We start from the raw sequence: 63,660 nt of genomic DNA, 5'->3' as shown, positions 1-63,660 counted from the left end.
GAGGGAGGGAAGAAGGGAGGGAGGGGGCAGGCCTCCCGGCCCCCCTGGAAGCTTCAAAGGGAGCAATTTTCTTGTAGACGGTTGGGCTAGCTGCACCCCCCCCCTCCCAACCCCCTCCCCCCCCCCCCCCCCCCCCCCCCCCCCGCGCATGGGGAAGGGACACACTCCCATTCCCACAAGGACCCTTGGTGTCTCTGGGCCGGCACAGCCTTAGAGAGTCAAACTTTCCACTGCCCAGATAGGGACACTGAGGCCCAGAGAGGGGCGGGAACTATCTTGCTGGCACTTGCAGGCGAAGGCGAGATGGCAGAAAGGGAAGGGAGATAAGGGGGAGGCGGCCTCTGGTTGCTAGTCCAACAAGTGGCCCCTGGAATTTTGTTCTGAGCCCGCCCAGAACCTCCGGCAGCCTGGGCCTGAACAAGGAGGTGGTTCTCTGCAGTCAGGGAGGCGGCTGTTGTGGATTTCTGGAAGGGCTTGAGGCAGGCTCCCAGGTACTCTGGACACCCCAGCCCCCCACCCCGCTGCAGCCCTTTTTGCCCTAAAACACAGGACGTGTCCTCTCTGTGTGATCTCAAGACAGGACTCCGCGAGGGACGGACAGGAAGGCATCACAGACTCTGAGGGTCTTCCCTCGCCTGCCAGCCCTGAGGCTCAGACAAGCTGAGAGTGGAAGAGTGAGTCATCTTTCTTTGCTCAATCCGTGCGGTCCCCTACAACGCAATGAATGCTCTGTGGGTGGGCACTTCCTCTGGGCTAAGCCCTGTGCTGGCCACTGACAGGGGCGAAGTGGGCCAGCCTGCCAAGCGTCCCAGGAAGAGGCCATCGTCAGCCACCACCCCACGTGATCACTGGGAGCTCAGCGGCTTCCTGAGGGCCAGGACGCGCCCAGCTCCACCTGCGGGTAGAGCCGAGGGCCTTAGCACACCTCCTCCCCATCCAGGGGTCCCCAATCCTCCCCTGGTCTGTTGTGCCCCAGCGTCCAGCGGAGTGAGGCCACGAGCCTGGCCGCATTGAGGAAGACTCCTGCAGGCGCTGCTCCCAGAACAAAGGTGAGGGTTTAGATGGAGCTAGAAACCAAGGTAGGGAGCAACACTGAGTTCTGCAAAGGAAACAGAGAGGGGGGAAAGTAAAGCAGGCCACAAGATGGAACACAATGCCCCAGGGATCAAAAGAGAAAACTGCATAGAGGACCAGCCGGGCAGAGGCTGAGGGACGCCAGGAAGAGGTGGGTCCAAGGAGATAGGTCTGAGGGTCCTGCCTACCTGGCCAGCTGTCCCGGGCCACGTTCAGGTGGGATCTAGAAGGTTCCGCCTGGGGGTGCGGCTTCCCCCTCCCATGTGCACCAGCTTCAGTTCAGGGGCCCCGGCCGGGGACGTGAGACACATGGTGGCCTGACCAGGCTGTGGTGCCTGCCTTCAAGAAGCTTCCAGGCTGGACCATGGAGAAGGGAGATGTGGGAAAAACAGGGTCTTGGCTGGGAGCACGCGTCGTTTGTCTCCATGTTTGTTTTTTCCTGTTTATGGGAGACACACTCCCAACATCGCTGGCAGTAGAAAGACTATATCACAGAAGATAGCCTCCCTTAGCTGCGATATCCCCAACCATGGCTGCATGGGAGGAAAAACGTGTCCACAACATGTCTAAAACACCGTGCTCTGTGAAAGAAGCCAGTCACCAAGGACCACATACTGTGATTCCACACGAAACATCCAGAGTAGGCAAATCTATAGGGGCAGAGAGTACATTAGAGGGTTCTTGGGGCCAAAGAGAAACATTGGCAGTGGAAGGAACAGCACATACCAAGGTGCAGAGGGTGTGGGGAGCAGGGGAGGGGAGAGTATCACCGCAAGTAGGTGGGGCAGCCTCAGTGTCCCCCGCGCAATGCGCACCCTTGGGCGTCAGCCAGGCACGTTCCTGGAGGGAGCTTGGGGGTGACCATGAGGCAACGCCCTGTGCACAGGGCACATTATGCACCCTGGAGCTCTTTCCTGCAGCTGGGGGATGCATCTGGGGCAATATTTCTGTAAATACGGTTCCTGCGCCTGGAAGGCTCTTGTGTCTGTGGTTTGCAGTCTGCAATAAGGCATAACTGCACGCCCGGCCCAAGGCCCACTGAGTCACTCGGCCGGCTTGGCCCTCTAATTTGGGGGCCACTCCCAGACCAGCCAGGCAGCACCTCAGTCCTGGGCCTCCCTCTTCCCCTCCCTGTCCCCAGGCCTCGGCTTTCCCTGAAGCACAAAGAACTACCTCGACCCCAGCTGAAGCTGTGCCGGGGACAGCAAGTCCTTGCTGGCTAGCAGGAGCAGTGGCCTCCTGCCCTCTGGCCTCCCAGTGCTGGGAGGAGGCGGCAGGAGGCAGGGGAAGGCAGCATGGAGGGCAAGGCAGGAAGGAAGTGCATGCATTTCCTGAGGCCCCCAGGCTCTGAAGGAGGCCAAGGCACAGCTGTCTTAGCTCTACAAGAACACTCGGTGGACAGGGCCGGCCAAGACATGGGGGTCATGGGGGCCGTGGGAGGCAGACCCTGGCCCCCGCCAGCGTGGACCCATGGGTGACGAGGGTCCTCTCCCAGCATGCCCCGGACTCTGGGATACCAGCACACAGGGCCCCAGAGCCCTAGCCCGAACACTTTCCCCAAATGGCTGCAGAGTGCCGGGTGATCCTGGTGCCCCAGATCAGACTGCAGCGAGCCCTCGCCTAGCTGCCCCAGCCGGCTCTCTGGTACCCGGCCTGCAGCCCCAGGGTGCAGGGAAAGTGCTCGAAGGTAGCAGGGCAGGGGTATCGGGTCGGGAGAGAGGAGGACTGGCAGGGGCAGGGGTGCTAAGGTGGGAGTGTGTGCAGGCTGAAGGGAGCAGAGGGGAAGGCAGGGCCCGTAAGCAGCTGTGGGGGGCTCCTGGGGTGGGGCAATCCAAGCCCCCTGCCATCCTGTAGGGCTGTGTGTGAAGGACCTGGAGTCAGCGGCAGCCCGTCCCCTAACAGCTGGCCTGCAGCTGTTTGTGCCCTGCCTTCAAAGTTAGAGGGCAGAGGCCCAGGAAAGAAGCGGGGCACACATCAGGCAGGCTTCGAGCCGCCGCTCCCTTTGGGGCACGAAACCTTGCCTTTGGTAGGGTTGCTTGGAGGGCAGAGTCTGGGGCCCTGGGAGGTGGCCCAGCAGGCGGGGCTCCCAAGGGCTTGAAAGGGCCCCTACCAAGGTGATGGCAGCTGAGGGAGCTCCTCCTGAGCTCCAGCCCACCCGGCTGCTGGCCCTGTGAGCCTCTGGGGCCTGGAAAGAACAGCATGGCCCTGAGCTCCAGGGGACCTCTCCCTGCCCCCTTCTGGGGCCTTCCTGGCCTCTCTGCCTTGCACTGTTTGCTTGGGTCCCTGCTCATCCCTGTCTGCCTCTACGCATCGCTCCCCTATCTGTTCTTCCCTCCTCACTTCCCTCCTGCTCCTCACTCCTTCCTTAGATCTCCCGTCTGTCTCTCTTTCCCTCCCCTGGGCACAGAGTCAGTCAGCCTCACTGTTCTCCGCCCCCCTGAGCACATGAGCTGCTGGACCAGAAGCAAGGATGTGCTCGAAGAAGCATGATGGTGACCAACTATGATGAGTGCTACAAAGGAAACCGCACAGGCCTAGGTACTAGTGCTGGATGGGGCTGCAGAGAGGGCTTCTTGGGAGGAGGTGGCTCTCTAGCAGCACCCTGGGCTACCTTCCCTGGGGTGCCCACACAGGACCCTTGCAAAGCCGGCCCAAAGCAAGTGGTCTCACCAAGGGAGTGCCCTGACGCCTTTGCCTTCCGGACAAACGCCCAGGCAGGGACATATCATGCATATCAAGGTCACTGCTCGAGCAAGTGACCCTGCCCGGAACTCAGCCGAGATCTCAGAGACGGCCCTCAGAACTCCTGGGCGCTGCAGCCCCTGAAGGCAAGCCAGCATCTCCAAGTTCACAGCCCTGCACGTGACTGTCACTTGCAGCCCGCTGGCTTCATCCACTCCCAAGCTCCACACTCTGAGTAGCTGGGCAGGGACAGGGTGAGAACCAGGCCCACAGTCACCAGGAGGCAGCCCCTCCCACCTCGAGGGTCCCTGGAGGCTGGAGTCGTAACAACCTGAAGCCCTGAGGTTCCATGCCTAAGTGCTCAGGGGGACCCTCTGGGTGCAGGGGGCTAGGAACCATTCCGGATGAGGCTCATGTTGAACAGGCCCAAGAGGAAACTGAGCTGCCGCGGAGTGAGCCGAGCCTCCACTATCTGGAAGTTTCCCAGCTCTGATAGCTGAGGTGCGGCCAGTGAAAGCTGGCACTCTCTATGCCAGAGCTTTTTTTGACCTGCCCCTGAGGACATAATCACACAGTGGCTCTCTGCCCCAGGCCGTCAGGGCTATAATTTCAGGGCCCAGAGGGGTCTCCATGGGGGCTGGGCCTGTGTCTAGCTATCTTTAGAGAGGCATGGTCTGGGGTGTGGCTAGATGAGGGAAGGTGGACAGGGGGCTGTGCTTCAGGGAGGCATCTGTGGGCTGCCCAAGAAGCCGGTGAGATACGGGGAGGCTGCCATGGTCTTCCCCAGGTGGGGGGAGGCTGGCACCCAGGACCCGCCCCTGGGTCTTCCTGCTGCCTGTGGGGCCAGGAGGCTCCATCTGGGGCAGTGGGTGAGGGCAGGCACAGGGGAAGGGGCCGGGTGGCCAGTGTCTCTTGGATGGGCCCTGCGTGGCTGCCCTGGTGGCAGTTGCTACACGGGCAAGGATGGGAGGGGAGCCCAGGCATGGGCACACCATGCCGGGCGTATCCTTTGCTCCTTCCGGGGCCTGTTTCTCCCAGACGTGAACTAAGCTTGCCACCACGGTACGAGGCAGGAGGAAGGCTTGGAAGCAAACGTGCCCAAAGCTAAGCAGGGAGCCTGGCAAGGGGCGGGAGGCAGGCCCTCGGTTAGGGGCGCCGGGGACAGAAAGGAGCAGGCAGGTCGGAGAATTTGGAAGCCGATGGGCAGGACTCTGGGCCTGTAGCTGGGAGGGGTGGGCAGTGGCACAACATTCCACTGAGGTCCCGGGGAAGGAGACAGGGGGTTGGCCCCAAGGGGTACACATCTGCTCCCTGTCCGTATTTTCCACTGCTTGCACTTGTTGGCCCAGGTGTCCCCTTCTGGGTCTGCACTGTCCCCACCGTCCTTCCCCTCAGTGTCACCCCCACCACCTCAATACCCCTGTCTCAATCTGAGGGCGGACGAGTGCCGCCCTTCTTGCCACCTGACTGCAGTCACCCCTCAGACGCCCAGCACTCCGGGCCGTGCCCACCACCGTATGCCCCAGTGGAGCCAGCTCTGCCCTGAACAGGAGCACAGTAATCGCTGCCACGCTGGCATGCGTGAGTAGAGGATATGGGGTCAGAGATGCCGGTGAGGAAGGCGTGGGCGCAGGGCAACGGGCGGGCCTGGTCGCACCGGCAGGTCTCGGCTACACTTGGCTGGGGCTCTGTCCGGGGACGTCCCACTGTGGGCATGCCGTGCTGCCTAGGCCATCTCCCCTGTCGGACTGAAGGTCCTGGCCTTCAGCTGCCAGCACCCCGTGCCTTCAGGAGAGAATGTTACTCTCCGCTGGGCAGCCCCACGCAAGGATGATGGGTTATATAGACTCCCAGTCCCCTTGCCCCGACTCAGGACTGGCTCAGCTCCAGAGCCCCCGTGGGGATTGCCTGGACGGTCATCAGTCACGGGCCACCTTCTCCCTGGGCCACTCCTGTTCTTGTCCTCCCCTCCCCCAGGTGGTGGCCCCAAGACATCCCAGTAAACTCCCTGTGAGCTAACCCTTGCTTCCTAGTCCTAGTGTGTTTCTGGGGAGCCCAATGGGAGACATCCACTAGGGGTCTGGCTGCGTCTGTGCTGTCTTGGGCCCAGCTCTGCTCAGGAAGATCAAGGACAGGCTTCCAGGCCTGGGTTCGGCCCACCTGACAACAGCCCCAAGGGCCAAGTAGCTGCCGGTCTGAAGTGGAATTTACCCCAGTAACTACCTGGGCTGCTTGCCTCCTGTGTCCCTTGCCCTTCTCTGTCCCTCAAGGCCAGGTTGCCCTGACAAGCAGGTGGGCCTTGGGGTGTGGCCCTTCTCCCAGGCCCTCTGGCCTCATCTGCTCAGTAGAGGTAAGAGCAGCAGGAAGGGGAGGCCCACGGGGGATGGGGGGGTCACCTAACTTGAACTTCCTGTGCCTCCCTAGGGCCTGACCTCTATGACTATGGGGGAGGAGGGGACCGGGGGTTGACTGGAGCAGGAGTGCAGGGCCCAAGCCAGGCGGCTGGCTGGGGAGGAGGGTTCATGAGAGCTGGGAATGAGGCAGGCCCTCCCTCCCATCGGGCCAGCGCCTCTAGGGCTGCTGACCTCTGACCCAGCCCAAACAGGAAGTGCCATATCTGCGGGCCTGGGCCCGGAGGAGAAGGAATGTAAAGATGAGTCCAAAGCAAACACTCCCCAAGCTTCCCAGGCCTCTCCCCGCCCCCTGCCTGAGTCTGGCCCTTTCTCTGCTGAGAATTCCAGGGTGGGGGTAGGGATGAGGGTTGGGGGTGGGGGAAGGGCTGCGGGAATGGGACCCACATAAGACTTGCAGTTCATAGTCCTAGACCCCAGCCAGAGGTGGTGGCGGGGCAAGGCGTCTGCACTGGGGGACTTGGTGCCCTTTTTCCTTCACTCCACCCACATCCAGCAGCAGCACTGAAATCTGGGGCCCGTCCTGCTCCTGCCACATCCTTGATGCCTGTCACTTGGCTCTCTCTCTGGCCCTCACACCACCATGAGCTTCTCACTCCCTTGGGGCAGGGGCTGGGTCAGCTGTGCTCTTGGCTGGTTGTGCCCCGCCCCCCCCAACCCCTCACCCGCCCCAGCACCAGGTATGGTGGCACTGTGAGCTGTCAAGGCTGACCTGGTGACCCTACCCTGCTCCCAGTGGTCCCCTCACACAAGCAGAGGGACTGCCCCAGTGGCTTCAGGGGGCTCTGCAAAGCCCGTGTCCCCACCCAGCATGGCGGTCCTGTCTTGTCCTCGGCGCTCGGCAGGGTTGAGCCCTCACAGCTTGCTGGTGTGTGCATTTGCCTCGTCCGCCAGACGGTCAGCATCTCCGGCCAGGTCTGGCCTCCCACACACCAAGCACTCCCTACCCTTCCCTGGTACCAGGTCTCATAAAGGTACATTTGGGTCCCACGTCTTTTGATGCCTGCCCCTGCCTCTAAGGGCTTTGGGTGGGACCATGGTGACCCTCAGGCTGGCATGGGGATGTGTATGCACCGGGGATGGGTGGGGGACCAGGGTGAGGGCCCTGGGACCTGGGTTAGGGGGAGGAGGGATGAGGGGTGTCCCCGGCCTTGGTACAGGTATGAGTGTGAGTGGTTTTAGGACGAAGGGCAGGCACCAGGGGCCTCCACATCAGCCTGCTTTGCCAGCAGAGCCCATCTCTGTCGGTCCACACCTGGGATGGGGATGCTTCCTGAAGAGAGGTACTGATACTGTCCTGAGCAACTGAGGTGAGCCTGGCCCCCAGATGGCTTGGGGCTGAGCTACTGGGGACTTCAGTACCCTGGCCGGGGTGGGTGGGGCTGGGGAGGCTCTTGGAGAAGCTTCTAGAAGCAGGCCCTCTTAACTGCCTGCACAATAGACAGCCAGCACGCAAGTGCAGCTTAAATCCAGGAGGGAGAGAGGGAGGCTGATGGAGGCTTCTGGGCTTGAATGAGATGCATTTATTATGTTCCAGTCCAGACCAGCGCGGTACCCTGCTGGGCCATTTACTAAGTGAAGGGGCCTCAGCAGTCAATGGGAAGTGGGAGCATCTGAAACAGCTGGGTCTTCTAGATCTTTCTGTTAGTAGTGCAAAGATCAAGTGGAGGTAGACCTGGCCCCCCCCCCCAACCAGTCCTAAGGAGCGGTGGGGGGCAGGAATCCTAGGATCCCTCCCCAGCCCCTGCCCCCTGCTGGGGCCGGAGGACCACACTGCCGAGGCAGGTTCAGATGCAGGAGAAGGCGGTGGGCAGGATGCGGCGCCGGTCAATAAGGCTGTTTTCCAGGTGCGTGGGGATGAGGTTGGAGTCCTGAGCCACTGGAGTGTCACACAGATGGAATTCAGGGGCACTTGTCTATAGAATGGGGTGGCAGGGTCAAGCGGAGGAGTGAAGACCCCAGAAAGCAGAGGCAGGTGTCATACAAGAGGAGAGAAACAGACCCAGGGAAGCTGGTCACGCAGGTCACTGCCACCACTTGCCACCTCCCCACTGGAGGCTCAGCCCTCGTGTCTCTGGGCCAGGGCCCTCTCACCTCCCCCTTGGCCACCCCTGCCCAGATTTCTGCCGCTTGCAGCCCTCCACCGTGGCTGCCCGGGCCTGCCAACCACTGGGCACGACCTCCTGTCGTGACAACCAAGGTGGATATGGATAGGAGCAGTGATGGGCTCCTCCCGTGGGCCCACTTGCCAGGCAGAGCCCCCCCTCCCCGCCCCGGCCTCAGCTGCCCTTCTCTCCCCTGGCTGGCAGTGGGGCGTGGTGGGACAGCGTGTTGGGCCAGGCGTACAGCCCCACCTGATCTTCTTGTCGCTCCAACGCAGCCCCCGCAGCCCCCTGAGGCCCCCGAGGCCCCGGGGGACAGCCCGCAGCTGGTTGCGATCCAGCAGCGGCCCGGTCAGGGAGGCGCGAAGGCCGAGGAAGCACACGCCATGGACGCCATCGGTGCACAGGCTTTCGTGGGACAGGGACAGGAGCTCCAGGCCTGGCTTCGTGTGCACAAACGCGTAGCCGGGGATGCGCTCGTGCGGTTGTGGTGCGGTGGCAGGCGCCGAAGGCCCCGTGGCGGAAGGAAGGCACGTGCACCAGTGGGTCGTGGGACAGGTCGTGGGACAGGTCGAGGGTCTCCAGCTTCCTGCAGGATGGGTGTTCAGGTGTGGGGTGAGCCGGTGGTGCCCAGGAGGAACAGCCGAAGCTGCAAATCAAGGTGCCTGGTCCACACCCAAGAAGAGAGTGGGCATTGGCTCCCAGGTAGCAGAGGCCACCAGAGCTCCCAACCTTTGGGAAGGGCCGGGAGGCCAGCTGCAGCCTGACCGTGAGTCAGGCCAGGCCCTGTCTGGCTTCTGCGTCCTCCTCTGTCTGAAGAGGCTGGGAAAAGGGGATCTGGGTGGGGCCCTTCCCAGTTCACCACAGGGCTAGTGAGGCCAGCGTTCTCTCACTCCTTCCCCTGCCTCGGGGGCTCCTAAAACGTCCAGGGGACAAAGCAGTGCAGATACAGGTGCTGGCCCACTTCAGTCTGTCTCCACTCTGCCCCGCTCAGCTCCAGAGCCCTTTCCTCTCGTCCTTATACACTCTCTTGTCCTCTTCCTGTCTCACTCAGCCTGATCAGCAGAAGACGGATGGGGACGGAGAGAAAACTAAGGCTCCCAGGGGCCGCGGCTGGGGACCCTGAGGGATCAGGGAAGCAGGCGGTGCAGCTTGGGTGGACGTCAGCCCAGGTCACTCCACGCGGGCTGTGACATCCCCAGCTCCTGTGGGCGGGCCAGCCCTTTGGCCTTGGGGCCCATGCCGCCCCTCAGCCCACGGGGGCTGGGGCTCCAGGGCTTCCGCCTTGCCAGCGGAGGGGCCCCCTCCTCTTCCACCAGCCAGAGGAAAGCGGGGCGGCGCCAGCAGGCCTTGACCGGCCGCCGGCCCCCTGCCCAGGCCCCGTGGTGGGAGTGGAACAGTGGCTGGGAAGTCCCTCCCTAGGCTGCTGTCTGCTTTCCTTTGCCCCCTTGGCAAGGGGGGGGGGGGAGGAAAAAAAGAATAATTAAACCCAAACGTCCTGGTAACATTTTCCTGGAACATGAGGGTACAGGGCGGGAGGCTCTGGTCCCTGGAATGTATGGTTGGAGTGTCTGTTGACCCCTGCCTACCACCCCCTGCCCTGCCATGGCGGTCACCAGACCCCACGGATTGTACTTCCCAGCCCTCCTGCTGCTTGCTCCCAGGACCACGTCCTTACTCCTTAGGCAGTGCCTGTAAGAGCCGAGTCTCCTCCGGGATCCCTTCTGCTGGCACCTCCACCCAGTTGTCCAAACCAGATCATAAGGACTCATTCTGGACCCTTCCCGTAGTGGGGTGAATAGTAGCCCCCAAATATACGTCTGCCCCGAACCTGTCAACATGACCTTATTTGGCAAAAGAGTCTTTGCCTATGTAAGTGAAGGATCTCAAGACGAGCTCATCCTGGATTAGGGAGGGCCCTAAATTCAATGACAAGTGTCCTTATAAGAGACAAAAGAGGACAGACACAGAGACACACAGAGGAAAAGGCCATGTGACAACGGAGGCCAACACTAGAGTGGTGTGGTCATAAGCCAAGGAACACGCGGGGCCACCAAGCTGGAAGAAGCGAGGAAGGATTGTGCCCTAGAGCCTGTGGAGGGAGTGTGACCCTGTCAACGCCTCGATTTTAGACTTCCGGCCTCCAGAGCTGTGGGAGTAGAAATCTCTGTTATCTTAAGCTACCCTGTATGTGGCATTTGTCTGGTACGCCCCAGGACACCCACACGCTGTTCTTTCCCGTGCCCACCACCTCTTCCATGCACCTTCCTGCCCTGTCACCTCCTAGCTGATCTCACTCAGCACCTGGCCAGTTCCCGCTGCCCCTGCTGCCCCTCTGTCCCTGCCCACACCACCTCCCAGGGGAGCTGGCTGGGGGCCTACAGGGCAATTCCCAGCAGAGGAAGGGGTTTCTGTGGCTTTGGGGATCTTGCTGGGTGGGAGGGACAGAGAAAACTCTTGGAGTAGCAGGTGGGTGGCTCAGGGCCCAGGTCACCTTGAGCCCTGAGCAGGGAGGCAGATGACCCAGCTGACCCACCTGAGACCAGGCCCTAAAGCAATGGAGCCACCCCTCCTTGTGACTCTCTGGGTCCTTCTGAGTGAATCCCCCCTCTCGGGCATCCGCGTGCCCATTGGGGTAAAGCTCACACAGTGCCAGGTCGGGCGGCAGCATTCTCGGAAGGTCAATCCAAGCACGGGGTGCCAGGAGGTCCTCCCGGAGCACCAGTACACCAAGGCTGTGGTTCAGCATGCCTTCTGTCACCTCCTTGACGACACTGGTGCCCAGGTACAGCTCCTAGGGCCGGGGCTGAGGGTGAGGGTGAGGGGCCCACCTGCCTGGCCTGGCTCCCTATCCCCTTGCAGGTGTCGCCATGTCTGTCCCTCTTGGGGCCATGGCCATCTTGCAGAGGATCCCAGCAACACCTTCCAGCTGTGCCAGGGCTCCTCACGGCCTCAAAGAGCACCATCCAGCACAGGGGGGCCGGGGGGCCCAGGGCGGGCCTGAGCCTTGTTCAGGGACACCCAGAAGGTCGAAGACGGTCCTCAAGGCCCAACTGTGGGCCTCAGGAAGTTTAGGTCAGTCAGAGGAGAGGCCCTCTGGCACCAAGGCTCTGTGGGTTTATCTTTAAAACTATCCTCATGGGCAGCTGTATCCACTGGCTCACCTGCAGGGAGGCTGGCAGGCCAGGTAGGATGGTCCGCAGACAGTTTCGGTCCAGCCCCAGGTAGAGCAGGCTGTGTAGGGGCTGAAAGGCCAGGGATGAGATGTTGCCATCCTGCGGCTGTTTCCCTTCCACCTCCAGCGTCAGCAGCCAGCTGAGCCCTGCAGGGCAGGTGGACGGACGGGCACGTGACCTGACTGCAGGGGTCTGGGGGCCCCCTGGGAACTCCCTGTGTAGCTCCTAGAGGCCAGGGCCACTGTCCCAGCCAGTCCTCCCTTCTCTGTCCTCCAGCCAGGCTGCCCCGGGCGGCCCTCCCCTCGCCCGCACTTCTCCTCTGCCTCACCAACAGCCCCCCACCGCCCCCCGCCCCCCTTCCCAGGCCTGGCTTTGTCAACCTCTGCCCCCAGGGCCCACCCCCACACTCTGAAAGCTGCTGCAGGGCTGGCACTGTGCACAGCGAGTTCCCATCCAGCTTCAGCCGTGTCAGATTCTGGGGGGCAGGGGGAAGAGGGGGCTGGGGACCGCGGTGCCACTAGGCAGGCTAGGCCTTCTGGGCATGGCTTTGGGCTGATTCTGCCCAAGGGACACCTATCTGGTTGCACTGCGGCTTGGAGCAGGTCTGTCTGCAGGTTTTGAGAATCGCTGGTCGGTTTCTTCCAGAACTTCTTGTGGGGACGCAAGGATCCCTTGTGGGGGCCCGAGGATCCACGCTGCTCTCCACACCCAGCTGTGGACCGTGTTGTCCCAAATCACTGAAGCCCACCATGCTGGGTGGTCTGCGCAGCGCCTCCTCCGGGCCTGATCACCCCAGGCAGGGTGGGGAGAGGCACGGTGGCCGCCTGGAGCCATCTCAGACCTGCCAGCCCTCCTCCCGGGAGCACAAGCGGAAGGGTGCTGCACACCTTGAAGGCACAGGGGTGCAGGCCTCGGGCATCCAGCTTGTTCTGACTCAGGTCCAGCCGCCGCAGATTTGGCAGCCCGGGGAACGTGCGGGATGGGATCTTGGCCATTTCATGCTCTGTGCAGACACAGGGCAGCTGGACTCCGCGCTCCCTTGTCCCCCTCCCCTCTGCCACTCGGTACCTCCCCAACATGGACTGGAGGAGCTGGCTCTTGGGCATCAGGGCATCTTCTCACTGCTAACCAGGACACACAGGTAGGTGGGCCATTTCCAGGCACAGCGATGCTGCAGCCACAGTGGCCGAGGACCCACTAGAGGAGAACCCCAAGTGCGTGGCCTTCTTACTCCTGCCATAAGGGTGAGTGTGGAGGAAAGGGGTCACCGACCTGCCAGGTGGAGCATGGCTAGGCCAGGGTCAGTCAGGGCAGGGACGTGTTTCATCTCGACATTGCTGCGGGTGACGGCCTCCTGGGTCAGGAGGCAGGAGGCTGGCAGGGATGGCATGGCCTGCTGTGAGGTGCCCAGGTCCGTGAACCCGTGCCTGTGCCTGCCTCTAGGCCTTTTTTGCCCGTGGCCTGTGGTCTTCTTGGTGCTGCGGCCACCTTGGCCTTGGCCATGATCCTTCTTTCGGTGCCGGCCCCCTGAGCCAGGTTGGTGGAAGGCCCCTAGAGGACAACAGACACAGCCCCAGCCTGGTCATGTAGCAACAGGGGCCTGCTGAGGGACAGGAGCTCGCCCGGGGCCCTGTACGTGGGGCCACTCAGCTTGGGCACACTGACAGCAGGGTGGGGGCCCGAGGGGCTGGTGACGCTGGTATGATTGGGAGACGTGTGACCAAGCCTCAGCCACTTGAGATTCAAGCACAGCCCCATCACCCCCTGCAGGCTTCATCTGGGGGCTACCTGTCCTGGCCGGTTCTCACCTTTGGGGGGCCTTCTGGGCTTTGGGCCCTATCGCCTGGGTGCCGGGCCTCCTGCCTTCCTGCCCTGGCCCTCCTTGGTGGCCACTGTCCCTTCTTGGGCTCAGGAGGCCCTGCTGGCCTGAAAGGGCCCAAGCTTGGTGGCCTGGGGCCTTGCTTCAGCCCCCATTTTGGCTATGGTCTGTGGCTGGGCCTGCTTGCTGCTAGGCCCCTTGTTGTGACACCACTCCTGCTCCCAGGCTGCTCGGGGTGACTCCTCCCTCTGAGCCAGCTTTGGCCTGCGGGGGCCTTCGAGCTGGGTGCTGGGTGCTGGGCGGGGGCTTTGTGGGCTCCTTCCTTGGAAGTGGGTTGCACCTGTGGCTGGTCCAGGCTGCGGTTCCCGAAGGTGGGTCGCACCTGATTTGCAGAAGGAGCCAGTGTGGGCTCAGTTGGTTGGGACCCCTGTGTGGCTGAGGCCACACCTCCTTCCTAAGTGGGGAGACCAGTCACAGGCTGGCCCACCTCCCTCCTCTCTCTGCCTAGGCCTCACTTCTGCCTGTCTCTCCTGCCCTCAGGACTTTGCAGCCTTCTGTCATAGACCCCCCACCCCCGCCGCTCCCAGGCTACCAAGTATCAGAGACTCCTTGGTCTCCCGCACGCCTTTTCATAGCCCCAGAGTGGGGGACCCCAAGCACGAGAGAGAAAGAGAGAGAGAGAGAGAGAGAGAGAGAGAGAGAGAGAGAGAAACAGTGCTGCTCAATGTCACAAGCAGGCCAGTGGCCAGCGGGTCACCCTGCCTGCCTCCTTCCTCTCTAACACATGGTGACATTGACCATGGGCCTCCCTTGCAGATCCTGCTATCTGCGGGGGGTGGGGGCCTGGGTCCACCCACTGCTTCTCTCATCCCGCCCTCAGGCCTTGGGGTGGGGCGACCAAGTACGGTGCCAACCACTGGCATATGGGACGAAGGTCACACCATAGCTGGTCTACTGGGGCCCATTATGGCATCCCACCCAAGCCCCGGGTCTGCCACTTTCAGCCTCCCACACTTCTCCCGGTCTCCTCAGTAGGTCTCGGGGCAGCTGGCTCCCCAACCAACAAAGCTGGATCCATTATTCCAGCCCCATCTGCTGGGGCCCCTCCTAGGGGGGTGTCTCTCCTCCCCCTGCCCTCACCCTGGGCTACAGGCACCAGGCCTCCCAGAGTCTGTAACTCCTCCTTGCCCTCCAGAGAGGGTTCCCTGAGGCCCCTGGGTCCCTCCTAGCTCCTGCTGAAACCCCCAAGGTGAGTACCAGGCGGGCAGCCTCGGGGTGACCGGCTTTCTCTCCTGCGCCAGCCTCAGGGTTGGGGGGGGAATTCTAATAACAAGGCAGACTGCTCCCCGCTTGCCAGAGTTTTCCTGCTGGTGCCACCTACTCACCGTTGGGGGGCCCTGGCTGGCTGGGCGGCGGCGGCTGTAGGGTCGGCATGCCCATGGGAGTCAGTGGTGCCTGCCTGTCCGGGACCCCTCCAGGGCAGCACCCCACCCAAAAAGCCGGGACTGGAACATCATACTCTTCATGGCCACTTCGCTTGGGCCGCGCAGGCCTCCTGGGCCCAGAGAGGGCGTGAATAGCTGGGAGAGGTGAAAGCGGTAGCCACAGCAGGATGGGACACGAGCAGTCCCGCTCCCTAGGCTCCTGGCCCTGGCGGCAGTGCTCCGAGCCTCCCTGACCCAGCCCTCCCCCAGGAAGGCCCCCCCCAAACAAATACCCCCCCACCCTTGCCCCCAACTTCCCCCAACGTCCTCTCTCCCCACCTGAAGAGAAAGAGAGATTGAGTTTTTCTTGGACTTGAGTGTTCTTGGTCTCTTGCTGTAAGGCCCGCGTTTATTCTCCACTGGACCAGGCCCAGTGGCCCCCATGAATGGGGTTTCTGTCTGCACACACAGTGGGCCTGTGAGGCCCACCACAGGGCAAGCCGCCCACCCCAGGCTGCCAGGTCCTCCATCCATGGCTGGGAAAGGAGAGGGGCTGGGCCTTGCAAGCAGCAGGCCTCAGGGCCTCCTGGGTCCCTGGGATAGGGGGCAGGTGCCAGGGCTGCCCGGAACCTGCCAAGCCTGTGGGCTTCTGCCATGGGCGCCAGTGCTGAGGCCTCCCAATTCCGGAGGAAACCACACTTGGGCAGAGCTAGGGTGGCGAGCATGGACCCCAGCCCTTGGGGCCCCGGTGTCACCTGGGCACAAGGCCCGCCTCAGGCTGGTCCCCCTTCCAGCTCCCTAACTACCTCTAGGCAGCTCCCTTCCCTCCAGACCTCCATTTTCTCCTCTGGAAAAAGTCGGTGGAGGGGACAGTTACCCATCCTGCAGCCTCCCTAGCTGTGCCACCACCCCCACCGTAAACTGCATGTGAACCAGGGGCTGCCGGGTCCCAGTGTGACCACCGTCATCGGGCACTCCGAAGATGCCTCTAGGCCTCACGCCTCCCCTCTTGGTCAGAGGGACACCTGTGGACCAGGCAGAAAGGAAGCCGGGCCCGAGGGAAGGGGCCGTGGGGCGGAGCGTGAGCTGAAGAAGGGGGTATCTGACCACAGGCCTCCGGGCCAACCCTCAGAGGGCCCCAGCCCCAGGCCCCGCTACGAGAGCCGAGGGCGGGCGGGTGGGGGCTGGCAAAGCGGCCCCGTCTCACCACATGGCTTTTTGGGGCCAGCTTTGAGGAAGCTTTTCCTACAGCTCTGTCCAGCGTTGACTTATGTTTGGAAGCAATCTGAAAAAATGAGTTAATTGTGGGCAAGGCTCGGGTGGAGGGGAGAGGGGGAAACTGGGGGAGGGTGCAGGGAGGGGGGAGCAGGGCCAAGAAGGGCCATCTGGAAGGAGCTTCCCACCACCATCTGGGGTTCAAGGTCTCTGTCCAGGGCCACGGGGCGGGGGTGGTGTGAAATGCAGGAGGGGGTGGGGGTGGGTCAGGGCGGAAGTCTCCAGCAAGAGGGTCTTCACCGGGCTCCTCAGCATTCACACGCTTGCACCTTTGCCCTCAAGGAGCCCCCGTGCCAGCTCACAGTCCCATATGAAGCACACGGGGGCCGCTGGCACCCTCTCCCTTCTCCCATCCAGGGCTCTGGTTTATGGCCTGAATCTGGGACTGTGCCACACACAGACTAGAGACAGAGACTGTCTGTGGACTGAGCATGAGCAACTACATTGGGAGCCAGAGATGAAGCCATTAGTGTGCCTGTGTGGCCCTGGGGGACACAGGATGTCCTGAGCTGGTGGTCTGCTAAGGCTCTGGGGGGCGGGAGCACTCAGGCAATGGAGGCTGAAGGTGTGGCGGGGATCCTGGAAGTCTGAGCGCTCCCAGCCTCCCCGGTACAGAGAAGGAACCAAGAGGGGGGTAGGTCAGATGCTGGAGGCCGGGCCTCCTGTCTCCCGGTCCAGGCATTGCCTGAGGAGGGGTAGGACCCTTCCCAAAGTGGGCCCCTGGAGTCGGACTGGGACTGTGGCAGGAGCCCTTGCTTTGACCCTCCCCCTGCCTGGGGATAGATTCTGGAATCCTGGCCCCCAACCCATTTCCCCTGTTCGTGCCGCTCCCCAGGCGCTGACTAAACATCCTGCCATCTGGTTCCCATTAGCTGGGCTGGGGGTGGGAGGAAGCCTGCTCCCAGGTTTCTCTGGCACAGCAGTCTGGAGGAGGGAGGGACCCCGCTTCTACCCACCTAGGCAGGAAGGGGCGAGGCCTGGGCCCTCTCAGTTCCCCAGCTCCCGTGGAGTTCTGTCCTGCTGTCCTTCCTGCGCTGGGGACCCAGTGGCCACCTGGCCACCTACTCTGGTCAGTCTTGGGGCACCTGGACATCATGGGGACCTTGAGAAAACTCCCAGAGAGCAGAGCCAGCTTGCAGGGGTGGGGGGTGCTCAGCAGAACCTGAGGTGCCCTCCCACGCCCACCCCTCCTACACACAGAGCTCACTCGTGGACTTGGGCTGGGACAGGCAGGGCCCCCGGCCAACACTAACCCTGAGCCTAGTGTCTGGAGCACAGGGTGGGAGGGGTGTCGGGATTTTCCAGGAACCAGGGATACAGCCTGGGGGTTGCTGGAAAGAGTTTTGGGCTCACAGCTCTGCCCTGGACAGACTGGCCATGTGATGTCGGGAGCAAGTCTCTGTGCTCAAGGCCTCGGTCTTTCCATCTTAATGTGGTGGGTGTGGGCTCCTTACAAAGTTCTAGAATCTGAGGTTGCTTCTAGCTGCACAACCCTGGGATTCTAAGGGCAAGGAACGGACTCCTGGTTCTTCTCCTCCTGCCCTTCCCTTCCACGTGGCCCACTGTCCACACACTCGGCACACCCAGGCGCACACATACCTTCATCAGTTGGGGCTCCGATCAGTGGCCGGGAGGATGCCAAAGCAACACCCCTCATCCCTCAGGCCTCCTCAGAACTGCACAGCTGACAGCTCTCCTCCCATCAAGGGAGGATTGGAAAATGGATTCTTTGCTCGGGGAACATTCCTGAGCCCCTGCTGTGGGCCGGGCCCCATGTGGGAGCCACACAGCCACCTCCCCTGTGCTCCCCGGGCTGGCCGTGTAGTTGGGGAGCACAGGGACCCCCATCAGAAGGAAAGAGACTGGCCGCGGTGATTGGAGGGACAGGGGATCAGATGAGGACTGTGAGACAGTGACATCTGGGCGGAGATGTGAATGAAGAGCAGAAAGCCTCGCAAGCAGAGCTCCAGCAGAGTCCTCCCCACGGGAAGGATGGCCAGAGCAAGGCTGCGGGGCAGAAAGGGGTGTGGCCCAAGTTGAGAACCAGCAGGCCGAGTGAGGGGTGAGGCTGGGAAGGGCAGGAGGGCTAGCTTGATAGGGCGGTCTATGGATGGCGGGCCGATCTCGCCTATAACCTTGAAGGAAACAGGGAGCCACCGTGGACTTCTGAGCAGAGGAGTCACATGATCTGACTTCCATTATAAAAGGATCTCACAGGCTGCAGGGCGGAGCACAGACTTGGTGGGGCCACCAGGGAGAAGACGGCAGGCAGGGCAGAGGCAGCTAGGGGAGGCAGTCTGGGGGAGAGGTGAAGGTGGGTGGCTCCAGGTAGACGCTGCTGGTGGCGGAAGGGCTGAGGGGGGAGTGAGCCTGGGGCAGAAGCTCAGGAATCTACCTCACAATCCGGTCAGGTGTGAGGTTGGCAAGGAGACAGCCAGGCGGTGATATCTAGAAGGCAGTTCCGTAGATGAATCTGAAGCTCGGGGCCAAGATCTGGGCTGCTGGTCCAGCCCTCCCTCTATCTGTCATTTGATAAGTGTGTCAAGCCCCCACTATAGACCAGGCCTTCTGCAAGGAACCACAGAGGGACAGTGGCTCTGCAGCCAGAGACACACCCTTGGGGTGACCGTGGGAATAAGGGAACAGCCCTGTCCTTGAGTCTTCCATTTCGTGTTCAAGTAACATGGAAACCAGGGCCAACGTGTGTGCCTGTGTGCAGGTGCAAACACACGTGGGTGCCCGGCTCTGTCGATGGGAATGTGTGGCACGCACTCTCAGGGTGCACGCTCACACATCTAGAGTATATAAAGAAAGGTGCAGGGGCCTTTTTCCCCTTCAAGCTTTGAGAAGAAAAAAAGCCAAACTTTCTGTGCCCTCTTCCTGTTGCCAGCAGTTTCTTCCCCAGAGAAAACCCATCTTGTTTTAATGCCATTAAAACCTCAGAGGATCTGGTCCCAATTAAACAACTTTTTTTGCAGATGCTTTTGTGAGCACTAAATACATCAGCCCATCCAGAGACCTGGTGTTCCTGAGTGAGTGAAGGAGGAGGGAGGACAAGAGGCAGGGGGAGGGCAAGAGAGACAGAGACAGAGAGAGGCAGAGAGACAGAGAAAGGAGAAGGAGGGAAGGGGAACACAGAACCCCGAGCAGGACCACGATGGCTGCAGATGGGGTGGTGGGGAGCGAGGTGCACTGGCAGTCAGGTAGAGGGGCCATCGCCTTCAGCTTCCCTGGGGGAAGGTGCCTGTAGAAGGTGGGCCGGAGGGGGTGGAGTGCAACAAGGGGGGCTTTGGGGCACAAAGGTCCCAGGAGGCTGCTGCGGCCGGGTTGAGGGAGCACGGCCACGCCTAAAACTCAGTTGGTTCCTACCAATAACTTGGGCCCCGCTCGACTGCCAGGTGGGCATTGAGGGGCCTCAGGCGGGGAGCAAGGCTGGGTGCCAGCTGGAGGCCTGGCACTGGGAAGACGAGGCTGAGCGCCCCTCCCCCGCCTGGCCCTCCGGAGTGGGCACGGTCGTGTTCCAGTCCTGGCGCCTGCATCTCCAGCTCCAGACGCATGTGACTCAGCCCTGCCGGCTTTGCCAAGCCGTCTAGACCCGAGTGTCTCCCTACGGAGGGGGCCATCCCGCCCGCCATTTCCTCTTCTGCTGCCTGGGGCGACTGAGCCCCCACATACGTGCGGGACCGCCCCCTCCCCCGCCCCTCCGCCCCTGCCTCCACTGAGCAGTGTCGCCAGCACAGGGCGGCCACCCCCCACCCCTCACCAGGGCAGCGCATCGCATCGCGGCCTGGGCCGCTGCAGATGGGGAGCATGAGACCTGGAGCTGGGATCCCAAAGGCCTCCAGGGGCCCCCCCTCCCCACCCCATTTTTAGAGCCTGGCTCAAGAAGGCAAGTGAAGACCCTGACCGTGCCCCCCCCCCCCCCCCGCACTCGACATTGTTCATTCTCACCCCCGGAACTATGGGGGCTAAGATCAGCCTCACGAGTCATGGGTCCACCCCCAAATACGCAGCCTGGCTCCGTCTACACCCCCAGAAATGCCTGCAGAGGGGACGGACCTCACAGACCCTAGGAGTAGTCTGAGATCTGATCGGGGTTCTAGGCATGTGAAGTGTGCCCTTGCAGGAGGCTGTGGCCTCGGAAGTCCCAGCGTCCCCTCAGCTCTGAGGGCCCCTCAGCAGCGGGAGGTGAGGCCGAGGCTCTGAATCATGAGGCCTAAGGCAGGCCGAGGTTTCCTTAGTGTTCCCGTGGGCAGGGAGCCAGCTGCCCCTGCCTTCTATTGCCATGGTCCCTTCCCCAGCACAGGGACCAGAAAGGATAGGAAGAGGAATGCCAAGTTCCCAGGACAGCCTCCCCATCCTCATGTGCCAGACTCTCGGTGTCCACACAGAGGTGTAGAATGACAGCATTCTCGAATGGATGGTCATCAGTCAGCTCCTAGGTTGACAACCTCATCCACCCAGGACTTGTGGCAGGCTCACATCTGTCGGGCCCGTAGTGGCAGCTCTGGAGTCCTCTGGACTTACTAGACTCCAGTAGTGTGTGTGCTTGGCCAGGCGAGTCCCCAGGGCCCTGAGGTGGGTGAATGACAGCCACCTGAAAGAGAGTCAACATCACCCTTGTTCCAGGAGCCCTTTAGGCCTCGTTGCCCATGTGGCAGTTTGGGGTCTCTGCAGTCTTTGCGGCTCCTCCGGGTCTCATTTGCAAAAGCCCCTACTTTCTGGTTTTCCAGCCCCCCTCCCACCTGTGAAGACGGCTCGTTTTGAGCAGGCTCCCGGCTGGCATGCATGTTGTGGGCTGGCTTTGAGACCTGGGCACGAGGGTGGGCGGTGACCCACAGCCCAGCGCGGTGGGGTAGCTCGGTCAGGGGCAGAAGAATGAGGCTGGGGAAGGAGGAAGGGGAGAGGGAGGGGCAGAGAAGGCAGCCTTCGCCTCGCCTGTGGAAAGTCTGCACCTCAGACCATCCTCAGCCTGACCTCGTTACCCTGTCTCATTTCGCCCCCAAATCCAGAGTCAGGAACGGCCACTTACTTCTCCCACGGGGTGGAGAACTGAATTCTTCCTCCGAAATGTCACACACGTTTGCCACTTGCCTTTTCTTCAAGAGCCTGCCTTTGGTGCTCACCAGGGGATGTGGCGAGGAGTCTTTCCATCTCTTCCTACTGGGGAGGAGGAGGGGGGTGAGGAGAGAGGGAGTTAGAGGGGGCCTCTGTCCCTCAAAGGCACCCCTCTTTCGGGGGCAGGAGTTTCTGGGGAACAAGGCCTTCGGCCCCTGTCAGATGCAGCAGAAGCCAGTCTGCTTTCTCTTCCTTGATGGAGAGGCAAACCTTTGAACTCCAGCTTCCTGTGATTGGCGGTGTCTGCTGGGGGAGGGGGGCCTTGGTTAAGGTTCCCCCTGAGCCCTGGGGTCTGTTGCTAAGGACAGCTTGAACATTGCAGTGGAGATGCTCTCACGGACCCTCCTGTTGCCGGATGTCCTGCATACCTCCCGCCAACAGCTGCTGCCCCAGGGCAGGGAGGCCAGTGGGTGAGGGCATCTGCTTGGCTTACGTTTCTGTGCCTGCTGCACAAGGCGAGGTGCCTCACGTGGCTGACCGCCTTGGCCTCCACTGCCCGCCAGCCCATCCCTGGTACAGTGGGGCCAGTGCCTGTCAACTGGCCTCATTTTCCAACCTGTTTTCCAAGTACTGACACACGGCTGAGGCCCCGCTGGGACCCATGGCCAAGTTTCCCCCACGATCAGGAGGTTGGCTCTTGTTGCACAAAGTGCCTAGGTCCGCCTGGGGACCCGCACTCTCCACTGACCCCCTACCCCTACCCAACCCCCTCCTAGGTGGATGCGTCCTTCAGCCTCATTTTTGGCCCCTGATGCACCCAAGCCTCCTTCGTAGAACACAGGCGATTTGGGCAGGAGTGCCCTTCAGAGGGCTACACTCTCCTCCTTTACTCTAGTTATCCACACTTTCACATCCCTACCCACCTCTCTGGGCTTGCACACCTCCCAAGACAGGGAGTGCTCTCCCTTTCCAGGCAGCCAGCCAGTGTTTAGACAGTGTCTTCTGGGAGAGGTGCTTCCTTGTGTTGAGCTTGAGTCCAAGTTTCCAGACGCTTCTACCAGCTGGCCCCTTCTTTCCCCCCTCCCTGAGGGGCCCAGTAGCCTCTGTTCCCAGCCCAGCCTCCAGCCTTTCCAGTGGAGGAAGCTTGGGAGGCACCATGATTTAGCGGTGGTGTGCACAGGGAGGCTGCGGCCTGCTGCTGTGTCTTCAGCAGCCATCTCCACGAGCTGAGGGCCAGCCAGCACATCCCTCATGGAAGGGGATGGACCCCTTGACCTTTCAAGATGGTTTTCTTCCTTCGAGGGCCTGCCAACTCCTCCACATCCCACCCCATGCCATGGACAGAGCTGCTGAGTTTGGGGAAGGGCTGCTTAGAGTACTGGCTCCATCGGGCTGGGTGGAGAAGGGGAATTTTCTTCCAGAATACACAGGAGCTGGTTTCTTCCTGATCCTTAGGAGCAGAGGATATGGGGAGGGTGGGGGAGGCCACCACACTACTGTGGTTTCTCCCGCCAAATTCCCCAGTCCTAGGAAAGATCCACAGAAAAACCCACAAGAATTTGAATGTCTGAGCTGGAGCTGTGATTGAAATGAAATTTTTAAAAAAGAAAGAAAGAAAAACAAAAACAAAAAGAGACAAAAAAATTAAAAAAAAAAACACAAAAACACCCAAAGCCCCTATAGCCTTCAGCTGCCAGAAGGGCCTAAGGCAGCAGCCATGCTGGACAGGGGAAGGGGCCTTGTGGTGCCCTGCATGTCTCTTCAGCTCAGTTCCAAGGCGGTGGGTCCTCAGAATAGCTTGCAATTCCAAAGCATTCAGTAGGGAATCAGGCCCTGTCCCACAAAGTCGGGCTGGGGTCTTTTTCTGTTAACTTACACTCCTGCGTTCCCCCGCCTCCTGGGACAGAGCTGAGAGCCCTTGGCTGTCACTCAGATGACTGCAGTTGTGTCCTGTCAGGGCCCTGGGTCTCCCTGTCTCTAGACTTGCCTCTTGATCCCTCTCTCCAGGACGTGGCCAGACAGGGCACAGAGGAGGGAGAGGCTCCGGACAGGATGGAGCTGACAGCAGCTGCCCGCCTCGTCTGAACAAGTCGCAGGGATGGGGGCGTTGGAGGTCTGGGGGCAGATGGGTGGTGAAATTTCATGCCAGACTCATTGAGTTTGAGGGCTGTGAGAGATGCTAAGAAATTTACAAGTGGACAGGGAGGGAAGGAGCCACCGAACCTTCCAGGAAGATGAAAGAGAGCCGGGGAGGAGGCGGGGGCGGTAGCAGGGCCCAGCATAATAGTGAACATTTACACAGTGCTTTGTACGTGCCAGGCATTGTCAGAGGAATTATTCTCTCATTGCAACCCAATGAGGTAAGCGCTCTCGTCATTCCCCATTAGGTGAGGGCAAGGAGGCACGGAGAGATTGGGTAGGCTGCCCAAAGTGATCCAGCTAGTGAGTCGTGAGGCCGGATTGGAGCACAAGAAACGTCCCTCTAGCTGCAGCCGTGAGCGTGGGAAACAGGAGCTAGAGCCCCGCGCGGGGAGCGGGATGCTCAAATCCCAGTTACGTCCCACCCACAAGGCGCCTCTCCATCCTCGAGAGGACAACCCGCCCAAGGCAGGAGCGCCCTCTCCCGGAGAAGGCTCGCCCGGACGCCTCCCCCGCCCACACAGCTAGCAGAGGCGACGTGAGCGGGGGGGCCACGGAGAGCCAGGCCGCGCTAGCCCGCGCCCCGCCCCTTCCCCAAGGCCGGCCTCCTGGGTGGTGCCACAGCGCGCGTGCAGCGGCAGCCCAATGGGGGCGCGGGGAGGGTGGGAGGGGCGGGGGGCGGGCACAGGCAGGGGGGCGGGACGGGCGCAGCGCTTTGGGTGTGATTGGCAGCTGGGTCAGCCGGTGAGCCTGGGGCGGGGGCGGGGCGCGATTCAGAGCGCGAAACATGGCTGGACTGGGTGCTGGCGGGGACGGCGGCGGCTACCGGGACGAGGGTGACGACGGCGTGCTCAAGGCGGCCGTGGAGGTGTTCGCGAAGCTAAAGGTGCCGCGGGCCCAGGGAGCCACCCGGACAGCGGCGGCCGGGCGGCGGGGAGGGCAGGGCCTACAGCGGAAGTCGGCGGCGCGACGCGCCCGCCCTTGTGTTAGCTCTCGGCTGCGGCCTGTGTCCCGCTGCAGGGGCGGCTGGGGGGCACCTGTCTCTGCTTCTTGGGCCTCCACGCTTGCCGTCTGCGTGGTCCGTGCCTGGTAGTTCGGGCTGGCGCCACGCGGGTGCTGCCCCTTAACTTGTGTTGCAGGAATTCTGCGGGACCTGGCTGGGCGCAGGAAGCAAGCGCAGACGCGGGGAGGACACGGGCCCTGGCCTCCAGGAGCTCGCGGGGTGTAGGGGGAGACGGACGGGCGGGGTCCGTGTCACCCTGTCGAGTGGGAGTCAGGTGCCCGTGGGGAGGAGACCCGCTCCACCAGGTCCGACCGCCGGCCGGGGTCCCGCACGCCCTGCTTCTACTCCGCCCCACCCCTCGCCGGTCCCCCTCCCGTCCCCTGCAGACCAGCGCTACGGGCGCTCTCACTCGACTTTTCCTTGGGTCCCCTAGCCGGGAGCCGGGATCAGAATCTGGCAATCTCGTCAAAGCCCCTAGTTGCTACTAGGTTACACTGCGCGGAGGGGGCGTACTTGAGGAGGCGGGGTGGCAGGCCACTGCAGGTGGGCTGAGAACGAGGGGAATTGAACTCTGGGCCAGACGGAAGGACAGTGGGAGGGGCAGCGCTGCTGGCCGCGTGCCGGCCGCGGGGGTGGGGAGCGCGTGTGCTCACCAGCCTGGTGTGAGGGAAGGTGCATGGAGAGCATGAGCGCAGAAGTGCAGCTCTGCCCTTCGGTCAGACTTTCTAAAGCTTCCTGGTTTTCCCTTTCCTTGCTTAGGACCTCAACTGCCCGGTCCTGGAGGGTCTTTATATCACAGAACCCAAGACCATTCAGGAACTGCTGTGTAGTCCCTCGAAGTACCGCTTGGAAATCCTGGAGTGGATGTGTATTCGGTAACATCTTTGTTTCTTCCTCCCAGTCCCTGGGGTACCCCCCTCGGGGCCACTCAGCCCACCTGGGGAAGGGGGAGGGGTTGATATTTTTACAAGCAGTGGTACTCCCAGAGGGCTTCATACCTTTACCCCCGGACATCAGGAGAACAGCTGTTTGGGAAAGAAGTGCCAGCCACGAAGCCCCACGAAAGCCGGGCTCAAATTTGCCTTGGAGGTGCTGCCCCCACCCCCACACCAGGGCTCTAGTGGGCCATTTGCTGCCCTGCTGAAGTGCTGCGTGGTGCTTCTGAGTGTTCTTCTCGCTCTACTAGTTTCAGACTTGACAGGGCCCCCATCCCTTCATTCTCAGTCTGGAGTTGTGAACTGTCTTACGTCTTGCCACTGAGGAGTGACAACCAGGGCCGAGACCCTGTTTCCCAGTCCTTCAGGTCAAGGTGTGCCCTGCTGTGTGTGCCTGGCACTCTGCAGGGGGAGCAAAGCCTGCCCAGATGGCAAGGGCAAAGATCCAGAAAGTCTTAAGGGAAGTCTGTTCCTTAGGAGCAGCAGCCCCTGAGCTGAGCATCTGTTTTAAGGCTGCAGTGCGGAAGGCTTGACCAAGCCTCATGGAGAACAGCCTCCTGTACTGTTGGGCGTGACCCCGGGGCCCTCTCTGGAGTGGGCACGGTTGGTACGGGAGTCTCTCAGGAGGCCAGGCGTGGGCCTGTTCCTCTTCAGCCTTGCCTGTCTGCCCTTGCAGCTAAGGAAGATGCCCGGGCAGGTGCCCGGTACTGGAGCAGCAAGGATCCAGCCTGCACCCAGCTGGTGTACTTGCCAGGCCACGGGACGGCAGCAGGCCTTGCCCTGGGCTGGGTGTCCAGGGAATGGCTGGGAGGAAGAGGAGGCATTTGCATGTTAGGGCCTCTGCATTTCCAGCAGCCTGTCCTGTCTTCCAGGCCTCAGAGCACTCTCATAACCTTTTCTCTCCCTCCTGGAAACACCCTTCAGGTCTCTGCATGTTACACATTCTCTTACATGGCCTTCAAAGACCCAGCTCACATGGCCCGACTCCTTTTAAAGTAGCTCCCAAGGGCTCCTGGGTTGCTTAGTCACTTGAGCATCCAACTCTTGATTTCAGCTTAGTTCATGATCCCAGGGTTGTGGGATCAAGCCCGCTCCATGCTGAGCTTAGAGCGTGCATAAGATTCTCCCTCTCCCTCTGCCCCTCTCCCTGGCTCACACGCTCGCTCTCTCTCTCCCTCTCCCTCTCCCTCTCCCTCTCCCTTTCTCTCTCTTTCTAAAATAAAAAAAAATAAACTCTCCCCAGCTCCCAGGGCAAAACATATCCATCTTTCCCCTGGATACCTACAACCTTTTGAGCATATCGCTACCAGAGCCCTCAGCCCATGAATTCTGTCTTGGCCTGCTGTCCTGTCTGGCTCTGCAAAGTACTGGGAGCTGCTGGAGAGCAGGTAGCAGGTAGGACTCCTGCATCAGCCCCAGGCCACACGTGTGGTCCAGGCTGTGGGCTGACAAGCAGGTGCATGGACACATGCGCACCCATGTGTCCTTCTGGGCGCCTCAGGCTCGGACGGGTGTCCTCAAGGAACGGGGACTCCAGTGCTGCAAAGGGCTCAGGCATGAGCCCCAGACTTGGGCATATCTCTGTGTTCTGAATGTTATGGGTGCTGGCAAGGAGGAGGTGGCATTTGATCTGGGAGGGGACAGATAATGGCGGGTGCTCATTTCAACAGGGGTGAGGGACTGAGGTGTGGGAGGGAGAGCTGGGCAGCAGTGTCCTGAAGAGCAGCTTTGGGGAAGCTCATGCAGAGCCTTGCAAGCCGCGTAAAGGCCTTTGTACCTCACGCTCTAGGCAGGGCCAGCGTGGAGCGACCTTCTGAAGTTGGAAGCTTTGGTAAGGTGACTCGGGGGTTCTGTGGTGGATGGGTTTGGAGGGGAGAGGCTGGAGGCAGGGAGACCAAGATGGAGACTGTTGCAACAGCCCCAGGATGGCAGGAGGCTGGCTTGGAACGACACATGGCTCATGTGACAGTCACTGCCAGCCCTGGAAGGACCAGTGCATGGTCCAGGAATCCAGGAGGAGAGGCAATAGTGGGGATGGGGTCTCTAGCGTTCTCCCAGAACGAGAGAGGCCACAGCCACGTCTTGGAGAGGCTCTCGTGGACAGAGCCCAGATCTGCCTGGCCCAATCTGATGCTGGGGACTGGGTCACCTGCTGCCCAGAGAGGGATGCATGGGAGTGTATGGGTACATTCCTGAAGTGTTTTTAGTACTTTTATAAATACAAGAAGCTGAATCCTCTGAAGGAATAGGCAGGGAACGGATAATTGCTTCTTACGATCGCAACCTGGCAAAAGTGCCCTGGGCCTTTCAAGGGCCCGAAAAGAGGGTTGGATAGAGTTCAGTTTCTCCCATATTTCATGTAGGCTTTCTTTGCATGTGGCTTCTGCGTTTCAGCTCTTGCTTACGGCCGCTCTGTTCACCCCACTCCGGGTGGAACCTGGGAGCTGTAGCTAGTGTCGGCCGTGGGGCTCAGCGTGCTGGCTCTGGCCGGCCCGTGTGCCGAGCTGGCCCACAGCGTGGGGCAGAGCAGGGCCACGGGGTCCCCTGCATTGCTGAATTCAGGGTGCCTGGCTTTCCTTGGCTCCTAAAGAGCTGTGCTTGCTTTTCAAGGCTTTGAGTGCCGTTCCTTCTTGCCCTGCTCCCTGCTGCTTCGGGAAAATCAACTTTAATGAAAGCCCTTTCCAAGTGAGGTCGCTTAGTCTTTTGTGGATTTGTTCTTTAGTGTGTTGAAGTGGTTTGCTGTGGTCCAGCCTGATGGATTGCTGAGTGCTCTCTGCTCCTTGGCGCCTTATGAGTGGGAGCGTCGCCCAGCAACCAGGCCCAGGGCCCAGCCTCCTAGCGTTTCACACGGCGGGGGGCTCCTTCTCCCACTCCTTTTGCCCCACCCCTTTTTGGCAGAAAAGTTGGCTGCCTTAGTGAGTCTTGAAGACAGGCGATATAGCTGAGGCTCCCTCTCTGCAGTACTTCTGCGGCGTGGAGCCCGGGGCCTCAGGTGCAGGGTGGCCCCACCAGCTCCCAGGTCCCAGTATTGTCAGGGCAGGTGTGGCCTGGGACGCAGGCATTCATTCGGAGGTGTGGCCCCAAGGATGGAGAAGTGAGCCCGCTCCGAGGAACAGCTGCCCTGCCCTTTTCTACCATGCAAAGTCAGCAGGTCCCTAGGGCTGGCAGGCCACTACACCATGATGGCAGAGTGGAGTCCCGGTCCCCACTGTCCTGTGGAAAGAGCCTCTTCATCTTTCTGTAGGGGGGCCTGCCCTGGCAGCCAGCTCCTGAGGCTCCCTGGCAGGCAGGTGTTAGTCTCAGCAGCTGGAGCGATGTCCCCACGGCCTTGGTGTTGTGCTAGGCCTGGTGCTAGGGGCTGGGGGTGCAGTGTTCAGATCGTCCCGTGATCATGGAGGAGACCCAGTCTGGGGGGCCTGGGCCGTGAGTTGCTTATGACGCTTGCCTTTGGATGTGGTCTCTGGAAACGGTTTTGCCCATCAGCTCGGTGTCTTAAGGCAAGATGCTTATGAGTGGCCACTGTCCCATGTATCTATCTGGTATCATCAGGGCTGGGGCTCTGCTGGACCTAGGGGGACAGCTGGGATTGCTGTCTCCCAACCCAGGGGCTGGGGCTGTGATCCCAGAACCTATCACACTAGGAGCCCCCAAATGGTTTAAAGGTGTGAACTGGAGCCTAATGTCCTGCTGATTTAAGATTTTCAAAAAAGAGAAAACATCCTTCCGTTGAAAGAGCTAAGCATGGGCATTTACTAATGGCACATTATTCCATGGCAAGAGGCCCTGATTATTCATTTGTTAATACACACTGGCTGCCTTTTCTGTGCTGGCTGCCATGGCATTAGAGCCCAGATGTATAAAATGAAAAGTTGGCTCCTGGCTTCAGTGGGCCTGCGGTCTGGGAGGTGGGAGCTCAGTGGAAGGTCAGTGCCCGGGTCCTGCTGTGATGGAGGAATGCCAGGATGTCTGTGGGCCTGGCCCTCCCCCAGCTTCCCAGGGGACACCCAGGCAGGGCTTCAAGGATGCCTGGGCAGGAAGGGCCTTGGTGGACAGCCTTCAAATGAACCTGTAGCATGGTTGAAAGAAAAGCCACCCCTTGGTTCCTTCAGAGCTTCAAGCTCTGAGGAAATCAGGATTTTCCTCTTGGGTGGTCATTTTGTTTATCATGAGAATTTAAATTTCAGTGTTCAGGGGCGCCTGGGTGGCGCAGTCGGTTGGGCGTCCGACTTCAGCTCAGGTCACGATCTCGCGGTCCGTGAGTTCGAGCCCCGCGTCCGGCTCTGGGCTGATGGCTCAGAGCCTGGAGCCTGTTTCCGATTCTGTGTCTTCCTCTCTCTCTGCCCCTCCCCCGTTCATGCTCTGTCTCTCTCTGTCTCAAAAATAAATAAACGTTAAAAAAAAAATAAAAAAATAAATTTCAGTGTTCAAATCCACATTTCTGAGGTTCACTTGCAGAAATATCTTGTGGTTTTTTTTCCCTCTGGTAACTTATGGAGTTGACATTCACATCACATAAAAGCGTCCATATCAAAGTGAACATTTCAGTGGTGTTTAGCTCACGCACAAGTAATTCACTTTTTTAGAGCATGTGCGGGGAGAGGTCACGAGGAGCCTCTGCGGCCCGCTCAGGACTGACCAGTTTTGCTCTTTGCCTGCAGGGTCTGCCCCTCCTGGCAGGACAAGTTCAGCTCATTAAAGGGGGCCCCAGTCGAGGTGAAGATCCAAGGTGAGTCTGCGTTACAGGACTTTGGAGTTGGGGGGTGGATTCTGAGCTTGTGCGTGGCCTCCTTAGCAAGACGGAGTGAATTTCCCATTGGATTGGTGTTTACTTCTGGCCAGCGCACACCCTGGAGATCTTGCCAGAGCCTTCTAGAATCAGGGCACACTCACACCCTGTGCGTAGGCCAGTGAGAGAGTTCCTCTCACAGGGGCATGCGAATGAGACCAAGAATGTGTCACCCTGCCAGCCCACCCGCCAGGGCACCGGAAGCGGGGACTGGTTCTTGCCGATGCCACTGGTGGTTCCGTCCCCATCTTTCTGCCGTGTGCACGCTTGATAGCTCTCCATAGGGCTTGTCTTGTAACTGCTTCTTTTCGATCTTTTGTTGGCAGAAACGGTTCTTAATCTGGTGATGAACGTTAGGCAAAAGGGGATAGGGGACAGTCCTCACAATGGTGTCTCCAAAGGTCAGATTTTCCTGGGCCTGTGTTTGGCCCATCTACTCCAGGGCGGGTGACCTGGACCCTGGAGCCCCAGTGCAGGCCCCGGCTTTCACTGCCAGATTAGTTATCCAGGGACAGTTGTCCCCGAGGCTGAAATGGCCCAGAAGAACAGGGTGTCGTGTCTTGGAGCATGAAGGACCGGCCTGGGCTGCACAGCGGTGCTGCCCTTTCCCCGTTGTGTTATGGCCGGCACTTTCCTACTGATGGGACCACGTCAAGGCCAGGTGAGCCTGGCCATCAGCCTGCATCTGAATTCTTTCACACCCACCCACCCACAGGTACTAACCGTGCCCTTAGTCCAGCCAAAGCCTCGACCTCGCCATCCCCAGCCTAGTTTCCTCTTCTGTAGAGCTGGGGTGACAGCCTCAGCCTCACCCACCCGGGGAAGCGTGCCAAGTGTCAGAGCAGGTGGTAGGACATGGGTGCTTGTCAAAGGGTATAATCCTCCAAAGAGGATTCGGACAATTCATGAATTCATTTGACCGGTATTTGTGGAGTGTCTCCCACGCACCTGGCATCATTTTAGGTGCTGCTCACACGGCCCTTACGTGCCAGCTGGGAGAAACAGGTGATAGATGGAGGCAGCAAAGTTCTGTGTTGCATGGTGAGAAGTGCCATAAAGCAAGCCAGGTGAGGGCAGAGTGGTGCATGGGCGGTGAAGGGTGCTCCTGTGGATATAAGATGGTTGGGGAAAGCCTCCCTCTCTCTCTCTTCGTTTTAAAATATTTATTTACTTATTTTGAGAGAGAGAAAGAGTGAGTATGGGCGGGGGAGGGGCAGAGAAAGAGAGGGAGAGGATGCCAAGCAGGCTCTACACTGTCAGCACAGAGATGGGACTCCATCTCACAAACCGTGAGATCGTGACCCGAGCCAAAATCTAGAGTTGGACGCTTAACCGACCGAGCCACCCAGGTGCCCAAGGCCTCCCTTTTAAACACAGACTTGTAGGAAGGGAGGAAGTGAGCCTGGCAGATCTCAGGAAGAATGGTGTTCAGGGTAACACGACAGCAAGTGCAAAGGGCCTGAGGTAGGCTTGCATGTGCCTTGCAGCTGTGAAGAGCAGCAAGGAGGCCGGGGTGGCCACTGCAGAGTGAAGAGCAAGGGAAGAGTGGTGGGGTGAGGGCAGAGAGAGAGGCCACAGGGCCGGATCAGGCTAGGTCTGTGGGCCATGGAAGGACAGTTTTTATTGTCAGGAAAGCTGTGGCCTGACTTAAGCTTACAGCTGTGGTGTCGCAGGGGCCTTACGGCCGCTGAGCTGCGAACAGGAGGCCCAGGCGGAGGCCGGGAGAGCCCTGGAGGGCTGTTGCGGTGATTCAGGCAAGACATGGGGATGGGGTGGTAGTGGAGGTAGAGCGTTGGCCAGATCCCGGGCTTATCGTGAAGGGGGGGTTGGCCGGACTCACCGAGACTTGGACGTGGCCTAAGCAGGAGAGGAGCTGTGGAGGACACGAGGGTTTGGGGTTAAGGGTTGTGGGTAGAGTAGGCATGCTTGGGGTATGACTGGTATTTGTACTCTGTTTCCAGGATTACTAGCGCTTTCACAAAAACGCTCTGCTCGTTTCTTGCACCAAACCTTCCAAAGCAGATGCCAGAGTTAGGCCTGTTGGATCATTGAGCCATGTCGGCGTAGGAGATGGGCTTTGCCCATGAAGGAGTAAGGGCACTGCCACAGAGCTACTTCGGGGGTTCAGAGCTGGCATTGGCCCCAGGCTTTCTAGCTCCAAGTCTGGGCCTTTCTCTCTGTACCAGATGGTTGCTCAGAAAATGCCCAGGGCACCCTGTAAGGTGTGGCTGGGCACCAGGCAGTGACTCAGTTTCCCAATCTGTACCATGGAGCTGAGGTCTGCCTCCTAGAGCTGCCGGCAAGGTGAAAGGAGACGATGATGATAAAGGCCTGTAGGAAGGCTCCCAGACCTCTGTCAGCTCCTCAGGAGGCTGGCTGCTTCTCCTAGAAGCCAGACAGTGTTCCTTATATGGAAGAACGTCAGATGTGACGCCCTATTTTCAGCCCAGGAAACTGATGCGGGTCACACAGCCAGAGGCATTCCTAGGTATCCTGTCCCCGCCTCCTTGTCCACCTAGGCCTTCTGGGCCCAGCCTGGCCTCTTGGACACCGGCCCACCCATGCTGGAGCGGGAGCACTGTCCCCAGAGCGGCGCTCGGCACTCTGCGTGTCGGTGTGCCCCTGAGCGCACGGTGTCCTCTCCCGCCTGGGTGGGCCTCTGCAGTAATAGGATCCTTGTGTTCTGACAGAGATGGTGAGACTAGGCCAGGAGCTGATGCTGTGTGGGCTGGATGACCAGGAGCTCCTAAAGGTAAGAGAGGGTCTTCTCCGTCCCCACAGGCTGGGGACCTCGGTGAGGCTGGGTTAGGGGTAGGAGGGGTATCTTTCCTCTGGCCTCAGGAAGCCAGCATCCCAGCCACTGTTCCTCAGCCCCCTGCGACAGGAATCAGTAGGATTCCCTTGCACAGACCCCAGCCACCCCTAGGGCTAAGCGGGAAGGCCACTGAGGAGGCCCGAGGCAGATCTCTGGTTATGGTGACTGAAGGGACAGAGCACATCCTGTCCTCGGTCAGTGACTTCATATGCACTGGCACTGTGGTGGGTACTTTATATGCCAGTAGCTGTCACGCTCACCCTTGGCACTAGGTACTTATCTTAGCCCCATTTCACAGGGGAAGTGTCAGACAACTTGCTCTAGGTCACCCAGTGACAGAGCCTGGCCTCAAACCCAGGCTCTGGTCTAAGCCCATGCACTTTCCCTGACTCGCTGGCCCCCTGCAACTTTCTGAACAGAGGTGACCCTGATCCACACCCGCATCAGTCAAAGGAACCCTACCCCTACCCTTAGAATCTTGTCAAACTCTTGAAATAATTATTTTCACGTTTTGGCTATTAAATAATAACATGAATGTCAGTGTATATGTTTTTAACTGAAGACACGTTTTCAGTTCTCTTGGGTGTACATAGCTAGGAGTGGTAGTGACAGGTCAACGTAGTAAATGTAGTACATTTAACGGTTTGAAGAATGTTGTGCCAACCTGTTTTCCAAAGTGGCTGCACCATTCGACATGCCCACTAGCAGTGTGTGAGGGTTCCAGTTCCTCCACATACTCACCAAAATTTGTTCATCTTTTTCATTCCAGTCGTCCTGGTGTGTGGGTTTCGATTTGCATTTCCCTGGTGGCTAATGATGTTGAGTGTCTTCTCATGGGCTTGTTGGCCATTTGGATATCTTCTTTGGAGAAGTGTCTATGTTCAGTTCCCTTGCCCACTTTTTAGTTGGGTTGTCTTTTATTGTTGAGTTGTAAGAATTCTTTATATGTTCTGGATACAAGCCATGTCAGATATTAGATTTACAAACATTTTCTTCCATTCTGTGGATTGTCTGTTCGCTTTCCGGAATTATACTTTAGAGCACAAAACTTTCTAGTTTTGATGAAGTCCGATTTATGTATGTTCTTCTTTTGTTGCTTGTTCTTTTGGCGTTATAGCTAACAATGCGTTGCCAAATCCAAAGTCACGAAGATAGATACCTATCTTTTCTTCTAAGAGTCTTTAAAAAATTTTTAAAGAGAGAGAATGAGAATGAGTGGGGGAGAGGGGCAGAGGGAGAGGGAGAATCTTAAGCAGTGTGGAGCCTGACGCAGGGCTTGATCCCATGACCCTGGGATCATGACCTGAGCCAAAATCAAGGGTCGGATGCTCAACCGACTGAGCCACCCAGGTGCCCCTCTTCTAAGAGTTTTATCGTTTTTAGTTCTTACATTTAGGTCTTTGATCCATCTTGAGTTAGTTATGTATGGTGTAAAGTGTGTCTCCAACTTCATTCTTTTGCATGTGGCTGTTTAGTTTTCCCAGCACCATGTATTGAAAAGACCATTCTTACCTCATTGAATTGTCTTAGCATCCTTGATGAAAATCAGTTAACTAGAAATGTGAAGGTTTATTTCTTGATTCTCCATTCTGTTCCATTGATCTATGTCTGACTTTATGCCACACTGTCTTCATTAGTGTAGCTTTGTAGTGAGTTGTAACATGTGAATCTTTCAGTTTTGCTCTTTTTAAAGATTGCTTTGGCTTTTATTAGTGATTCCACTGAATTTCCACATGAATTTTACAATAAGCTTGTCAATTTCTGCAAAAAAGCCAAGTAGAATTTTGATGGAGTTTGTGTCGAATCTGTGGATTGTTTTGGGAAGTATTGCCATCAACTATATTAAGTCTTTCTATCCATGAACATGGACTGTCTTTCCATTTATTTAGGTTTTCTTTAATTAAAAAAAATTTTAAAGAATGTTTTATTATTTATTTTTGAGAGAGAGACAGAGTGCTCAGTAGGGGTAGGGGCAGAGAGAGGGAGACACAGAATCCAAAACAGGCTCCAGGCTCTGAGCTGTCAGCACAGAGCCTGACATGGGGCTCGAACTCACAAGCTGTGAGGTCATGACCTGAGCCAAAGTCAGATGCTTATCTGACTGAGCCACCCAGGCATCCCTATTTAGGTTTTCTTTAATTTCCTTAAAAGCTGTTTTGTAGCTTCCAGTATATACATCTAAATTTGTTCCTAAGTATTTTATTCTTTATGATGCTATTATAAATGGAGTTGTTTTCTTAATTTCATTTTTGTATTGCTCATTGCTAGGGTGTGGAAATACAATTGCTTTTTGCACATTGCTCTTGTATCCTGCCACGTTGCTAAACTTATTTGTTCTAATGGTTTTTTAGTGGATTCCCTTAGGATTTTTTATATAAAAGACTGTGTCATCTGCAAATAGAGATAGTTTTATTTTTGCCTTTTCAATTTGTGTGTTTTTGATTTCGGTTTCTTACCTAATTACTCTGGCTAGCACTTCCAGTACAATGTTGAATAGAAGTGGCAAGAGTGGGCATCCTTGCCTAGTTTCTGATTTAGGAGGAGAGCATTTGATCTTCACCTTTGACTATGATGTTAACTGTGAATTTTTTATAGATGCCCTTTTTCAGGTTGAGGATACTCCCTTCTATTCCTAGTTGTTGAGTGCTTTTGTCATGAAAGGGTGTTGAATTTTTGTAAATGCTTTCTTTGCATCTACTGAGTTGATTATCTGGTTTTGTCCTTTATTCTTCCTTTATTTGCGATGTTCCAAGTCTCCTTCTGGTATCCTTTCACCTCTGTCTGAAGGATGGCCTTTAGCAATTCTTTTTTTTTTTTTAATTTTTTAATGTTTATTTTTGAGAGAGAGAGAGAGAGAGAGAGAGAGAGAGAGAGAGAGAATGCAAGAGTGAGAGAAAGAGTAGGGGAGGAGCATAGAGAGAGAGAGACATAGAATCCAAAGCAGGCTTCAGGCTCTGAGCTGTCAACACAAGAGCCCAATGCGGGGCTCGAACTCATGAGCCATGAGATCATGACCTGAGCCAAAGTGGGGCACTTAACTGACTGAGCCACCCAGGTACCCCTAGCAATTCTTTTAGAAGTGGTCTGCTGGGTCCAAATTCTCTTAGTGTTCCCCTTTATTCCTGGTGGGTACTGGGTACTGGGCTGGCAGTTCTTTCTCTCCACAGGTTCCAGTGAGAAATCTGCAGTCATTTGGGTAATTTTTCTCCTGTGGGTCATACATTGTTTTTCTCTTGCTACTTTAAAACCTTTTTTCTTTCTCTTTGTTATCAGTCTTCAGTAATTTATGTGTTTGTGCGAATATTTCCTTGGCTTTCCTGTTTGGATTCGTTCAGCTTCTCAAATCTCTAAGTTTGTGTCTTTTCCCAAATTTGACAAGTTTTCGGCCGTTACTCCTTCAAATATTTTATCAGACCTTTTATTATTGTACCACAAGTCCATGATGCTCTTAAATGTTTTTCCCTTCTCTGTTGCTCACATTGGATAGTTTCTGTTAATCTGTTTCCAAGTTCACTGACTCTTGCCTCTGTACCCTCAATTCTGCTATTGTGTTCATCACTTAGTTTTTTATTTCAGTTATTCTTATTTTCCAGCTCTAAAAAAAAAGATACTTTTTTAAAAAATTGTTTCTTAGGGTGTCTGGGTGGCTCAGTTGGTTAAGGTCTGAATTCCGCTCAGGTCATGATCTCACAGTTTAGGAGTTCAAGCCCTGCACTGGGCTGTGTGCTGATGGTGTGGAGCTTGGGATTCTCTTGGGAATTCTCTTAGGATTCTCCCCCCTCCCCCCGCCTCTCTGCCCCTTCCATGCTCATGCTCTCTCTATCTCTATCTCAAAATAAATTAAAAAATATTTTTTAAAAAGTTGGTTCTTTGCTGATGTTTTCTATTTTAACTTTCGTTTCAAGGGAACTCATGATTACTTACTTGGCATTTTTATAATGACTGCTTTAAATTTGTCAGGTAATTCCAACATCAGTGCCATCTTGTGATTGGCATCTGTTCATTGTCTTTTCTCACGCACGTTGACTTTGACTCTGGGTCTTGTTGAGTTTTATGAAGAATGTTGATACTTGTGTTGTAGCAGGTACTTGACCTGGTCAGGCGTAAGCTGCACGTTCTGCCTCCTTCTCTGGCCTGTGCTTCCAGGGTCGGCCCGCTTTCCACAGCCTTTGTGCTACTGTTCAGGCCCTCCCTGCATGTGGACCGCCTGACTGTCAGCCTGGGATCTGGTGTCGGTCTCTCCCCTGTGATCATTTGTCGGTATGCTCCTGGAGATCAGATCTACCCCTGCACGGGTGGGGGTGAGCCCAGACATTCAAAACAGATTTATGGGATCCCTTTCTCTAGTTTGTCACTCCCTGTCCTCTCTTTGATACTATCTGGTTCCTGGGGGAAAGGGCTCTCCTTTGCTGCCCTGCAGCCATAAAGCACCCACTTCTGTGACTGCACCACACTGAATGGAGAGGAAGATTCCCTGCTCCCAGAGTATTGGCTTCTGCAGTTTTCTTTTAGTAACCACCTTTGTTGCTGCGGCCACCAGTGCCATGATATTGCCTGGGGTCTGGGGTCACAGAGCAGAAGGAGAGAAAAGAGCCTGGAGATTTCCCCTACTCTCTCTGAGTGTTAGGGGTTTCCTTTTCCTTTTCTGGAGTTCTCTGTCTGTACTGTTATGTTCCCTTCTGGGTTTGAGCTGGGCTGAGTGCAGGTCTAGAGAGACCAGAGGAGAGAACATGCTAGATCATCACCAGCCTCGATGGTCACCTAGGATTCTGGCATGCGTCCTTGACATGCCTGCTGATACTTGCCCTTCTGAGACTATAGACACCTGCCACATACATTCTGTCCTGCTCTGAGAGGTGAGTATTTAGTGGGAGAGGAAGCTGGTCCTTTCATCTTACCTGGAACCGGAACCCCTCCCTTCCTTTTTATCTTTAAAGATTTTTTTCATTGTGGTAAAATGCACATAGCATAACATTTACCATTTTAACCATTAAAAAAATTTCCCAGCAAGCTCTGAAGGGTTCTATTCTATTTAAAAAAAATATTTTTTATTGTGGTAAAATACACATAACGTAAAATTTACCGTCTGAACTACTTTTAAGTGTGCAATCAGTGTTAAGTAGATTCGCATTGTCGTGCAACCATAGCATGCTCTATCTAGTTCCAGAACATTTTTATCACCCTAAAAGGGGATCCCGTGACCATTAAGCCATCACTCCCTGTTACCCACAGGCCCTGGTACCCGCTACTCTCCTGTCTTTATCTCATATAAATGGAGTCATATGGTATGTGGCCTTTTGTAATGACTTCTTCACTTAACACGATATTTTCAAGGGCCATTCATGCTGGAACATGGATCAGTTCTTCATTCCTTTTTATGGAATAAAAAATAAAAACAAAATAATTCATGTTGGCATTGTTGAGAGCTGGGAGTTGGTGGGGGGCATGGGAGAAAGGAGATATGGAGATATGGGTATAAGATAATTAGGTTTGGTCAAACCCTGTAGGAATTTGAATTGGGAATATCAGCATGAGCTCTTAATGTATTTTAACTTAAAACCTGAGTGTGTGTTGCGGTGTGTGTGTGTGTGTTTCCTTGCTTTATCCTCTTAAAAGGACAAGAACAATGACAGTCCAGTTGTAACAAAGGCCTGGGGCAGGAAATGTACCAGTTGAGTCAGGAACACTTTGTTACACAAGAGAACAAGGCAGGCATCCGAGGATTTACAGTTACATCTGAAGGACTCAGCAGGCAGCTATCAATAGAAGCCCTCATTGGCCAGAGAAGGAACATCGTGAGATGATGAACGCATCGGAAGGATGATGACCGCAGTAGACTGAGGCCTGTCAACATTATTTCAAATCCATGGGTTCATAACAGTTTTAAAAAGCCATTTTGGTACCAAAAGCACAAACCAAGAGAAAAAGATAGATCAATTAGACTTCATTAAAATGAGCTACTCTGGTGCTTCAAAGGACATCAAGAAATTGAAGGTAATTGAAGATAATCCATAGAATGAAAGAGAATCTTTGTCAATCATATATCTGATAAGGGTCTGGTATTCAGAATCCATAAAGAGTTCTTACAACTCAATAATAATAAGACAGGGAAGCCAACAGAAAACTGGGCAGAGGAGCTGAATACATTTTTCCCCAAACCTCGATGAGATCCCACTTCATGTGCCGTGGGAGGGCTAGGATTTAAAAAAACAAACAAAAAGGAAAGTAACAAGCATCGGTGAGGATGAGGATGGGTTGGAGCCCTCATCCGTTGCTGCTGGGAGTGGCAGACGGTTCAGTCACCGTGGCAGACAGTCCTGCTGGTTCCTCTAAACCGTGCCTCACGGCCAGTGCTTCCACTGCCAGCTGCGGACCCCACAGGACTGGCCACGCAGAAACTTGTACATGAACAGGAAGTATTACTTAATAGACAGAGAGTAGGAAAAAGCCCTGAAATTTCCATTAATCAGTGTGTGGATAAACAAGTAATAATAAAGAATCAACTACTATGTGGACAAACCTTGAAAACATTATGCTGAGTGAAGGAAGCCAGTCACAAGACTACGTATGTAAGATTCCATTTATAGGAAGTGTCTAGAAGAGGCAAATGCATAGAAGCCAAAGGATATCAGTGGGTGCTAGGGGCTAGGGCTGGCGGGGGTGGGGGGAATGGGGTATGGGGAGTGACTGCTCATGGGGACTGGATTGCTTTTGGGGAGCGATGGTCATGTCCTGTGCTTACCTAGTGGTAAGGGCTGTGCAGCTCTGTGACTGTCGTAGAAAGCCCTGAACTATGTACTTAAGAAGGGTGAATTCATGGTGTGTGCGTTACATCTCAAATACAAATCACCAGCGCAGCTCAATGGAATGGAACACCTCTAGGAGAGGAATGCCCCAGGCTGCCGGAGTGTGACCAGGGAGCGGGCAGGACACATAGGCTGGGACCGCCCAGTGGGCTCAGCACTACAGTCCCGGTCCTGACCCGGCTGGCAGAGCCCAGAGCAGGGATGCCAGTCTCTTCCCGGGCATTCGGGGGGCTACCAGAGTCAGGGCTGTGCCGAGGAGGGCACGGCAGGCAGGGTGGCCCAGCCCTGGCCACTGGTCAAGGCTTTGTGAGGTCCTGAGTGATAGTTGCTGTCATGTTTCTGTCTGGGCTGTCTCCTGTCTAGACAGTGTCCCAACCTCTGCCTCTGCTTTCATGCTGCCCTCAGGTATGTTACTCGGGCTCAGTGTCACTTGGCCAGATTGGGAGAATGGGTCAACAGGAGGTACTGACCGGGCCCAATCGCCCAGTTTTAGACTGAGAAGCTTCCAGAGCCACTGATCCTGTTGACGTGGCTACACAGCTGGGAGCCAGGCTTGTAGGGAAGTGCCAGGCAGCTGTAGGCACGAGGCCTGGCACCCATGGAGAGGGAGCTGGGCTGTAAACGTAGCAGAGCACGTTCCTGTCCCCAAATCTACTCCCCAAGCCAGGGCTGCCTGGCTTGAAATGCCGCCAGGAACCGCACAGCCCTTCTACCACAGCCTGTGCCTTCCATGCCCACTTTAAGTGCAGATGCTTCTTGGAGGGCTTTATAGTGATGCCAGCTGAGCAAATCGTTTTGTGGCATCCCGCAGAATAGTGGGTCTGTGAGGGCAGCGGCAGGGAAGATCTAAAACGGAGAGGCAGGCCCCGGCTTTCTTTCTGATACCACTGCTCACACCAGGCTGTCTGGAGCGGACCGGGCCTCTCAGCTTATAAGTGTTTGGGTCCTGTGAGTCTCGTCTCCTTCTTTTTTTTTTTTTTTTTTCAACGTTTATTTATTTTTGGGACAGAGAGAGACAGAGCACGAACGGGGGAGGGGCAGAGAGACAGGGAGACACAGAATCGGAAGCGGGCTCCAGGCTCTGAGCCATCAGCCCAGAGCCTGACGCGGGGCTCGAACTCACGGACCGCGAGATCGTGACCTGGCTGAAGTCGGACGCTTAACCGACTGCGCCACCCAGGCGCCCCTAGTCTCCTCTCCTTCTTGAAGCCTTGAGCTCCTGGCCAGGTGGGTCCCTGCTGGGAATCCCAGCTGCCTTCAGGCCGGGGGGCTCTGTCAGCCGTGAAGTCTGGCCACTTGTTCTTCCTGTGAGGAGAAGGGTCATCACAGGCCATTCCTGGCTGCAGAGGTCAGTCTGCAGGGAGAATAAGCCTCCGCCCGGGGGCGCTTCTGAGGAACAGAGCAGCTTCAGTCCCTGCGGGCCGTGTTCTGCCTTCGGCAGGCCCTGCCGTGCTCCACACAGCCACCCAAGAAGCTGTGCTGTGGGCTGTGTGATGGGCACGTGCTCGTGTATCTTCCTTTTCTTTTTTCAAAGGTGTATTTGTTTATGAGAGTGAGAGAGAAAGAGAGCAGGGGAGGGACAGAGAGAGGGGGAGACAGAGAGTCCCAAGCAGGCTCCTCACTCTCAGCATAGAGACTGACGCGGGGCTTGATGCCACGAACCGCAAGACCACGACCTGAACCAAAATCAAGAGTCCTGTGCTTAACCGCGTGAGCCCCCAGCCCCTGCCCCGGAGCCCTGCTCCCGTATATCTCCGCTGCACTTCCCAGAGCCTGGTCCCGGGCATCATCACCACCCGAGGCTGGGAGCACTCAATGACAGCAGCCCCTGAGGCCGTGGGCCCCAAGCCACTCCAAAATGCTGCCGGGTCGGGCGCGGGGAGTTGCTGGTGCAGGCCACTCCTTCCCACTGGCCCCAGCAGGGCAAGGTGTGGGGCAGGGGACCCCCCAGCACATCTGGCCTAGTGAGTGGGTGCGCCCTTCCCTGCCCAGGGCCGGGCCTGCGCCCAGAAGCAGTTGCGCTTCATGAACCAGCTGCTGGATGGGGTCCAGAGCCTGACTGCCGGATGCTGCAGCCGCTCCAGGTAAAGGCTCAGGGCGGGCTCTCCACAGAATGGCCGGTAGGCACCTTGGAGCTCCATCTGGAGGTAGTAGGGCTGGGGGGCCCACTGGGCACCCAGGCCCACCACCACGTACGTCTCCAGCCGGGGTCTTACTCGCCACTCTGGTGGTGGCAGCTGCACACTGGCACGTGGCGAGGTGTGAGCCCGGGAAGGACGTCCCCGTGGGACAGTGCTAACAGCACAGTGCTCACGGTGCTGGGCTGTCAGTGTGAAGGTGCTCTGCAGGCCTCGGAGAAGACAGGCTGGCCTGCGGAGGAACACGGGTGCCCGCGCTGTCCCTGCAGGCAGGCGGGCTCTCACAGGAATGGGGCTTGGTCATGGCCACCAAAGCAGGGCAGGGACTGGCAGAGACATCATCTCCCGGCCTCTCTGCCTGGTCTCGTTTTGCCCCTGGGGTCTCCCCTGGGGGACTGAGGGCTTCCTCGGCCGGGGGCCTCAGCAGATCTGGAGGCTGTGCTGTGGCCAGTGACAGCGTGGCCTTGGGGATGCCCCAGCAGTGTGAAGGAGCACTTAGAGGACACCAGAGAGAAGAACGAGGTGCTTCTGGGGGAGCTCTTCTCCAGCCCCCACCTGCAGACGCTCCTGAGCCCCGAGTGTGAGCCATGGTCCCTGGACATTCAGCCCGCCCTTAGGCAGCAGAGCGGTGCGTGGCAGAGGTACGTGTCCCACTTGGTCCCGTTACCCGGGACACACCCTTCCCTGTGTGGCAGGTGCTCTGATGACTTCGATGGCACACAGCTGGGCACATCCTCTTTCCTCTCCCTGCAGGGCCAGCCCCTGCGTTGAGTTGGAGGACGTGAACGTGGTGGAGCTGGGCAGGCAGCTGCAGGAGAGCGCCGCCAAACTGCAGGCGCTCAGGGTGGAGGTGAGGGGTGCCGGCTCCCGGGGGCTGCGGGGCTTGGGGCTGAGGGCCCGACTGCAAGGGCCCCGCTTTGTGTCCAGGGCAAGGAACGTTACTTCCCCCGCCTCAGGGGCCCCACCTTTACAGCGAATGTGTTGGGAGGGTTAAGTGAGGTGGTGTGCGCGCAGGGCTCCATGGCTTCTAGAATGTTGTGGGTGCTCAGCCCATGTGAAGGGAAGAGGCAGGCAGACTCTGGGCAGATGTGGAGAGGCTTTCGGAAGAATGGAAGATATCGGCCTCACGGAGGCTGTGCACCAGGTCCTGAGGTCTGGCCTTTCATGGGCTCTCTTGCACATGGCCTTCCCACCAGTCCTTGGCCTGTCCTCTTCTTCCTGGGGAGGAGACTGAGGCCCACACAGGCAGCAGCGGCTGCGCTGAGGCTGGAAGCTGGGCGGCTTTGTGCAAAACCAAGTTGTTCTCTGCCTCCGGTCTTGTGTATCTGACGCGGGAGGAGACTTGGTGCCCCAGGGGCAGGCAGGGCCTCGAGGACCCCTCTACCTCTGGCTTTGCTGTGCTTTGAGCAGCACAAGCAAGGGGGCGCTGTGAGCGGGGCCGACACCAGCACCCTGGACCAGAAGCTGCGCCTGGTCATCTCTGACTTCCACCAGCTCGTTGTGGCTTTCCTCCAAGTCTACGACGACGAGCTGGGTGAGTGCTGCCGGCGCCCGGGCCCCTACCTCCACCCGTGTGGCCCCATCGTCCAGGCCGTGCACCAGACCCTGACTTCGTGCAACCAAGTAAGAATCACCCTTTCCTGCCCCGCTCCCCCCCTCCCTTCCGGCTGCCTCCGCAGCCCCCAGCCGCACACACACGAGGGCAGGGGCCTGGGCCGGGCTTGGCACGGCTGGGCTCTGGCCCTCAGCCTGGGGCTTGGACAGGTTGGGGAGGGCGCTTCTCCTGGTGCCGTGGAAGGGGGAGGGCCGACGTGGATGTTCCCTGAGAATCCTACCGCATTTCAGGGGGCTGTTAGGTGAGCCGAGACCCTGGGGCCAGAAGAGATTTGTGTACTGCCTGTGCTGGGTCCTAGTGGACCATATGGGACCCTTAGCCCAGCCTCTAGCTTTTTTGTCCCTGTATTGGGGTCACTCTGTCTTCATGATATACCCAAATGTATCGTGGCCAGTTCGTTCTTGTGTATGACCAGGAACTATGCCAGCCAGACGGCCAGACGTTTGCCTGTCTGTGCTCTTGACCCAGCTCACACAGATGGGAAAAAGTGGTCTCACGCCGCTCAGCTGACTACATAAATATTTACCTCCTCATTTGTTGTTTCACATTTCAGATCCCTAGAGTCCAGCCTAAAACACTGGGTTGGTTGTGATTATGAGTGCAGTTGCCACACGTGGAACTCTGACATTGGCTCAGGGCTTCCATGGCATTTATCTTGGTTTTTCGCAATTTTAGCTTAAGTGCTGCCTAAGCGAGCACCATGTCGGTTTAACACAAAGACTCCTAGACTTTCCAAACCTCCGTCCGGCCTGTCCTCCACAGTTCTGCCGACAGGGTCCCTTGGGGTACAGGCCTTTCCCACTGGAGAGGCCCTTCTGTTATCTTGGGACATGGGTTTTCCCATCGTGCCCTGGCTTTGCTGGACCACTAGTGTGGGATGGGGCACGTAATAGCGCAGCATCCTCACTGGGCCCAGAAGAAAGGAGTGAGGACGGAGAACTCTGATTGGTGACTCTCCAGCTGCCCTTGGGGGAAGCAGGGGATGGCTTCTGCAGGTGGGCTCAGCAGCATTTGATGCCTCTGTGCCACTCCCCCTCCCTCACAGCTGCTGAGAGCGGTTACGCAGGTCACCGACACCTCGGCAGAAGCCGTGCAGATGGCGAAGCAGCAGCAGGACGAGCGCATCTGTTGGGGCGGCAGCAATTCTCTCACGAGTCTAGGTATGTGGTCGCCCGCCTCGTGTGTGGCCCTTTCTTGCTTGACCAGCATTTGGGGAGTAGCTAGGGACTGCCCCTTGCTTGCTGCTTCTTCGGATGCATAAGGTTTTCCCTCCTTTGAAAAAAAATGCTTTCTATGGATATAAAATTAAAAAAAAATTAATTGTGGGAAATTGGGATAACCCAGAGATGTGTGGAGGTATGGTAAAAACAGTTTGTTGGGGCACCTGGGTGGCTCACGCGGTTGTGTCCGGCTTCGGCTCAGGTCACGATCTCACGATTCGTGAGTTCAAGCCCCGTATTGGGCTCACTGCTGTCAGGCTGTCAGCGCAGAGCCTGCTTCAGATCCTCTATTCCCCTCTCTCTGCCCCTTCCCCGCTTGTGCTCCCCTCCCCCCCCCAAAAAAAAACCCAAAACAAACAAAAAACAAAAAAAAACCGTTTATGACCTGATGACCCAGAGATGATTGATGTTAGTATTTTGGTCTGTTTATCTCTGTTCTTTTTCCTGTCATCATTTTTTACTTTTTTGTGTAAGTAATCACAGCACATATACAGTTCTACTTATTTATTTATTTATTTATTTATTTATTTTAATGTTTATTCATTTTTGAGAGACAGAGAGACACAGAGGGTGAATGGGGGAGGGACACAGAGAGAAAGGGAGACACAGGATCTGAAGCAGGCCCCAGACTCTGAGCTGTCAGCACAGAGCCCAACGCGGGGCTCGAACTCACGAACTGCAAGATCATAACCTGAACTGAACTCAGACGCTTACCCAACTCAGCCACCCAGGCCCCCCACATATAAACTTTTATATTATGTTCTTTCCCTGAGACCATTTTATAAAGCATTTTCCTGGGATGCCTGGATGGCTCAGTGACTAGAGCACACAAGTCTTGATCTTGGGGGTGTGAGTTCAAGCCCCACAGTGGGCATAGAGCTTACTTTAAAAAAAAAAAAAAAAGCATCATTGGAGTGCCTGGGTGGCTCAGTCGGTTAAGTGTCCAGCTTCGGCTCAGGTCATGATCTCATGGTTCGTGGGTTTGAGCCCCGCGTCGGGCTCTGTGCTGACAGCTCAGAGCCTGGAGCCTGTTTTGGATTCTGTGTCTCCCTCTCTCTCTGCCCCTCCTCCACTCAAGCTCTGTCTCTCTCTCTCTCTCTCAAAAATAAATAAACATTAAAAGCAATTAAAAAACACATTAAAAATATTATAAACATTTTCCCATGTTCTCGAAGTAACATTTTTTAAAGTTTATTATTTTGAGAGAGAGAGAGTGCGCTCATGAGCCAGGGAGGGGCAGAGAGAGAGGGAGAGAGAGAATCCCAAGCAGGCTCTGCACCGTCAGCACAGGTCCTGATGTGGGGCTTGAACTCACAAACCATGAGATGATGATCTGAGCCAAAATCAAGAGCTGGACACTTAACTGACTGAGCCACCCAGGCACCCCTTGAAGTAATATAATATCTTTAATTGTGAAACGCTATTCTATCCATGTATTTGCTGTAATTTGCTTAACATTTTATATTATTGAGCCTGTAGGTCATTTTCAGCTTTTTACTATTATATATAATATAATATAATATAATATAATATAATATAATATAATATAATATGGATGAGCCCCTGGCAGAGGGCGAGCATCTGCAGCAGGGGCAGGGGCGGTCTAGTTCATGCGTGGTTCGTCCATCCTGCTCCCCAGTTTTCACAGTCTGCATCATGAGCACGGCTCACTTATGTGCTCCACGTCCCTCCCCCCGGCAGTCTGCTCGGGAGATGCAGTGTTCCCATGTTAGATCGTGTCCTTAGGATGCGGTTCTTGGCGTCACGGCAGCGAGGCCCGTCTCCGTCGCTGAGGCCACGTGGTACCCGTCTTCGTGCGTCCTCATCAGTGCTAGATCGGGCCCTTCTGGCATTTCTGTTATTGGATGGGCCAAAAGTGTGCCTGCATTTAGTTTCAATTAAAGTTTCGGCCGAGTGCATTTATTGTTTTATTATGGAAATGTGCATTCCGAAAAGGTCTTTTTTTTTTTTAAATACAAAACACAGTGTTTAGGGAGGAACCTGAACTCATAGGGATGGAAATACGAAATAGTCGCACCCCTCCACCCCTGCCGGGCTCAGGTGCCGCCCTGTCCCAGGTCGGGTGTCTCCTCTTGTCTACGGCTAACTGCCATCCTGACTCTGATGATTATGTCTCTGTGAGACGCATCTACCACGTCGGTCTCCGTAATTGGTTCATTTTCATCGCCATGGAGCTGAGGGTGGCAAGCTCGGTCTGTAGAGAGTCAGATTGTACGGTTAGGCTGTGTGGGCCACAGTCTGTGTCCAGGCCTTCGTAGCCTGTGATGTGAGACCAGCTGCTGATCTCATGGAGACCCTTTTATAGCCCCTCTTCTCCTCCTGGTCTCAGGATCATCCTGGTCTTTGGCTTGGAACACTTTCGTTATCATCTGTCTTGGTGTGAACTGCTTTGGCTTTATCCCCTTTGGAGCTCTTTGAGCTTCTTGGACGTGTAGCTTCATTTTTCATCAACACTCAGCCAGATAGTTCACGACGTTTCCTTCTCCTTCACTTCCTGCTTGCTCTGAGCCTCGAGGTCAGCCCGAGGTGATTGCTCGGGTCCTTGTCGGGTCTCTCCTGGGTACGTGCACAGCCGTGGGCACACATGCGGCCCTGCCAGGACTGTCGGAAGTCCTCGCTCCCCAGCCTCTCCTCCCAGGCTCCAGCTCTTAGCCACTGCCTCAGACGGTAGCGGTGGACGCATTCGCCTATAAATGTGTCCCCCCCCCCCCCCGGCACAGCCCCAAGGAGTGGCGCTAGGTCACAGATCTTCTGAGTCATCCCTTTGCACGGACTCTCCAGCCAGCCCTCTCCTCAGGCAGCCGGCATTGGCCTTGGCATGAATACTTGCCACGTGTATACCGGGCACTCAAAGGTCTCTCTTCTTCCTGACTGACTCCCACAAAATCGTCCATTTGAAAAGCGGTCGTAACGTTCCTCCTGGTCACCACTGTCACTGTGACTTCCCCCCTGCACTGTGTTTAATTGCTGTTAATAAAATGCTTCTGAACTGTGCTGTCATTAATAGAACAGCGGTCATTACCACCCTTTGCCGTGTGCCGTCTCACCTGACTGCAGGACTGCTGGGTGCACAGGACTGCCTGCTCGCCCTGGAGAGCCTGGCGTCCTGTAGGTCTGGACAGTAGTGAGGGAAAGCTCTGCGCCCGGGGCGCAGGGCCGGGGCTCGGCTCTCATCGCTGCAGCTCCTAGGTTTTGTTCGACCTGAGTCCTTAGGCTGCAGACGCACCCCAGAGAAGCGGTCAATGCCACCTCCGTGCCAGGGCCAGTCGGAACGGCCTTCCTGCCTTCCCTGTTCCCATCTGACAAACTGAGGGCCTCGGCCTCCGTGACCTCTTCAGGCTCCGCGGCGGGGGAAGGTCCGTGTGTCTGCGCCACCTCCCTTCCCAGTATAAGAAACCCAAAGCAAGGGGCTGGAGTGCCTGCCGAGCCTGTGTCCTGAGCTGTGCCCTTGCGTGCGCGGAGCGGGCTTTGGTGACGTGGGGCGGGCAGCCCACCCCATTGTCATTCACTAGTCACCGTGTCGACCGGGTGGACCCGAAGCCCCCTTTGCCTCGGTGCCGAGAGCAGCGGAGGGGAGCTGACAGCACCGGCGTGGAGGGGTGGATGGTAGCAGTTGGTCGCATGCGGCGGATGGAGAAAGCCACGGCCCAAGGGAGAAGGGGGAGCCTGTCTGCCAGAGCTGCCGCTGGCCCAGGGCCCTGCGGCCAGCGGCCCCGGAGAGGGGCAGTGGTGGGCGGGCTGGAAGGGGAGAGAGCCGGCAAAGCAGGCCAGTGAGGCAGGTCGGTGCTGCCAGTGAGGCCTTAGCCTGCTGTCACGTAAAGAAAATGATTGACGTGAACGGCAGCCTGGGCCCCCGGTGTGGCCGGCAGCGCAGGAGAAGCCCGCCTTTGTCTGGCCCGAGGGCCCAGGGCAGGAAGGCCACTTCCGTTGCCTTGCGCCCCACGGGGCTCCTGCTGGGGAGCACGAGTGTCTCCCCCAGAGTGGAGCGGGGGCGGCCCCCTCTCCCCAGCCTGGACCAACGCCAGAGAAGAGAGAAGAGAGACCTGGACCAGCAGGGCTCGTGGGTCTTGGAGAGAAGAGAACTTTGCAGCAAACCCTAACCTAGAAAACTAGGAAACACCAACAAAGAGAAAAACAAGCACACACTCTTAGAAGTTAAAAGTGTTGAAAAACATCACGGGAAAGAGCTCTGTGGGGGGTGGGGCAGCAGGAGCAGCAACAAATCTGTGAGAATAGAGAGAAAAGAGACAGGGAAACAAAGTGACAGCAAGCATAAGCAATCTCAGCGGCCCGTGGCCAGCAGGCCCTCCAGAGAAGGCGAGGAAGGAGAATAGAGGGCGGGGACCGGTGAGCGCAGAGCTGACGGGGTGTCTCTGGATTCCAAGTGCACCGCGGACAGAACTGAAAATACGCACCCCTGGGTCCAGTGCCGGGGTCCAGGCTTGCGGACACAAAGCTGGCGGCCTCCAGAAGCTAATGCCTTGCACGTTCGGAGGGCGGGGGCTTCTGGCCTAAACCCAGAGCCCAGACAGCTCTGAGCCATGCGAGCCCAGGACAAAGGGGAGGGGTGCGGACTGATGGAGCACCCAGGGTTGAGGCGGCCCACGGAGGGCGGAGTGGAGCTGGAGTGGGGCTCGAGGTGGGGATGGCCTGAGGATTCGGGAGAGGCAGGTTACACCCAGAGGGACCTGGGAAAAGCCCATCGGTGGAGAAGTGTGATCAGGGCGGTAAACTGCACCCAGTGGGGGCTCTGGTGACAAGTGGGGAGGGCCGTGGGGGCCCCCTCCAGACAGGCAGGACCAAATGTCAGTGAGAGACCTTGCCAAGTGGGAGGGCAGAGGGCCAGCCAGGAGATGGAAGAAGGAGTAGGTGTCTATTTAAGTTAAGGCAGAGCCCAGAGTGGTGCCCCGAGCCCCCAGGGTGGGGGAGGGGTGTGAGTGAAAGTCCCTGTACGTCATGCCCAGGGGTCACTGTCTGAAATTGGTACCTCAGGAGGCAGTTGCGAATTATGGTGGCATCTCCTTTCCCTGAGAGCCGGGTAGCAGGTCGTGGCAGTCGCCTGCAGGCTGGAGGGCAGCTAAGGCGCGTGGCATTTGCCTTGCTTGCGTGCGTAGCTTGCTGTTCTGACCGAGATCGAACACACCGGCAGAATCAGAGAAAGCCCCAGCTCCTGGCCTCTGGAGCGACGGTGGGGACGGGCACGGACGCGGCCCAGTGAGTGGAACCTGACCTGGGGCTCGGCCTGGCACCCACAGGGGCAGCTCCTGGCCCGGCGGTGTCTGGGGGCACGCTGGGAGCCGGGCGCCCGGGCTGCAAGCCCTTTGAGCGCCAGGCGCAGGCGGGCCCGGGGCCAGAGGAGAACCAGCGAACCACAGTGTGGGCCTGGCTGGGGGGGAGGGGGGTGCGGAGTGGCCTCTTCTGGGCTGGGAAGCACTAGGGCTCACTTTACTGTTTGTATTTTGTTTTCTGTCTGCAGCCACCAAAATGGAAGAACTAACTGAGAAATACAAGGTCTTCAATGACAGTCTGAAAGACATGGAGTAGTCTGGGGACTGGAAGCTCTGCCCTGAGGAGCCAGGGCCTGGCCGCAGGGGCAGGGGGCGGAGGGGGGGTGGGGCGCAGGGCCAGCCCTGAGGCAGGAGAGGCAGTTACAGCCGCACGCTCTGCGGGAGCAGCCCCATCAGCCCCATCGGTAGCTTGGGACAGAAGGAGGGAGAGGGCAGACTTGAGCTGGACAGAAAGGAAAGCTCGGGTTCCAAGAAGCCGCCTCCTGACTGCCTCCTCCCCTCTGCCGTCTGGCTGGGGCTGAGGGGGCCGTGGCTCCCCCACTGCTCAGTCTGCCCTTCTCCCCGTGGTGGTGTCCCAGATCCCGGGCTCTGGGCTTCCTGCTGTCCCAGGCGGCCTTGGCACTGCTTCTGCTCCTGCCCTGCCTGGTGAAACCTGGGGACGCCAAGCCTCAGATGTCTCCGCCTCACCGTGGGACCTGACCGCCCCACTGCCGTCTGCACTGTGACTGGCCTTGGGGTCCCACGTGAGGACTCCCTGCAGACCCCAGGCCCAGCCACTGACACCCGGCGCCCAGCGCATCTGGAATTGAGTGGGCGGGCATGTGTTTCCTCCTCCCTCCCCAGGGCTCCCTGCACCCGCCTGGGAAATTCTTGCCAGTGGCCTGACTGGTTGTCCGGGAAGCTGCTCTCTGGGCTTCCCAGGGTGACCCAGTATCTCCTTGAGCAGTGCGCCCGTCGTGGCCACCTCCCTCCCTCCGAGCATGGGAACAGGCACCACTGGCGGGGCCTCTGCCTCCCTCAGCCCGGCGGTGGGCCGGAAGGGGCTTGTGGAGGGGCCTCCCTCTAAACACTTGGCCCACCTCACAGGCCTGCCCTAGCTACGAGCCTCCCCTGCTCCTGCGCCCGCTGCTCCTCGACTTACCTGCGTCTGCTCCGAACGGGAAGGCTGTTGAGGGAGGGAGGGGGACGGGCGGGCCCAGGGTCACCATTGTCCAGCTTCGCCAGCAGCTTCACGGTCCAAGGGACCCACGAAGGCCTGTGGCAGGCAGGCCACAGCCAGCATCTTTGTTGCCTCCCCGTGCCCCTGGTGGGAGGCTGGGCCCGCGGGCACCCACCAACCAAAGGCTGGCATAGCTTGCTCTGGAACGAGGTACTCGGGACAGTGCCACCCACTTTCTGGCCACGGAGGGCCTTCTTGCTTTCTACCTGTCTTGAATGTGCCTTTTGCCCTTGACTGAGCCAGGTGGGCCGGGAGGGCCCCAGAGCCTGGGCCGGGAGGGGCTGGGCTTCACCTCTCCTCCCATGGTCCTGGGGCTGGGGTCGCTGCCGAGGCCGCCTCGTACCCCCACCTCTCGCATTGCCCGTCCTTCATCACTCGGTGGAGCCACATTGGCTCAGCTGGAGCCCACCTGGCTTGCCAGGTCAGGCTCCGCCTCTCTCCCTCCTTCCTGGCGGCCTCTGCTAAGGGTCTCTTAGATAGTACGGGTCATTGCACCTGTGAAACGGATAGTATCTCCCCTTCCCGGTGGGGATGAGCTTGTGAGATGTGCGAGCCACGGCCAGGCAGCACGGAAGCCGCCCCAAGATCACTGGGGCGACACTGAGGTCCCATCCTGAATGCGCCCTTCCCTCTACTGGCCGAGCATGGCTTGTGCAAGCACCTCTTTGCTGCTCCTAGGCCCCCTTTAGCCTCATGAGGGGCTGCTGGGTCCCCTGTGACCCAGGTGGAGCGGTGCCCTGGAGGGGAAGGCTTGCCACCTTGGTGGGAGGGGCCTCGGCTCGGCTGCCGTGTCCTGGCCCTGCTCAGACTTGAGTTTCCTCCTCGTGCCTGTGATGACACGTTCTTCCAGCTTGTGGGGAGCCTTGCGTGTGGCCTGGGAGCCTGCTTTCCAATCTGTAAACATGGGGCGTATGTCTCAGCAGCTGTGAGTGAGCGAGGGGGTGGCAAGCCGGCCGCACAGGTCCTGCGGCCTTAGGCCTCCTCGTTGCCCAACAGGCGGCTGGGGGCGGGCCGTGGCCACTGATTAAAGGCCGCCTGGAGCAGCCTGTGTGGAGACAGGTGCCCAGCAGCCCAAGAAGCCGGCGAGCAGCCGCCCCAGGTAAGCCGGCCAGCAGGGTTGGTGAGGACAGCTGCCGGGAGCCCAGACGCAGGTGACCAGGTTGGGAAAGGCACCTGTGTGCAAGGGAGAAGGCCAGAGGAGGCCAAACCAGGGAGGCTTGGCTGCCTGCTTCCCGACAGCTGACCCTAGGGTTGCAGGCGCAGGGTGCTGTGCCTGAGGCTCCTCACTAAGGTGTCTCAGTGAAGATGCCATCCTGGGCTAGCACCTCCCGGGTCCCTGATGACATGGACGTGGCTCACTTTGTGTCTCCTGTACCTGGAGGCAGGCAGCAGAGGCCTCTGGGCCGGGATCCGGGCACATCAGGCCTGCCTTTTGCCATTGACTAGCTGGTGGTGGTGATGATGGCCAGGGAGGGACTGGGGCACAGAATGGAGAGGGTGGCGAGGCCCTAGGAGGCCTCACCGTCGACAAAGGGGTTGGAGCATTGGCCACGGGGTTGGCTGTGTGTGGCTGGGCCCAGGCATCCCCATCACTTCGGCCTTCAGGTTTTATGCCTTTTGCTCTGGCAGCTTTAGGCTTTGCTGTCCCTGTGAGCACATCACCATGTCCGAGGTGCCCCGGGCCGAGACTTTCGTCTTCCTGGACCTGGAAGCCACTGGGCTCCCTAGTATAGATCCCGAAGTGGCCGAGATATCTCTGTTCGCGGTGCACCGCTCCTCCCTGGAGAACCCAGACCGAAATGAGTCTGGTGTCCCCGTGCTGCCCCGGATCCTGGACAAACTCACGCTGTGCATGAGCCCAGAGCGTCCTTTCACCGCTAAGGCCAGCGAGATCACCGGCTTGAGCAGTGACAGCCTGGCCCGGTGCCGGAAGGCCGGCTTTGACAGCTCCGTCGTGCGGACTCTACAGGCCTTCCTGAGCCGCCAGGAGGGCCCCGTCTGCCTCGTGGCTCATAATGGCTTCGATTACGACTTCCCCCTGCTGTGCACAGAGCTGCGGCGCCTGGGCGCCCACCTGCCCCCGGACACCATCTGCCTGGATACACTGCCTGCGCTTCGGGGCCTGGACCACGCCCACAGCCATGGCACCCGGGCCCAGGGCTTTAAGGGTTACAGCCTGGGCAGCCTCTTCCGCCGCTACTTCCACGCCGAGCCGAGTGCCGCCCACTCAGCTGAGGGCGACGTACATACCCTGCTCATGGTCTTCCTGCACCGCGCCGCTGAGCTGCTCGGCTGGGCAGACGAGCAGGCCCGGAGCTGGGCCCGCATCGAGCCCATGTACGAGCCACCCGATCGTCCGAGCGTTGAAGCCTGAATGCCGGGGGCTCGGTGACGCCACCGCCCAGGGGCGTGAGGCCCGCCCCCAGCACCATGGGCAGTGCCAGCTCTGACCATTCAGTCGGGCCCTGGGGCCCGGAGCCGGCAGTGGACCGGTGTCCCACTGTCCCTCTCCCCATCCTCTGAGCTGGCTGTCCCTGGGCCTTCGCACCTGCCGGGCTTTCTCCCTGCCCGGGCCTGCCCAGCCTTGTAGCCCCAGAGCTCCCTGCTGGCCACCCCTCACCTGGCCTCTCAATAAACATGGACGAGTACTCAGCAGTTGAACCTCCAGTTTCCCTCTCTACCCTGCCCAGAGGGAGCAGGCAGGGAGCTAGGCCAGGGGCCGGAGCAGAGCCCCCTGGGGCCGCCTCCTTGTGGCCGTTCCTTGCTGAGAACCCGGTGGGTGACTGACAGGTGGGGGCCGTGGGCCTCCTCCCTGGCTGGTCTGCTGCTGCCTGGCCTATCGTCCCCTCCCTGCATTGTCACCCCGGAGGCCCAAGAAATGAGTGCACGGGGCCTCAGGAACATGTGCCTTGGTCCCGAGTCTGTGCTGGGGAGGGAGATGGTGCAAAGGCCAGCTCCAGTCCTCGCCCCTGTGGGCCCTGGGCATCTCCTTCCTCTCCTGGAGCCCCTGTCCCTGCCCTGTGAGGTGACAGCAGGATGAAACAAGATGGGCACACAAGATGGGAAGCGCCCCCATTCGCACACAGACACGTATGCAGAAGGGGCCTTATATGTGCAGGTCAAGCTCCAGGAGGGCCTGCAGCAGGGGGGGGTGCATAGCAGAGGTGGGGTGGCCGGTGCAGTGGGGGCGATACCTAGGAAGGAGGTTGTCCTGGGCCCCTGTGGCTTGGCCTGAGGAGGGCCAGGAGGCTGCCCTGTGGGGAGGACAGGTTCTCAGCAGCTGCTTTTGCTGGGCTTTGAGGAGCCAGCTACCCTGCCTCGGGGGCCCCACCTGTGTGACCAAACGATGGGGCAAGGCAGGGGCAGGACGTCCGGGAGACAGGGAGAGCAGGTGAGAAGGGGTGGGGTGGGTGGGGCGGCCACACCCGCGTGACTCCCTTGAGTGAAGCCTTGAGCCCATTCAGGACACTCTAACTAGGTCAGAGTGACTAGAGCCACTGCAACGTGGAAGGTAGAACGGTGACGTCAGAACACAGGCAGTGGCCCCGTCGGGTCATTCCCATTGCCGGGGCCGGGGCGTCTGCACTGACCCTGAGGGCGACGAGGAGGCACAGTTGTTGGCAGGAGAGGGGCAAAATCCGGTTTAAGTTTTCACAGTGTCTGTCAGGCTGCTTTGTGGAGGATGGACTAAAGCAGGCCTCAGACTGGGAGGTTGGCAACCGAGGGAGAGAGGAGCAGTGGGTTTGGGGCTCTATTGCAGGGAGTGCCACTGGCCCGGTCAAGGACAGAATGGCGGGGGTGGGGGAGGGTACGTGGTAAGGGAAAGACCTGTAGGGGGCTAGTTGTGGAGTGTGGTCTGTGTGCCATTGAACTTCCCGAGGAAGGCTGGTTGGCTCCCTGCCCCCGCGGGCACCCACCTGGAAGGGTGCCCCGAGGCCGGGCCTGAGTGGGTCCTCAGTCCAAGAGCCTTTACCAGGCAGAAGCTGAGAGTAGGGGACGCCACCAGGCTCGAGGCAGCCAGGGACGCTCAGGTCCTCTGGTGCCCAAGCAGATCCACGTGTCCATTATCTAGCTGGCCAGGCTCCAGGCCACCGACTCGCAGAGGCGGTGATGCCACGAGGCTCCCTTCTCACTCGCTGGGCAAGTCAGGAGGGGCTCGAGTCTAGGCCTGGGTGGGCAGGGTCTGTCACAGACCAGGTGACAGCCTGGTCAGTGGCCACTGCTGCTGCCCCAGAGTGGTCTCTGGGCCCAGATGTGTCTGTCTCAGCACTCTGGGCTCCCCTGACCTCTTGGTGGCCTGGCCTCAGGCACCCTCCTTAGACCCATGCTTGGCGGGCCAGGCCGAACGTCATGCCTCGTGCGTCACACAGCCAGGCTAGGGCTGCCGTGCTGCTGCTGGAAAGCAGCAATGTGCTCAGAACGGGGTGACAGCAGCTTTCCCGGGAAGAAAATGTAAACCCATGAATGCGTGTATCTGTGTACGTACGTATATCTGTTTCTCTGTCTCTCTCTCTCTCTCTCTCTCTCTCTCTATGTGTGTGTGTGTGTGTGTGTGTGTGTGTGTATACACACACGTACATACATAAATAACTTCATTATAAGTTTTATCGATATGAAGAATGTGAACACACAATTTACAAATAATAAAATACTACACACACGCAAAATATACAATAAAATGCACAATATGCTATTTATAAGTTACATATGGCCACAGTTTTGCAAAATCCCTTACAAATCTTGCAACATGCTTACCAAATCCCTTCATTGACTTTTGCTGAACTTTTGTATCTACACCCAACCCAACCCGTGATTGCAGCTGGTGAACGAGTGTGGTTCCCATGTAAATGTCGGTTGCTATTTTCATTTATTTCAATGAGTAACAGGAAGTGAAACAGAGACATGAGCACCAAAGCTGAATTGGATAATAGTTTCTGCTATTGGAAGAGTAGTTCCTCTTTTTTTTTTTTTTTTTGCTAGTCACAATGTACTGACTACAGGCTCGAGTTTACACAATCAACAAATAATAATGGACCAAGCCCTGGTTTGTTGTGTATGCTGATTGCCATGGTGTGAATACGTTCACCAGGCCGATTCTAGGTTGCCCATACGACGTCATCAAATGTGGGGCTGGGAAGAGATTCACCGTAACGTACTGTTAATGTACGTCCCTACCAAATGGATGTCAATGCATCCATAACAGTAGAGTGCAGCGAAATAAGACGTGATGGGGTTTTAGGTTCTCCTTTGTTTTTAATATAATGTGAGGGGGAGTTCATATAATTTCATTTCTAATAATGGTGGTGTTTCCCAATCAGCTCCCCAAATTCCTGAACGTTTAGTGTTTATTAGAATGGCTAAAATATAAAACCGCCCATCCCAAGTGCTGGCGAGGATGTGGCAGAACTGGTGGCAATGTAAGATGATGCAAGCACTTTGGAAAACAGTTTGGCCGTGTCTTAAAATGTGAGACGTGCACCTCCCATAATGCCCCAGTGATTCCATTCCTAGGTATTTACTTACCCGACAGAGATGACCTTATGTGTCCACACAGAGACTTGCACGTGATGGTTCATGGCACCTTTATTCACAGCAGTCCCAGACTGGAAAGAACCCAAGTGTCCCTCAGCTGCACATCCGTACCACGGCACCCCGCTGAACAGTGACAGCGAGCGTTTGAGACACAGCAGGTTGTGGGGGGTGGGCACTCACAGTAATTACGCAGCTTGAAAGGGGACAGACCCAGAGAAACAACACCACTACTCCAGCTCACTCTGGCCAGCCACCTGCCTGTCGTCAAGATGTGTCACTGGCTTCAAAGCCACATCAGTGTCTGCCAATAGGGATGTATCTGTGACCAGGAGCATTCCTGGGGGAAACGACGCAAGCCAATTGAAAACGGAATTATCCATGCAGAGGGATGAGAACCCAAACAACAAGGCCAGGAGCATTTTCAGCTTGTCTTTGTGCAGGAAACAAGGTGATGAGGGCAAAGTGTGAAGTGGGCCACCATGAGCCGAACCTCGAGCCTCGAGCAGAAAGCTGGAGACAGGACATGGCCGGCCCTCCTGCCATTGTTTCTTCAGGGGAGCTACCCGCTGTTTGTGTTTTCTCTAAACAACGCTTGGCCTTGTATGGGATTCATACGGGGCACACGAGTGTGTGGAAAAGAAATTCATATTGCGGATCCCTGTCCCTGAGAGCAGTGTCACATCGTGGGGACCCTGCTCTCTGCACCTCAGCTCCTGCGCATGCACCCCGCCACCACACGTTCCTCCCCATTCACACCCACACACCGACTCACATGGGTGTGCAAACACACCCCTCAAGATGCCCCCCCACATACTTAGATGCGCCCCATTCACACACGCGTGCTTATGATTCTACATGAGTGGATCTCATTAGATTCTGCTTACAAACATCACAAGCACGTCTTCGTTGTTTCAGGGTCTATAAAGTCAGTTTCTGCCAGGCGTTCAGGCGCGATGCCATAATTCTTCCTGTTTCTTCAGTGTTTGCAGCAATCTCTCCTTTCTCATTTGTTGGGCTTTTCAAAGAAAAAAACCCCAGGATTTTGATCATCCTGTCTCTCTCTCTCTCTCTCCCTCTGGTTTTCTGCTTCATTAGCTTCAACTTCTATCTTTATTAAATCCATCTGTCTATTTTCTTTGGGTTTACTTTTTCTTCTGTTTTTTTCTAATTTCTTAAGGGGAAGACGCATATCTTTCTCATCTTCTATCTTGAATAACTAAGGCCAAAGACTAACTTTTCTGCCAATGAGATCTTCTGTGTCTCTGTGGTTTGCTATGAAACATTCCTCTTTGCTTTGTGTTACAAATGTTTCTCCTTTTGCTTTCATTTTTTCCCTGAGTTGATGCTTCCAGAGTAGAATTTAGCTTAATTTCTGAGTTGTCAAGCCTTTGTGACCATCTCTTACTATGTATTTCTAATTGTATTGGATAGTGGTCTGAGGATGTGTTGCTTAAGGTTGTTGGGGGGCTGTGTGTGTTTCGTAGGACGGCTGTAACAGCACCACACGCTGAGTGGCTCACACAAGAGAAACTCCTTGGCTCACGAGGAGTCTGAGGTCCGGGCGTGGGCCGGGTTGGCTCCTTCTGGCGACTCCGAGGGAGAGTCCACTCCGGGCCTCTCCTCCGGTTTCTGGCTCTTCCCAGCCATCTGCGGCGCTGCTCGGCCTGTGGAAGCATCGCCCGGATCTCGGCCTTGATCTTCACGTGACCTTCTCCCCGTGTGCATGTCTCTGTGTCCAAACTACCCCTTTTCGTGAGGACCCAGTCCTACGGGATTGGGGCCCATGCTAACGACCGCACGGTAACTTGATCATCTCTGTGCAGACCCCGTCTCCAAATAAGGTCCCCTCCACAGGTCCTGGGGGTTACGACCCCGACATGTCGTTTTCGTGGAGGGGACATCACTCAACCCATAACAGGGGCCAAGTGTATAAATAACTTTGAAAACACGTTGCACAGACTGTGAGAACGTGTGTCTCCTTAAGACATGTGCACTTTTCTATATTCCTCCAGAATCTCGTTCGACAATTGTGCTATTTGACTCCTTTCCGTTTTGACTTGTTTTGGACTATGACATCGATCCCGTTCTAGGCCATTATATGAAAATATGCTGTTATGATGGCATGCTATTGACATCTGCCTGCCCGCCTTGCAGTTTCTATGCGTGTAGTTGTTGTGTGTTCGTGCTTATGGCTCGAGGACCGTATCCGTCAGGATTCTCCTGAGAAACGGAACCAGCGGGATATAAGTACAAGAAACGGGCTCACACGATTTTGGAGGCCGGAGACGCAGGAAAGAGCCATGGAGGCTGATCTGCTTTCCTCAGGGTCTACTGATTTCGGTGTCCATCCATCGGAAACAATCCCTTCACGGTGACGTTTACAGTCACGTTTGTCCAAAAAGTGGGTACCGTAGCCTAGCCAAGATGACCCAGAGAACGAAGCAGCTCAATGCCTGTTCTCCGGGCTTTGTTCCCTGGGCCTTCTGTCACTCACTGAGCACTGCCCAGTTCGATGGCCCGCCACTGCTTCCTGAGGCCTCTGAAAGGGCGGACCTACGCTGGGCGACTCCAGGCGACTCCATCTTGTTTTGTGTCCTTCACCTTGACCACGCCTCCTCCCCTTGAGTAACCTCCCTCTCACCCATTCAAACTTCCCGATCAAAACACACCCAGCGACCTGCGTAACAGGACTCCGACCCTTCCCCAGCCAATCGGCCAAGGCCACGAGCCTTCCCCAGCCAATCGGCTGAGGCCACAGCCATTACCTCACCAACTGCCCCTAGGCCCCAATAAAATTGTCCTTTTGAAACTCGCTCTCTCTCCCCGCTATCTCACCGCTGCGTCGGTGCACGTAGGGGATTGAGCTCGAGCTAGCTCAAATAAAGGCTCTTTTGCTTTTGCATCGGACTCAGCTCCCTGGTGGTCTTTGGGGATCACGAATTCTGGGCATAACAGCCTCTAGGACAGTTTCCGAATTTTTGCTCCCCTTCCCCTGCCCGGTGGGTGCCTTCGGCTGGGAGTGGGGCTCGCAGGCTGCAGTGCACCTGGCTGAGGCCACTTCCCCAGCCTCCGGCTTCTAGAGTTGCCGGGGGAGCTGGCCCACCTATATCCGCTTCTGCTGTGGCCGCTCCCTTTTGTTTGGAGGCTTCTGAGATGTTCCCGCTCTCCGGGGAGCCCAGCAACGTTCACCAGGCACCGCCTGCTTCCCGGGTCTGGGCTGGAGCAGCCGAGGGGCCTTGGTGTCCTCAGCGAGGTTTTCTTTACTCACGTGTTACCTTGCTTCCTTTCGGAGCCTGCTCTTTATTTTTTGTCTCCTACCTGCCACCCCGGGCTTGTCTCTTTTAATTTAATTTAAAATGAAAAAAAATTGTTTTCATTAATTTTTTAATGTTTATTATTTTTGAGAGACAGAGCACGAGTGGTGGAGGGGTAGAGAGCGAGAGGGACACACAGAATCCGAAGCAGGCTCCAGGCTCGGAGCTGTCAGCACAGAGTCCTACACGGGGCTCAAACTCACGGACTGTGAGATCATGACCTGAGCCGAAGTCAGATGCGTAACCGAGCCACCCAGCCGCCCCTAAAATGAAATTTTATTTTTCATCCCAGCTTTATTGGGGTATAATTAGTGTACAAAACCTTGCACACTTCTCAAGATCGCCGTCCTAGCTGGCGGCCAGTTCACCTGGTAGTCAGGGGGGCCTTCTGTGCCCTCGCATTCCCTTTATCCTAAGGACAATGACAGCTTTCTCAGTGCAGCTGGCGCTAGGGGCCTACTCCCCTCGGGGTTTGCATTTCAAAGGGGTCCTTAAGAAGAACCTTCCTGGGCCGAAAGGCTGGCCAGAGGCTTATTTAGGGTTCTCACCCAGGTGCTCTGAGGAAGGGACAAGAGAAAGGTCTCCCGACGGGGAATCTTGTGCCACATTTGCATTTGACTGGCCTTTCCAGCGGCGCAGGCTGAGCGAGGCGGCGCCCCAGGCACAGCCCCGCAGTGTAGACCGCAGGCCCGGAGTGCCCTTCAGCACACGGCCCTGCTCGGACGCTCACGAGGGCCGCTGTCTGCCGGATGACAGGGTCAGCTTGCCCGCACACTCGGCGGGTGGCCTCTCAAATGCCTAGATGGGTTGTCCCCTCCCCAGCAAGCTCCCCTACTGGCTCCCTGCCTCTTCTCACCTCCACCAACCTGGCCAAACTAGGAGTCTGGGGAAGCGCTTGTTTGGCTGCCCTGGGCCTGACACACGGGCCGGGAAGAGAAGGCAGGAAGCGCGGGGCCGCTGGCACAGGATGATGGGTGTGATGGCGGCAGGGAAGGGCTGGTGGCCCACCCGGCAGGAGGGCAGGAGGAGGCCGGCTGGTACAGGGCTGGGCGCAGACTTTCCGGCCACTTTAGAAAACGTTGACGGCTAGAAACCTATTCTCAGACCCCGACAACTGGGGTACATGGAGCACCGTCCTTGCCCTATGGTGCCTGAGAGGTTGAGAACCTGGAGAGCCTGCTCACCGACAAAGAGCAACGAGGCATTGACCCCCCCCCCCCGCCCCCCGCCATGTGCCTACTCTGGTCTGGGCCCCAGGATGGCAGTGAGAAAGGACCCGGCGTGGGCTGTGCAGGGGCAGGGCCTGGGTGCTGGGTCCTGCCCCTCCGCTCCCTGTTCCCCAACTCTGTGACCAGCCAGGGTCACCTAACAGGTTGGCCTCAGCTTCCTTCATCTGTAAACGGCGACAGCGCAGCGTGGCCGGAAGGTGATGACGTGTTGAGCACGTACTCTTCGCGTGGCCTCCGTCATCCTTTCTTCCGGCTCCTTGAGCTCCAGCCACACGGAACAACACGACACGCACGTTCCCATTGGTGGCGGGCCGAACGGGGGCCATGCTCAAGGTCCGCCCGCATCCTAATCCCTGGACCCTGTGAATATGACCTTATTTGGTCTTTGCAGATACAGTTACATCTGAGATGATCTTGAGATGCAATCAGCCAGACTTACCTGCCCAGGTCCTAAATCCAATGGCAAGTGCCCTTATAAGAGACAGAAGGGGAGGGACACAGACACAGAGAAGGCCAGGTGACATCGGAGGCAAGGATTAGAATGATGTAGCCACAAGCCAAGGAATGCAGGGGACCGGCAGCAGGTGGAAGAGGTGAGGACTGTGAGAGACTAAATATCTATTGTTTTAAGCCACCCGATTTGTGGTACTGGTTACAGCAGCCCCAGGAGGCCAATGCACTGCCCCAGGACCTTTGCACTGGCTGTGCCCTCCGCCCGGACTGCTTTTCCAGACACCCCCCTCAACCAGGTCCCTGCTTCAATGTCCACTCTCCCAAGCCGCCATTTCCACCACCTCTCACTGTCTCTCCCCTGCTCCCGGCCGTATTCCAGCCCACCCCCACCCTGCACACAGCAGCCCAGTCCCTGGAGAGAAGGCCGGCTCCACAAGGGCAGGGATGTTCTCTTGCTCACCGTGGCCTCAGTGTCGATCCGTTGACTGAAAGTACGCAGGCTCTCTTCCGCTTTATCACAACCTGCGTCTGTGAAAGAACCTCAGTTTCGCAGGAAGAAAAGTGAGGTGCACGGCCCGCCACACGACCGGTTGTTAGTGACGGAGGGAACTGCAAGCAGCCATCCCCAAGAGGGGCAGAGTTGGGAAACCGAGGCGGCCAGCCGGGTGCCCTCTAGTTTCGAGAACAGCGTCGGCCACAGTGGAAAGAGCCGTGGGGCTGGTGTCCCAGGGTCTGGGGTCAGGATGGCACCCACCTCGGCAGCAGCCACGTGGGAGGGCGCTCAGGCAAGACCGGCAGAGAGGAAGGGGTCAGCAGGACTGCATACCTTCCAGAGGCTCTAGAGGAGGATCAGTCCTCACCTCTTCCAGCTGCCGGAGGCCCCAGAAATTCTTTGGCTTGTGGCCATGTCACTCCAGTCTCTACCTCCATCCTTATGCGGCCATTTTCTCCCCGTGTCTGGGTCTTCAGTCATTCAGTGTGTCTGGCCCTATTTGTAAATAAGGTCGCATTCTGAGGTACTGGGGGCTAGGACCCCAACATACCTTTTGGGGGGACATGATCCACCTCATGGCATCACCCAGTATCCATTCCAGCCTTCTTCTCTGGGGATAAGATTCCAATTTTGTTCAGGGCATCAGTAGGCTCAGCCTCAAGTGACAGGTCATGACAATCCTGTATCCAGCTTTCCCCAGCCTCTCTTCCAGCTAAGGGGGGCGGGGGGGGGCATGTGATCCACTTGTGACTGGGACTTAAGTGGAAGTCTGCTGGGAAAGTTTCTGGAAAAACTGTTGCTTTCTTGGTATAAGAGGACAGGTGTGGTTATCCTTGCCCTTTCCCCCTTCTGTCCTTGAATGTATATGTGATGGCTGGAGCTTCAGCAGCTATTTTGTGATCACGAGGCAAAGCGAAGCTAATTAGATACTGGGCCTCACCAATGCCCTGCTGCTGAACGAGCAAGCTACCCTCCAGATTCTTTACATAAGAAAATTAAACTTGGATTTAATCACCACAGTCAGGTTTTCTATTACAGATGATCCTCAAATAGCATGGGAGTTAGGGGTGCTGGCCGCCTGCACAGCTGAAAATCCATGTGTAACTTTGACTCCTCAGACCTTAACTTCTAATAGCTGACTGTTGACCAGAAGCCTCACCAATAACATAGACAGTCGACGAACACATATATTTTGGATGTTACGTGTATTATATACTGCATTCTTACAAAAAAGTAAGCTGGAGAACAGAGAATGTTATGAAGAAAATCACAAGGAAGAGAAAGGACATTTACAGTCCTGGATTGTATTCAACACACAGAAAATCTGTATTTAACACACAGTGGTCACCTGGACTTGTGGGCACTTTCCCGATACACTGCATTTGTTCATTTCTTTATCCCACCCTCATAGTCTGAGGAGACAGCCGAGATCTCCTCTACTCTCCTCCTCAACCTTGCTTTTCTCTTTCCTCCTGTCTCTTTCTCTCCCCACCTCTTCTCTGCCTGCCTGACTCATTCTCTCTCCACCTCCTTTCACCTTGTTCCCACTGAACTAGCCAGAACATGGGAGAAAGTAAGTTATATATTAAGCGAGGAATATTTTAACTGAAAGAAAAGACAAAAGATTAATTTG

General features: G+C 57.3%; 3 protein-coding genes across 5 annotated transcripts in view; 2 read left to right on the top strand and 1 right to left on the bottom strand.

Annotated features, from left to right (window-relative positions):
- Positions 1 to 32, bottom strand: part of BGN (biglycan) — a 14,722-nt gene extending 14,690 nt beyond the window's left edge. Inside the window, exon 1 of the mRNA XM_043570064.1 lies at positions 1 to 32. This exon is cut by the window's left edge and continues 257 nt beyond it. The gene's annotated coding sequence lies outside the window, so the exon portion shown is untranslated.
- Positions 33 to 23,917: 23,885 nt separating this feature from the next.
- On the top strand, positions 23,918 to 52,190 carry HAUS7 (HAUS augmin like complex subunit 7). Of its 3 annotated transcripts, none has more exons than XM_043571405.1 (10): positions 23,918 to 24,046; positions 24,923 to 25,038; positions 29,757 to 29,824; positions 32,575 to 32,636; positions 41,498 to 41,589; positions 42,123 to 42,284; positions 42,397 to 42,493; positions 43,054 to 43,266; positions 44,304 to 44,418; positions 49,976 to 52,190. In XM_043571405.1, the coding sequence occupies exons 1-10, from the start codon at positions 23,948 to 23,950 to the stop codon at positions 50,041 to 50,043; spliced, it is 1,092 nt and encodes a 363-aa protein (XP_043427340.1). In that variant the 5' UTR covers positions 23,918 to 23,947; the 3' UTR covers positions 50,044 to 52,190. The 3 variants fall into 3 exon arrangements, with proteins under 3 accessions (XP_043427340.1, XP_043427341.1, XP_043427342.1); XM_043571406.1 differs by having other exon boundaries at positions 23,920 to 24,046; positions 42,126 to 42,284; XM_043571407.1 differs by lacking the exon at positions 23,918 to 24,046 and adding an exon at positions 24,087 to 24,468.
- On the top strand, positions 52,003 to 53,661 carry TREX2 (three prime repair exonuclease 2). The gene is made up of 2 exons (XM_043571408.1): positions 52,003 to 52,105; positions 52,636 to 53,661. Exon 2 carries the CDS (start codon positions 52,670 to 52,672, stop codon positions 53,378 to 53,380), a length of 711 nt encoding a protein of 236 aa, XP_043427343.1. The 5' UTR covers positions 52,003 to 52,105; positions 52,636 to 52,669; the 3' UTR covers positions 53,381 to 53,661.
- Positions 53,662 to 63,660: the final 9,999 nt, after the last annotated feature.

Source organism: Prionailurus bengalensis, chromosome X (genome assembly GCF_016509475.1).
Source record: "Prionailurus bengalensis isolate Pbe53 chromosome X, Fcat_Pben_1.1_paternal_pri, whole genome shotgun sequence".
NCBI lineage: Eukaryota > Metazoa > Chordata > Mammalia > Carnivora > Felidae > Prionailurus > Prionailurus bengalensis.
Note: the sequence above shows the minus strand (reverse complement) of the source record. Positions and strands in the feature narration are given on the sequence as shown.

Excerpts from the sequence above, each read along its gene's own strand:
- HAUS7 (XM_043571405.1), top strand. The coding sequence starts at position 23,948 with ATGGCTGGACTGGGTGCTGGCGGGGACGGCGGCGGCTACCGGGACGAG. Across the intron at positions 25,039-29,756 it reads CTGGAGTGGATGTGTATTCG|GGTCTGCCCCTCCTGGCAGG; the intron begins GTAACATCTTTG and ends CTTTGCCTGCAG. Across the intron at positions 42,285-42,396 it reads CAGAGCGGTGCGTGGCAGAG|GGCCAGCCCCTGCGTTGAGT; the intron begins GTACGTGTCCCA and ends CTCTCCCTGCAG.
- TREX2 (XM_043571408.1), top strand. The coding sequence starts at position 52,670 with ATGTCCGAGGTGCCCCGGGCCGAGACTTTCGTCTTCCTGGACCTGGAA.